We start from the raw sequence: 71,386 nt of genomic DNA, 5'->3' as shown, positions 1-71,386 counted from the left end.
CTGGCAGGAGGTCCTACCCGATGCCCTACACTACATTAGGTCGCTCCTCTGTACGGCCACGAACAAGACCCCTCACAACCGTTTGTTCGTCTTCCCCAGGAAGTCCACCTCTGGGGTCTCACTTCCACGTTGGCTGACGACTCCGGGACCAGTTCTACTCCGGAGGCACGTGAGGAGCCATAAGACAGATCCACTGGTCGAGAGGGTCCAACTATTACACGCAAACCCTCAATACGCCTACGTCGAGCACCTCGATAGAAGGCAGGACACCGTTTCCCTGCGAGACCTGGCACCCGCTGGCTCGCCCACTGACGCCCCCCCTTCCACCGACGCTCCCCTCCCCACACCGGCAGTCGACTCCGACAGCACCCCCCCCCCCCCCCCCCATAGCGCCCCCCCTCCCCCCAGTTGGTGCTGGCACCAATCACCCTAGTCACCCTGGATACCACCCCTGCTCCAACCCGGGCAAAGGCTCAGACAACCGTGCTCCTGGATATACCACCACCGAGGACGACCGTATCCGCCGCACCACCGCCGGAGCTGAGAAGGTCGACACGGGCAATCAGACCACCCAAAAGACTGAACTTGTAATTCCACTTCACCCCCGACGGACTATTCGTTTTTTTTTAAACAGGGGGTGAATGTGATGAATGATATCTGTATACGTATGTACCTTTAATGCGTAGGCCCCTTTAAGACCGGGCTTGGAAGCCTGGTGGACTCCGCCTCCGGCTCCACCCCCAGGAAGCTGTATATAAGGTTATGTTCAGTAGGCAGCGTGCAGTGAGCACACTTCTCGGCAGCTGTCTGGTTCTCTGGTTATTAAAGCCTTTGTATTATCAAACTCCTCTCCCGAGTCGTAATTGAGGGTATCTCAGGTGACTGTCTGTGTGGAGTCTGCATGTTCTCCACGTGTCTGCGTGGGATTCCTCCGGGTACTCCGGTTTCCTCCCACAATTCCCGAAAGACGTACTGTTCGGTGAATTGGACATTCTGAATTCTCCCTCCGTGTACCCGAACAGGTGCCGGAATGTGGTGACTGGGGGATTTTCACAGTAACTTCATTGCAGTGTTAACGTACGCCTACTTGTGACACTAATAAAGATTATTATTATTATTCTCACAACCCTGCACATTCTTCCTTTTCAGATAATGTTAACTCCACAATTGAACCTTCCTCTGCCACACTCTCCAGCAGCGCATTCCAGGGGGCCTGAGAAAGAGGAGACAGCACTCGCAGCGTTGTTGTCTGATGGATAATGCAGTCCTGTCACACTTGCCACGTGAAGACGTTTTTTCTCATATCAGGTTTGCTTCTTTTGAGAATTACCTGAAATTTGTGCCCCCTCATTCTCGACCCTTTCACAAGCGGGAACAGTTCCTCCCTCGCTACTCTGTCCAGTCCCTTCATGATTTTGGATACCCCCAATCAGATCTCCATTGAATACAGTCCCAACTTCTCCAATCTGTCTTCATAACTGAAATTCTTCATCCCTGCATCCATTCTTGTGAATCTTCTCTGCACTCTTTCCAATGTTTCCACATTTTCCCCAAAGCGCGGCTCCCAGAACTGAACGCAGTATTCCAGCTGAAGCTAAATTAGTGACTTTTCCAAGTTCAGCGTGGTGAAACGCAATGACCCTGCCTTCACTGGCACCGAGGAAGAGAATGCCACAGACGCCTGAGAGAAATAAGTTCTCCTCAACTCCATTTCAAATGGGAGACGCCTGGGGCTGGATTGTCTGCTCCCGACAGCGAAATCGCGTCGGGGACGGGGTGGAGAATCTGTTTCGGCGCCGAAATCGGGAGCGGCGCTGGTTTTAAAATTCTCCGCCCCCTGAAAACCGGCGTATTCGCGGAGTGCGCCGACGGTGTGGGACTCTCGTGGTCCGCATATGAGCCAGCTCAAACTGTTTGGTTCATTGGAATTCCCGGATATGTGTCAACAGTTTTGCCGCATCTTTTTTTCAGACAGGACTATCCAACACAACATTCCCAAACTGCCGGCCAGTTATGAGAAGGAGACGCAGATGTGCGCCAAGTATTCCCAGCAGGGGTCTGAATCCGGCCGGGTGGAGTTAGTGCAGATTCTGATCTCCCAATTGTGTCGTCACCAACGGACGCGTTGACTGCTCCCTGACCTCAATGCTACAACGAGATTCTGTCACTGCTCTGACAGATAGATGTCTTTATACGGAGTAAGAATCAAAAAAGCTATTTCGAGGGATTGCTGTTCCCGAATTTATGACTTTGAAATATTCAGGTTCTCTGGCATTTATACTATCTTGCTTCATCCCGTGTTCAAATCTCTGCCTGGATCACACCTCCCTATCCCTGAAATTGCCTCCAGCCCGACAACCCTCAATGCTCCTCCAATTCTGCCCTCATCAACATTGCTGATTTTAATCCCCCACCATAGTCAGTGCCTTCAGCTGCCTGAGTCCGAACCTCTGGAATTCCATCCCTAAACCGCTTCCCCTCTCTTTCTCTCACTCTCTGACTTTGAGACACTCTTTGAGATCTCCTCGTGTGGCTCACTGTCAAATTTGCTCTGATTATTCTGCTGTGAAGCACCTCAGGGCATCTTAGATTAGAACATTCTAGTCGCCATACAAACGATTTGTTGTTGCTGAAGTACCATTATTCGCCATCAGAGGCCCTCGGAGAGCTATTTGTTGTGGAAAGACACAGTGATGAGTGATCAGTGATGAACTATACTTTGGTTCACAGTTTCGAGAGCTTCAGACAGATACATCCCACTGCCCCTCCAAATATGCACCAAATCAGCCTCCCCATCGTGCCTGTTGATATCTCACTGTCTCCGATTCGTCACATTGCTTATCCAGTGTTTAATACTGGATGGACGGAAATTTCCTCCAACTGAATATTGGGAAGAGCAAAGTCTGCGGGCGCGATTCTCCAGAAAGGTTTCTCAGTGTGGTAGCGAGCGGGGATTGCCGCGAGCTTCCCAGCACACGGCCCAGCAAGGCCGGCAATGCTACTCAACGGTAATTGATGCACTTAACGAGGCGCCGCTATCTTCTGGCTGCAAATGTTGACAGTAACTTCATTGCAGGGTTCATGTAAACTTACTCGTGGCAATGATAAAGATTATTATTATTATTGGGAGCTTTCCGAGTATGAGGGTGCTGGAGGAGAAGTTTGGGTTGGCGAGGGGAAACAAATTCAGGTATCTGCAGGTGCGGGACTTCCTTCGTAAACAGGTGTCAACCTTCCCGCTCCTACTGTCAAGGGGGATTCAGGACAGGGGAGTTTCCCGAGGGCGGGTAGGAGAAGGGAGCGTCTCGGACATTTATAAGGAGCTTATGGGGTCGGAGGAGGCGCAGACCGAGGAGCTGAAGCGCAAGTGGGAGGAGGAGCTGGGAGGAGAGATAGAGGATGGTCTATGGGTGGACGCGTTGAGTAGAGTCAACGCGTCCACAACATGTTGGCAAGCACGGTAGCATTGTGGAAAGCACAATTGCTTCACAGCTCCAGGGTCCCAGGTTCGATTCCCGGCTTGGGTCACTGTCTGTGCGGAGTCTGCACATCCTCCTCGTGTCTGCGTGGGTTTCCTCCGGGTGCCCCGGTTTCCTCCCACAGTCCAAAGATGTGCAGGTTAGGTGGATTGGCCGTGATAAATTGCCCTTAGTGTCTAAAATTGCCCTGAGTGTTGGGTGGGGTTACTGGGTTATGGAGATAGGGTGGAGGTGTGGGCTTGGATAGGGTGCTCTTTCCAAGAGCCGGTGCAGACTCGATGGGCTGAATGGCCTCCTTCTGCTCTGTAAATTCTATCTATCTATGTGCCAGGCTCAGCCTGATACAGTTTAAGGTTGTTCACCGGGCTCACAGTGGCCCGGATGAGCAGATTCTTTGGGGTGGAAGACAGGTGTGCAAAATGTGTGGGAGGACCGGCGAACCATGTCCACATGTTCTGGACATGTCCGAAGCTTCGGGGATTCTGGCAGGGGTTTGCAGATGTCATGTCCACGGTGTTAAAAACAAGGGTGGCACCGAGTCCAGAGGTGGCGATTTTCGGGGTGTCGGAAGATCCGGGAATCCAGGAGGAGAAAGAGGCAGACGTTCTGGCTTTTGCTTCCCTGGTAGGCCTGAGACGGATACTACTAGCACGGAGGGACCCAAAGCCCCCGAAGTCGGAGACCTGGCTATCGGACACGGCTAGCTTTCGCATTTTGGAGAAAATCAAGTTCACCTTGAGAGGGTCACTGTTAGGGTTCGCCCGGAGGTGGCAACCGTTCGTCGACTTCTTCGCGGAAAATTAATCAGCAGCAGTCGGGGGGGGGGGGGGGGGAGAGTAGTTTAGATTAGAGTAGGGGGTTAATAAGGGTGGGACCTGTACGAGAGGTAAATGGCTTTTGCACTATGTTTATGGTTTCATGTATATTGTTTATTTAGTTGTTGTCACTATACCAAAAATACCTCAATAAAACGTTTATTTTTAAAAAAGATTATTATTGTTATGAAGGCTGACCAGCCGATTGGTCAGGACCGCGTTCGCCAGCCGCCCGCTATCAGCACCGCCCTTGCTCAGCCAACCCCAGCCAGCTCCCAACAATGGCCCCCAGGCGACCGGCACCGAGATTCGGGGAGACAGGCCTGGGGAGGCCGGGAGGGATGTCCTGTTCACCCGAGGGTCCGGGAGGGGCAGCCACAGGGCCGGCAGTGCTGCCTGGGATAGGCTCGGGGAGTGTGACCACGAGGACTGGCCTGCAGTGTCGTGAGAAGGTCAACGAGCTACAGCGGGCAGCACAGGTCACTAGACTCCAACGCCCCCCACCCCCTCAGAGACCTTTCCACCCACACGCGAGTATTCCCCCCCCAACTCTCCATGCGGCCCACAATCCTTCCTTCACCCCCCTCCCTCGAAACCCCCCGAACCCTTTCTTCACATACCCCCAACAGCTGTGAACCACGTGTGTGGCTAACGATGGCCTCTCTGTGTCGCCGCAGGAGAAGTTCTCGCACAATCGCCGGGAGAGGGCCCAGACTGCCGGAGGGGCGCCGGACATAAGAATCCTCACCCACTTTGAGGGACGGGCCCTGGAGGTGACCGGCGTGGCCGAGGGCAGAGCGGTCACCCACACGGAGGCTGGCAGACTCCGCAGAGGTAAGGAACCACCAGGCTCCACCCGGAGGACCTGTCAAAACTGAGTTGTTGTTGCCTTACTGACTGACCCATCCCTCCCACTGACCACATGTCCATTCTCCCGCAGGTCTACCAACCGCCAGAGCCGGCCCATCCCGGGCGGCCCCCTCTTCAGCCTCCCAGGACACTACCTCAGATGGGAGCTCCGAGGAAGATGCAATCGATGTGTCACAGCTGTTACCCTCACCCTCCACCAGCGCAGTGATGCACGGTCAATGACTACTAAAGCGAGGTTGTAGTCCAACTGAAGGCTTTAATAAGCTAGATGTTTCCCCCAGCAGCTCAGGTACAGAATGAAGGCTGCTGGGGCGGCACGGGCTCTTATACCCCGCCTTGCAGGGCGGAGCTACCATACAGCTTGACCAATAGGAAACATACAATATCTTCCAATGGTGTTCAAGCATTACCAGGTACCGTAATACCTCTACACAAACTACCACACACAGATACACGCACCTCGGTGGGAAGCATTTGTCAGGCTTCTGGGGCACAAACTGGTGAGTACCACACAGCTGCTGATAGACATCAGGTGGAGACAGGAACCCCCAGGCGGGACAGCAGTCGGAGGTCTGCTGGATCCCAGGACCAGTTGGTCCCACCTGATGCTGAGCCTCTGGGGCTGTTAGAGGCAATAGGGTGTGGCCGGGACACTCAGAGGGAGATGTCAGCCTCACACCAGCTGGTCCATAGCCGTTTGGAGGACTCCCAGAGGCTATGGGCACAGGAGATGTCGCCGGCAATGCGTGGCACCGAGGCCGACACTGTTAGGGTGGTGACCGGAGCGGAGAGCCTGGTGCCCGATGTCGGCACCATGAGTGAAGCTGTCCATGGCGTCCTCAGTCGGTGACGGCCATGGCTGGGGGTCTCGGCAGGACGTTTGACTCGCTGGGGGATGTCACCCAGCACCAGACTGACCCTGATGAGATTCTGCAGGACATGTCCCGCTCCCCGGTGGCCAAGGCCGAGGTGCTGTGTAACCTACCCCAGTCGCAGGTGGGCATTGCCGGGTCACTGCCGGGTCGCTGCAGAGAATGGCCCAATTACTGAGGAGCATCGCAGAGGGCAGCGACTCATAGAACATAGACACATAGAACATACAGTGCAGAAGGAGGCCATTCGGCCCATCGAGTCTCCACCGACCCACTTAAGCCTTAATTTCCACCCTATCCCCGTAACCCAATAACCCCTCTTAACCTTTTGGACACCAAGGGCAATTTATCGTGGCCAATCCACCTAACCTGCCCGTCTTTGGACTGTGGGAGGAAACCGGAGCACCCGGAGGAAACCCACGCAGACACGGGGAGAACGTGCAGACTCCGCACAGACAGTGACCCAAGCCGGAATCGAACCTGGGACCCTGGCGCTGTGAAGCCACAGTGCTAACCACTGTGCTACCACGCTGCCCCCTTAGCACCTTGACACAAACCTCAGGGAGCCGCCAGGGCTGGCAGAGCCAGTTGATGCAGGGGCAGCCGGCACTCAAACCAGCTGCCCCTCCGTCCCAAGGTGAACTCCAGGGCCCTATGGCCACAGACCGTGAGGACGGGGTGCCATCCCGGACCGGTCCCATGGAGCGGCGGCCCTGACCACCAGCTCCCCCGAGTTCCACCCTCTGATGAGGCCCCGTCTCCAGGTTGTGGAGGACACAGCGGACCAGCACAAAGCAGGCAGCCCTCCGGGGGGTGTACTGCAGGGCATCACCAGAGCGGTAAGTACCTCATCCTGAGGAATGTGATACTCAACCACAGTCCAGGTGGCCACGCGGGCCTCGTTGTACCGGGTCTCCGACCTCCGCACTGACGCCATTAGCCAGGTCCTCAGCGGGTTCCCCTTATCCCCCAAGAGCCAGCCGCCCATCCCAGGTTGCTCCTCGAAGAGACCGGGGATGACGGACTGCCCCAGGATGTAACTGTCTGGACACACCCCAGGAAGCGTTTTTACAGATGCACCATAGAAAGCATCCTATCGGGCTGCATCACAGCCTGGTATGGCAACTGCTCGGCCCAGGACCGCAAGAAACTTCAGAGAGTCGTGAACACCGCCCAGTCCATCACACGAACCTGCCTCCCATCCATTGACTCCATCTACACCTCCCGCTGCCTGGGGAAAGCGGGCAGCATAATCAAAGATCCCTCCCACCCGGCTTACTCACTCTTCCAACTTCTTCCATCGGGCAGGAGATACAGAAGTCTGAGAACACGCACGAACAGACTCAAAAACAGCTTCTTCCCCACTGTCACCAGACTCCTAAATGACCCTCTTATGGATTGATCTCATCTCTCTACGCATCTTCTCTACTGTGTAGTACTACACTCCGTATGCTTTACCCAATGTCTGTGCCTATGCATTCCCATTGTGTATTTACGTATGTCATGTGTGTTCATGTATGGAGCGAATCGCCTGGACTGTACGCAGAACAATACGTTTCACTGTACCTGGGTACACGCGACAAGAAAGCGAATCCAAATCAATGCGTTGACATCAGTGTATCTCTGTGTTGTACCAGAGGTTTGTTTTTTGGTCACCAATGCGGAGTGCGTGCTGTATTACAGACTGGATAATCATTTTGGACATTTTGAAACGCATCAGGATAGATAAGTCCCCTGGGCCAGACGGGATATAGCCAAGGTTACTACGGGAAGCGAGGGAGGAGATTGCGGCGCCTTTGGCGATGATTTTTGCGTCCTCACTCTCCACTGGAGTCGTACCAGATGATTGGAGGGAGGCGAATGTTGTTCCCCTATTCAAGAAAGGGAATAGGGAAATCCCTGGGAATTACTGACCAGTCTTACTTACGTCTGTGGTGAGCAAAATATTGGAAAGGATTCTGAGAGATAGGGGGTGCGATTCTCCAAAATGGAGACTAAGTCTTCGCGCCGTCGTGAACGCCGTCGAAACGGGCGCGGGGCCAACACGGGGCTGGAGGGGTTCACGCCGCTCCAGCCTCCCTTCCCGGTGCCAAATGGGCACCGCACCAACCCACGCATGCGTGGGGGACGTCTTCAGCGCGCTGGCCCCTACGCAACATGGCGCGGGGGTTCAGGGGCCGGCCGCGCAAAAACGTAGGCCGAGGGGGGAGGGGGTGGAGAGAGGTCAGCTCGCCGATCGGTGGGTCCCGATCGCGGGCCAGGCCCTATCGGAGGCCCCCCCCCCGGGGACGGAGCCCCCCACCCCACAGACCGCCCCCCCCGACCCTGCGCGCAGAGTTCCCGCCGGCAGCAACCTGGGGTGAACGGCGCCGGCGGGAACTCTGCCGTTTCCGCGCGGCCGCTCGGCCTCATTGAATTCTTTGAGGATGTGACGAGACACATTGATGAAGGTCGGGCAGTGGATGTGGTGTATATGGATCTCAGTAAGGCATTTGATAAGGTTCCGCATGGTAGGCTCATTCAGAAAGTTAGGGGGCATGGGATACAAGGAACTCTGGCTGTCTGGGTACAGAATTGGCTGGCCGAAAGAAGACAGCGAGTGATAGTGGATGGAAAGTATTCCGCCTGGAGGTCGGTGACCAGTGGTGTTCCGCAGGGATCTGTCCTGGGACCTCTGCTCTTTGTGTTTTTTATAAATGTCTTGGATGAGGAAGTGGAAGGGTGGGTTGGTAAGTTTGCCGATGACACGAAGGTTGGGGGAGTTGTAGATAGTGTCGAGGGTTGTTGCAGGTTACAACAGGGCATCAACAGGATGCAGAGCTGGGCTGAGAAGTGGCAGATGGAGTTCAACCTTGATAAATGTGAAGTGATTCATTTTGGAAGGTCGAATTTGAATGCTGAATACAGGGTTAAAGGCAGGATTCTTGGAAGTGCGGAGGAACAGAGGGATCTTGGGCTCCACGTACATAGATCCCTCAAAGTTGCCACCCAGGTTGATAGGGTTGTTAAGAAGGCGTATGGTGTGTTGGCTTTCATTAACAGGGGGATTGAGTTTAGGAGCCGCAAGGTTTTGCTGCAGCTTTATAAAACCCTGGTTAGACCACACTTGGAATATTGTGTCCAGTTCTGGTCGCCTCATTATAGGAAGGATGTGGATGCTTTGGAGAGGGTACAGAGGGGATTTACCAGGATGCTGCCTGGACTGGAGGGCATGTCTTATGCAGAAAGGTTGAGGGAGCGAGGGCTTTTCTCACTGGAGCGAAGAAGGCAGAGAGGTGACTTGATAGAGGTGTCCAAGGTGATGAGGGGCATGGATAGAGTGGATAGCCAGAGACATTTCCCCAGGGTGGAAATGGCTGTCACGAGGGGACATAATTTTAAGGTGATTGGAGGAAGGTATAGGGGAGATGTCAGAGGTCGGTTCTTTACACAGAGAGTGTTGTGTGTGTGGAATGCACTGCCAGCAGAGGTGGTGGAGTCAGAGTCATTCGGGACATTTAAGCGACTCTGGGACAGGCACATGGACAGCAGTATATTGAAGGGGTGTAGGTCAGGTTGATCTTAGATTAGGATAAATGGTTGGCACAACATTGTGGGCTGAAGGGCTGTACTGTACTGTACTGTGCTGTGCTGTACTGTACTGTGCAGTGCTGTACTGTGCTGTACTGTACTGTGCTGTACTGTACTGTGCTGTGCTGTGCTGTACTGTACTGTGCAGTGCTGTACTGTGCTGTACTGTACTGTGCTGTGCTGTGCTGTACTGTGCTGTACTGTACTGTGCTGTGCTGTACTGTGCTGTACTGTACTGTGCAGTGCTGTACTGTGCTGTACTGTACTGTGCTGTACTGTACTGTGCTGTGCTGTGCTGTACTGTACTGTGCAGTGCTGTACTGTGCTGTACTGTACTGTGCTGTGCTGTACTGTGCTGTACTGTGCTGTGCTGTGCTGTACTGTGCTGTACTGTACTGTACTGTACTGTACTGTACTGTACTGTGCTGTGCTGTACTGTGCTGTGCTGTGCTGTACTGTACTGTACTGTACTGTACTGTACTGTGCTGTGCTGTGCTGTGCTGTACTGTGCTGTACTGTACTGTGCTGTGCTGTACTGTGGTGTGCTGTGCTGTACTGTACTGTACTGTACTGTACTGTGCTGTGCTGTGCTGTGCTGTACTGTACTGTGCTGTGCTGTACTGTGCTGTGCTGTACTGTGCTGTGCTGTACTGTGGTGTGCTGTGCTGTACTGTACTGTACTGTACTGTACTGTACTGTACTGTACTGTACTGTGCTGTGCTGTGCTGTGCTGTGCTGTGCTGTACTGTACTGTACTGTGCTGTGCTGTGCTGTGCTGTGCTGTGCTGTACTGTACTGTGCTGTACTGTACTGTACTGTACCGTGCTGTACTGTACTGTACTGTACTGTACCGTGCTGTACTGTACTGTGCTGTGCTGTACTGTGCTGTGCTGTGCTGTGCTGTGCTGTGCTGTACTGTACTGTGCTGTGCTGTACTGTACCGTGCTGTACTGTACTGTACTGTACTGTACTGTGCTGTGCTGTGCTGTGCTGTACTGTACTGTGCTGTACTGTACTGTGCTGTACTGTACTGTACTGTACCGTGCTGTACTGTACTGTACTGTACTGTACTGTGCTGTGCTGTGCTGTGCTGTACTGTACTGTGCTGTACTGTACTGTACTGTACTGTACTGTGCTGTGCTGTACTGTGCTGTACTGTACTGTGCTGTGCTGTACTGTACTGTGCTGTACTGTACTGTGCTGTACTGTACTGTGCTGTACTGTACCGTGCTGTACTGTACTGTGCAGTGCTGTACTGTGCTGTACTGTACCGTGCTGTACTGTACTGTGCAGTGCTGTACTGTGCTGTACTGTACCGTGCTGTACTGTACTGTGCTGTACTGTGCTGTGCTGTACTGTACTGTGCTGTACTGTACTGTGCTGTACTGTGCTGTGCTGTACCGTGCTGTACTGTACTGTGCAGTGCTGTACTGTGCTGTACTGTACCGTGCTGTACTGTACTGTGCAGTGCTGTACTGTGCTGTACTGTACCGTGCTGTACTGTACTGTGCTGTACTGTACCGTGCTGTACTGTACTGTGCTGTACTGTGCTGTGCTGCACTGTACTGTGCTGTACTGTACTGTGCTGTACTGTACCGTGCTGTACTGTACTGTGCTGTGCTGTACTGTGCTGTACTGTACTGTGCTGTGCTGTACTGTACTGTGCTGTGCTGTACTGTACTGTACTGTGCTGTACTGTACCGTGCTGTACTGTACTGTGCTGTACTGTACTGTGCTGTACTGTACCGTGCTGTACTGTACTGTGCTGTGCTGTACTGTGCTGTACTGTGCTGTGCTGTGCTGTACTGTGCTGTGCTGTACTGTGCTGTGCTGTACTGTGCTGTGCTGTGCTGTGCTGTGCTGTACTGTGCTGTGCTGTATGGTGCGGTACTGTACTGTGCTGTGCTGTACGGTGCGGTACTGTGCTGTACTGTGCTGTGCTGTACGGTACTGTGCTGTGCTGTACTGTGCTGTGCTGTGCTGTACTGTACCGTGCTGTACTGTGCTGTGCTGTACTGTGCTGTACTGTGCTGTGCTGTACTGTACTGTACTGTACTGTGCTGTGCTGTACTGTGCTGTACTGTACTGTGCTGTACTGTACCGTGCTGTACTGTACTGTGCTGTGCTGTACTGTGCTGTACTGTGCTGTGCTGTGCTGTACTGTGCTGTGCTGTACTGTGCTGTGCTGTACTGTGCTGTGCTGTGCTGTACTGTGCTGTGCTGTGCTGTGCTGTACTGTGCTGTGCTGTATGGTGCGGTACTGTACTGTGCTGTGCTGTACGGTGCGGTACTGTGCTGTACTGTGCTGTGCTGTACGGTACTGTGCTGTGCTGTACTGTGCGGTGCGGTACTGTACTGTGCTGTGCTGTACTGTGCTGTGCTGTGCTGTGCTGTACTGTATGGTGCGGTACTGTACTGTGCTGTGCTGTACGGTGCGGTACTGTACTGTGCTGTGCTGTATGGTGCGGTACTGTACTGTGCTGTGCTGTACTGTGCTGTGCTGTACTGTGCTGTGCTGTACGGTACTGTGCTGTGCTGTACTGTGCGGTGCGGTACTGTACTGTGCTGTGCTGTGCTGTGCTGTGCTGTACTGTACTGTGCTGTGCTGTGCTGTACTGTACTGTGCTGTGCTGTACTGTGCTGTGCTGTACTGTGCTGTGCTGTACTGTACTGTGCTGTGCTGTGCTGTGCTGTACTGTGCTGTACTGTGCTGTGCTGTGCTGTACTGTGCTGTGCTGTGCTGTGCTGTACTGTACTGTGCTGTACTGTACTGTGCCGTGCTGTGCTGTGCTGTGCTGTACTGTACTGTGCTGTACTGTGCTGTACTGTGCTGTGCTGTGCTGTGCTGTACTGTACTGTGCTGTGCTGTACTGTGCTGTGCTGTACTGTGCTGTGCTGTGCTGTACTGTGCTGTACTGTGCTGTGCTGTGCTGTACTGTGCTGTACTGTACTGTGTTGTGCTGTACTGTACTGTGCTGTACTGTGCTGTGCTGTGCTGTGCTGTACTGTGCTGTACTGTGCTGTGCTGTGCTGTGCTGTGCTGTGCTGTACTGTACTGTACTGTACTGTGCTGTGCTGTACTGTGCTGTACTGTGCTGTGCTGTGCTGTACTGTACTGTGCTGTGCTGTACTGTGCTGTACTGTGCTGTGCTGTGCTGTGCTGTGCTGTGCTGTACTGTACTGTGCTGTACTGTGCTGTACTGTGCTGTGCTGTGCTGTGCTGTGCTGTACTGTGCTGTGCTGTACTGTGCTGTGCTGTGCTGTGCTGTACTGTGCTGTGCTGTGCTGTACTGTGCTGTGCTGTACTGTGCTGTGCTGTACTGTGCTGTGCTGTGCTGTACTGTGCTGTGCTGTGCTGTGCTGTACTGTGCTGTGCTGTATGGTGCGGTACTGTACTGTGCTGTGCTGTACGGTGCGGTACTGTGCTGTACTGTGCTGTGCTGTACGGTACTGTGCTGTGCTGTACTGTGCGGTGCGGTACTGTACTGTGCTGTGCTGTACTGTGCTGTGCTGTGCTGTGCTGTACTGTATGGTGCGGTACTGTACTGTGCTGTGCTGTACGGTGCGGTACTGTACTGTGCTGTGCTGTATGGTGCGGTACTGTACTGTGCTGTGCTGTACTGTGCTGTGCTGTACTGTGCTGTGCTGTACGGTACTGTGCTGTGCTGTACTGTGCGGTGCGGTACTGTACTGTGCTGTGCTGTGCTGTGCTGTGCTGTACTGTACTGTGCTGTGCTGTGCTGTACTGTACTGTGCTGTGCTGTACTGTGCTGTGCTGTACTGTGCTGTGCTGTACTGTACTGTGCTGTGCTGTGCTGTGCTGTACTGTGCTGTACTGTGCTGTGCTGTGCTGTACTGTGCTGTGCTGTGCTGTGCTGTACTGTACTGTGCTGTACTGTACTGTGCCGTGCTGTGCTGTGCTGTGCTGTACTGTACTGTGCTGTACTGTGCTGTACTGTGCTGTGCTGTGCTGTGCTGTACTGTACTGTGCTGTGCTGTACTGTGCTGTGCTGTACTGTGCTGTGCTGTACTGTGCTGTGCTGTGCTGTACTGTGCTGTACTGTGCTGTGCTGTGCTGTACTGTGCTGTACTGTGCTGTGCTGTGCTGTGCTGTACTGTGCTGTACTGTGCTGTGCTGTGCTGTGCTGTACTGTGCTGTGCTGTACTGTACTGTGCTGTACTGTGCTGTACTGTGCTGTGCTGTGCTGTGCTGTGCTGTACTGTGCTGTGCTGTACTGTGCTGTGCTGTACTGTGCTGTGCTGTACTGTGCTGTGCTGTGCTGTACTGTGCTGTGCTGTGCTGTGCTGTGCTGTACTGTACTGTGCTGTACTGTGCTGTGCTGTGCTGTGCTGTACTGTGCTGTGCTGTGCTGTGCTGTACTGTGCTGTACTGTGCTGTGCTGTACTGTGCTGTACTGTGCTGTGCTGTGCTGTACTGTGCTGTGCTGTACTGTGCTGTGCTGTGCTGTGCTGTACTGTGCTGTGCTGTACTGTGCTGTGCTGTACTGTGCTGTACTGTGCTGTGCTGTGCTGTACTGTACTGTGCTGTGCTGTACTGTGCTGTGCTGTGCTGTGCTGTGCTGTACGGTGCTGTGCTGTGCTGTACTGTGCTGTGCTGTACTGTGTTGTGCTGTACTGTACTGTGCTGTACTGTACTGTGCTGTACTGTGCTGTGCTGTGCTGTGCTGTACTGTGCTGTACTGTGCTGTGCTGTGCTGTGATGTACTGTGCTGTGCTGTACTGTACTGTGCTGTACTGTGCTGTACTGTGCTGTGCTGTGCTGTGCTGTGCTGTACTGTGCTGTGCTGTACTGTGCTGTGCTGTACTGTGCTGTGCTGTACTGTGCTGTGCTGTGCTGTACTGTGCTGTGCTGTGCTGTGCTGTACTGTACTGTGCTGTGCTGTACTGTGCTGTGCTGTGCTGTGCTGTGCTGTACGGTGCTGTGCTGTGCTGTACTGTACTGTGCTGTACTGTGCTGTGCTGTGCTGTGCTGTACTGTGCTATGCTGTGCTGTGCTGTGCTGTACTGTGCTGTGCTGTACTGTGCTGTGCTGTGCTGTACTGTGCTGTGCTGTGCTGTGCTGTGCTGTACGGTGCTGTGCTGTACTGTACTGTGCTGTACTGTACTGTGTTGTGCTGTACTGTACTGTGCTGTACTGTGCTGTGCTGTGCTGTGCTGTACTGTGCTGTACTGTGCTGTGCTGTGCTGTGCTGTACTGTACTGTACTGTACTGTGCTGTACTGTACTGTGTTGTGCTGTACTGTACTGTGCTGTACTGTGCTGTACTGTGCTGTACTGTGCTGTGCTGTGCTGTGCTGTACTGTACTGTGCTGTACTGTACTGTGTTGTGCTGTACTGTGCTGTACTGTGCTGTACTGTGCTGTGCTGTGCTGTGCTGTACTGTACTGTGCTGTACTGTACTGTGTTGTGCTGTACTGTACTGTGCTGTACTGTGCTGTGCTGTGCTGTGCTGTACTGTGCTGTACTGTGCTGTGCTGTGCTGTGCTGTGCTGTGCTGTACTGTACTGTACTGTACTGTGCTGTGCTGTACTGTGCTGTACTGTGCTGTGCTGTGCTGTACTGTCTGTGCTGTGCTGTACTGTGCTGTACTGTGCTGTGCTGTGCTGTGCTGTGCTGTGCTGTACTGTACTGTGCTGTACTGTGCTGTACTGTGCTGTGCTGTGCTGTGCTGTGCTGTACTGTGCTGTGCTGTACTGTGCTGTGCTGTGCTGTGCTGTACTGTGCTGTGCTGTGCTGTACTGTGCTGTGCTGTGCTGTGCTGTACTGTACTGTGCTGTGCTGTACTGTGCTGTGCTGTGCTGTGCTGTGCTGTACGGTGCTGTGCTGTGCTGTACTGTGCTGTGCTGTACTGTGCTGTGCTGTATTGTACTGTGCTGTGCTGTGCTGTACTGTGCTGTGCTGTGCTGTACTGTGCTGTGCTGTATTGTACTGTGCTGTGCTGTGCTGTGCTGTGCAGTGCTGTACTGTGCTGTACTGTACTGTGCTGTGCTGTGCTGTGCTGTACTGTACTGTGCTGTGCTGTGCTGTGCTGTACTGTGCTGTGCTGTGCTGTACTGTGCTGTGCTGTGCTGTGCTCTGCTGTACTGTACTGTGCTGTGCTGTACTGTGCTGTACTGTGCTGTGCTGTGCTGTGCTGTGCTGTGCTGTGCTGTGCTGTACTGTGCTGTACTGTACTGTGCTGTACTGTGCTGTACTGTGCTGTGCTGTACTGTGCTGTACTGTACTGTGCTGTGCTGTGCTGTGCTGTACTGTACTGTGCTGTGCTGTGCTGTGCTGTACTGTACTGTGCTGTGCTGTGCTGTGCTGTACTGTGCTGTGCTGTGCTGTACTGTGCTGTGCTGTGCTGTGCTGTGCTGTACTGTGCTGTGCTGTGCTGTACTGTGCTGTGCTGTATTGTACTGTGCTGTGCTGTGCTGTGCTGTGCAGTGCTGTGCTGTACTGTACTGTGCTGTGCTGTGCTGTGCTGTGCTGTGCTGTGCTGTACTGTACTGTGCTGTGCTGTACTGTGCTGTACTGTGCTGTGCTGTGCTGTGCTGTGCTGTGCTGTGCTGTACTGTACTGTGCTGTACTGTGCTGTACTGTGCTGTGCTGTGCTGTGCTGTGCTGTACTGTGCTGTGCTGTACTGTGCTGTGCTGTGCTGTACTGTACTGTGCTGTACTGTGCTGTACTGTACTGTGCTGTGCTGTGCTGTGCTGTACTGTACTGTGCTGTACTGTGCTGTGCTGTGCTGTGCTGTGCTGTACTGTACTGTGCTGTGCTGTGCTGTGCTGTACTGTACTGTGCTGTACTGTGCTGTGCTGTACTGTGCTGTGCTATACTGTACTGTGCTGTGCTGTGCTGTGCTGTACTGTACTGTGCTGTACTGTACTGTGCTGTACTGTACTGTGCTGTGCTGTGCTGTACTGTACTGTACTGTGCTGTACTGTGCTGTGCTGTACTGTACTGTGCTGTGCTGTACTGTGCTGTGCTGTACTGTACTGTGCTGTGCTGTACTGTGCTGTGCTATACTGTACTGTGCTGTGCTGTGCTGTGCTGTACTGTACTGTGCTGTACTGTACTGTGCTGTACTGTACTGTGCTGTGCTGTGCTGTACTGTACTGTACTGTGCTGTACTGTACTGTGCTGTGCTATACTGTACTGTGCTGTGCTGTGCTGTGCTGTACTGTACTGTGCTGTCCTGTACTGTGCTGTACTGTACTGTGCTGTGCTGTGCTGTACTGTACTGTGCTGTACTGTACTGTGCTGTACTGTACTGTACTGTGCTGTGCTGTACTGTGCTGTGCTGTACTGTACTGTGCTGTGCTGTGCTGTGCTGTGCTGTACTGTGCTGTACTGTACTGTACTGTGCTGTACTGTACTGTACTGTGCTGTGCTGTGCTGTGCTGTGCTGTACTGTGCTGTGCTGTGCTGTGCTGTACTGTACTGTGCTGTGCTGTGCTGTGCTGTGCTGTGCTGTACTGTACTGTGCTGTGCTGTGCTGTACTGTGCTGTGCTGTACTGTGCTGTACTGTACTGTACTGTGCTGTACTGTACTGTACTGTGCTGTACTGTACTGTACTGTGCTGTACTGTACTGTGCTGTACTGTGCTGTGCTGTGCTGTGCTGTACTGTGCTGTACTGTGCTGTGCTGTGCTGTGCTGTACTGTACTGTACTGTGCTGTGCTGTGCTGTGCTGTACTGTACTGTGCTGTGCTGTGCTGTGCTGTACTGTACTGTACTGTGCTGTGCTGTGCTGTGCTGTACTGTGCTGTGCTGTGCTGTGCTGTGCTGTGCTGTGCTGTACTGTACTGTGCTGTGCTGTACTGTGCTGTGCTGTACTGTGCTGTACTGTACTGTACTGTGCTGCGCTGTGCTGTGCTGTACTGTGCTGTGCTGTGCTGTACTGTGCTGTGCTGTACTGTTCTATGAATCCGGGACTGGGTTGACAGAATAGCTATTCATTCCCTGCTCTGCAATTTCTGAAATGTGATTTAACAATCAAAATTAAATGAATTTATAAAAAGTCACGGGTTCTGTAAACCCGTGTAAATTATTCAGTTAGTTACTTAAATCTCTCGTGAGGCTCCTCTGTGCCGGATCTCGGACAACCAACTTTTGTGATTTATTCTTACTCTGTGGCAAGGAATCTGTGGGGTTTATAAATTGATGTAATCCCTGGAAAGGTAGCTGTTTTAGCAGAAAGGAGAGGCCCTGGGTGACATGATGGAACCATGTCTCCCCCTCTGAAAGCAACTCCATCCCAGCTTAAACCAATCACATGGACTCTCTTCTCTTTTCTCTCTTTCTATTTTTCACTCACTCCAACACTCTCTCACATACAGACACTCTCACTCTTCTCTCCCTCTCCCACTTTTCCACTCTCATTCTATCCCTCGTTCTCTCACTTTATCTCATTCGGACACTCACCCTCAGACGCTCTCAATCCATTTCTCTCTTGTACACCTCTCTCATAGAATTTACAGGTCTGAAGGAGGCCATTCGGCCCATCGAGTCTGTACCAGCCCTTGGAAAGGGCACCCTTATTAACCCCACAGCTCCACCCTATCCCCATAACCCAGTAACCTCACCCAACCTTTTTTGGACACTAGGGGCCATTGATCACGGCCAATCCACCTTACCCGCACATCTTTGGACTGTGGGAGGAAACCGGAGCACCCGGAGGAAACCCACGCACACACGGGGAGGACGTGCAGACTCCGCACAGGCAGCGACCCAAGCCGGAATCAAACCTGGGACCCTGGAGCTGTGAAGCAACTGTGCTAACCACTGTGCTACTGTGTCGCTATGCTAAGCACTAAGCAGGTTGGCAGAAAGCTTGTCCAGTTGCATTCTTTCCCTGTGCGTCTAGGTTAATTAAAAAGGCACAGTTAAAGTTGTACTTTTTAATCTTGAACTTTTCAATACATTTCAATACAATTACACCACAGGTGAGTCAGTGATAGACAGGATTTAATGTCAATGACAATAGTGAGAACAGCTAATTATCCCAAGGGCTATCAAGTGTAACAATGAACATGTATCGAGCTCTCATTCTCACTTCAATTGAATTTCACACTGAAGTGTTTTGGTTTGTGATATTCTTGCTGTGGTCAGCACATGGAATTCTGGACTTTTTTAATAGAGGCATAGGGTAATGAAGTTGTGCTAAACTTTCATTAAAATTGGTCCAATTCCAGTTGTTTAAATCTGGGTACCACAGATCAGAAACAATGTCAGGGCATTCGTGAAGGCAGCACGTGACCGAGTGCGGCATCAAGGAGCTAAACTGGAGTCAGTGGGAATCAGGGGGAAAACTCTCCGCTGGTTGGAGTCAGACCCGGCACAAAGGAAGATGGTTGTTGTGGTTGGAGGTCAATCATCTCAGCTCCAGGACATCACTGCAGGAGTTTCTCAGGGGAGTGTCCTCGGCCCAGCCATCTTCAGCTGCTTCATCAATGACCTCCCTTCCAGCATAAGGTCAGAAGTGGAGATGTTTGTGGATGACTGCACAATGTTCAGCACCATTCACGACTCCTCAGATAATGAAGCAGTCCATGTCCAAATGCAGCAAGACCTGGACAATATCCAGGCTCGGGGCTGACAAGTGGCAAGTTACATTCACACCACACAAGTGGCAGGCAATGACCATCTCCTACAAGAGAGGATCTAACCACCACCCCTTGACATTCAATGGCATTACCATCGCTGAATCCCCACAATCAACATCCTGGGGGTTACCACTGATCAGCAACTGAACTGGACCCAGCCACATTAATACTGTGGCTACCAGAGCAGGTCAAAGGCCAGGTTTCCTATGGCGTGTAACTCACCTCCTGCCCTCCCAAAGCCTGTCCACCATCTACAAGGCAGAAGTCCCAAGTGTGATGGAATAATCTCCGCTTACCTGGATGAGTGCAGCTCCAACACTCAAGAAGCTCAACACCAGGGCAGCACGGTGGCACAGTGGTTAGCACTGCTGTCTCATGGCACCGAGGTCCCGGGTACAATCCCGGGTCACTGTCCGTGTGGAGTTTGCACATTCTCCTCGTGCTGCGATGGTCTCATCCCCACAACTCAAAAAGATGTGCAGAGTAGGTGGATTGGCCACGCTACATTGCCCCTTAATTGGAAAAAAAAGAATTGGGTACTCTAAATTTAGAAAAGAGGCTCAACGCCATCCAGGACAAAGCAGCCCTGCTACCCCTTCCACCAACATTCAATCCCTCCATCACTGACGAACAGTGGCAGCCGTGTGTATCGATGCACTGCAGGAATTCCTGAGGCAGCACCTTCCAAACCCAAGACCATTACCATCTAGAACGACAAAAGCAGCAGATACCTGGGAACCCTACCACCAGTAAGTTCCCCTCCAAGCCACAGATCATCCTGACTTGGAAATATATCGCCGTTCCTTCACTGTCGCTGGGGCAACATCCTGGAACTTCCTCCCTAACAGCACCGTGGGTGTATTTACAGCTCAGGGACCGCAGCGGATCAAGAAGGCAGCTCACCACCACCTTCTGAAGGGTAACTAGGGATGGGCAACAAATGTTGGGCGAACTAGCGACGGATCCCGTAAATGAATATATTTTTTGAAATTGGTGGGGTTCCTGGCGGGGCGGGGGGTCCCGGCGGGGCGGGGGGTCCCGGCGGGGCAGGGGGGTCCCGGTGGGGGCAGGGGGGTCCCGGCAGGGGCGGGGGGGGTCCCGGTGGGGTGGGGGGTCCCGGCGGAGGCAGGGGGTCCCGGCAGGGGGTCCCGGCGGGGCGGGGGGTTCCGGCGGAGGCAGGGGGTCCCGGCAGGGGCGGGGGGGGTCCCGGTGGGGTGGGGGGTCCCGGCGGAGGCAGGGGGTCCCGGCAGGGGGTCCCGGCGGGGCGGGGGGTCCCGGCGGGGGCAGGGGGGTCCCGGCAGGGGCGGGGGGGGTCCCGGCGGGGTGGGGGTTCCCGGCGGAGGCAGGGGGTCCCGGCGGAGGCAGGGGGTCCTGGCAGAGGCAGGGGGTCCCAGCGGGGCGGGGTTCCCGGCGGGGCGGGGGGTCCCGGCGGGGCGGGGGGTCCCGGCGGGGCGGGGGGTTCCCGGCGGGGCGGGGGGTCCCGGCGGGGCGGGGGTTCCCGGCGGGGCGGGGGTTCCCGGCAGGGGGTAGGGGGTCCCGGCGGGGCGGGGCGGGGGTTCCCGGTGGGGCGGGGGGTCCCGGCGGGGCGGGGGGTCCCGGCAGGGGGTAGGGGGTCCCGGCGGGGCGGGGGGTCCCGGCGGAGGCAGAGGTTCCCGGCGGGGCGGGGGGTCCCGGCAGGGGGTAGGGGGTCCCGGCGGGGCGGGGGGGTCCCGGCGGGGCGGGGGTTCCCGGCGGGGCGGGGGGGTCCCGGCGGGGCGGGGGGTCCCGGCGGGGCGGGGGTTCCCGGCGGGGCGGGGGGGTCCCGGCGGAGGCAGGGGGTCCCAGCTGGGGGTAGGGAGTCCCGGCGGGGCTCGGTGGGCCCCGGCCGCGTACCAGGCCAGCATGGGGGCACCCCCCGGGGCCAGATCACACTGCGCCCCCCCCCGGGACCCGGAACCCGCCCGCGCCGCCAGGTCCCGCCGGTAAGGGACCTGCATAGAACGAACGGGACTTCGGCCCATTGCGGGGGCGGGAATCGCGGCGCGCCAGTCGGCGAGGCGCCAACCACTCCGGGGCGGGCCTAGCCCCTGACGGTGCGGAGGATTCCACACCTTTGGGGCAGCCGCCAGAGTGGTTCACGACACTCCGGAGAATTCGGCAGCCGGCAGGAGCGGGATTCACGCCGACCCCCGGCGATTCTCCGACCTGGCGGGGGAGATTCCCACCCCTGGTCTCAGTCTGCTGCAGGAAGTGTCGACAGAACCAAAGAAATGGAAGGCGAGCAGCGGTCTGTGCAAATCCATCACATTTAACTCAATCCCGTAAATCAGCGGCATTTCACTGGGCTAAAGGATGGAATATAATGAACATCCTGCTTAATCCTTGGAGGCAAGGTTAGACCAGCTCACTGGAGGAACTGTGTCTTACTGAGTGAATGTGTTGCTGACTGCAAGTGATTTGTATGGGTGTGTAGACAGGGACATTCACCCTGGTCAACTGCTGAGGGTCAGGTCTTCAAAGTTTGCCACGTGTAAATAAAAAGAAAGTGAGGACAGCGAGAGTGCACGGACCCGGTACTGATCTAAGGAAAGCTGAGTGCTGCAGCATTCATCAGCATTGTTCCAGATCAGCAAACACCACGCTCATCCAATTCTAGTCCCTTGACCAACTACCTTCGCCCATCATTGGTTTCTGAGCCTTCAGCCGTCTAAGGTCCAACCAAACTCATTCAATTCCTCCCGAAACCGGCTTGCTGAGCCTAAAGAGGCATTTACTATCCAACCACGGTGACGTAGGCCGGGAATCACCTCTAGATCCAGACAGAGTCAGGACAACAGGATTCCTTCCCCAGAGAACATTGGTGAAGCAGTTGCGTTTTTTAACAACCAGACAGTTTCCTGGTCACTTTCCCTGTTACTCACTTTTTATTTCCAGATTTCAAGAACTAAATTTAAATTCTCAAACTGCCCATGGTGGGGTGTCCAGGCCTCTGGGTTACTCGTCCAGTAACATAATCACTGCACTCATGGTCAAAGTGAAAGGCTACTGTCAAATTTAGAAGATTAATTAAGTTGATCTAATTGAGGAGTTTAAGGCAACTATCTCGCCTGTCACTTGTTGAATACAAGCAGCTATGGGATAAGGTCCTTAAGTGGGCTTGTGGTAGTCACCACTGTTGTATTATATTGTATATACCGCACTGCATATGAGGGTATTACGGTAAGGCTCCTGTACTACAGGTACGGGGGTAGATCCCTGCCTGCTGGCTCCGCCCAGTAGGCGGAGTATAAATGTGTGTGCTCACCGAGCTGCAGCTGTAGGAGGCCACACATCTCTGTGTAATAAAGCCTCGATTACTCTCCACTCTCGTCTCGTCGTAATTGATAGGGCATCAGGGCTATCATTAACAATAATCATCTTTATTGTCACAAGCAAGCTTACATTAACACGGCAATGAAGTTCCTGTGAAAAGCACCTAGTCGTCACATTCCGGCGCCTGTTCGGGGAGGGAGAATGTCCAAATTACCTAACAGCTCGTCTTGTGGGAGGAAACTGGAGCACCCGGAGGAAACCCATGCAGACACGGGGAGAATGTGCAGACTCCGCACAGACAGTGACCCAGCGGGGAATCGAACCTGGGACCCTGGAGCTGTGAAGCAACAGTGCTAACCACTGTGCTACCAAGCATTACTTCGTTAAGGGACTCAATTGCGACTGGTGGGAAAGTCATCCATTAGCCTGATGTCCTGGAGTTAATCCGTGCAAAGGCTGGAAGGGAGCAGGATGTCCAGGAACAGCCTCCCACACAATTAAATGCCCCTCCCTCCAAACTCGCCTTTGGGTAGGGCGTTAAATTCCACCCATCACGTGTTTTCTGCTCATGGTACTTTGCCAGAGAAATAATCACGAGACTCTGAAAGTGTGGTCAGCATTTACAGGAGGTCCTCGGAAAGTCATTAACGACAGGTTGCCCAGAGGTGTGTGGTATGGAGCTGGAGTTTCCGTCATGAGTTCCGTTTTCTGCAGGTCATTGGGACTCTTTTTAAATCGGCTCTGTAAGTAACTGTGCTTTGCTGTTCATTAAGTAAATAAACTTTGTTTGCCATAAAATATTGTTTGTTGTATTCCCACCCTACCACCAATTCATTGGCCAACGTAGTCGTGTCAATAGACATTCTGGGTTTCATGGGTACAAGTGAGCTGATCTACTAGACTTAGCTCCGTGTTCATATCCCCCTTCAAATCTCTCTTTCAGGGGCCCATATTTGTTGAAGCTAAAACCCTCAGACAGTGGAACCTCTCCCAACTCCTACAGGGCTCTGTATGCCAACATTGTACAGGACATGCAGGTGGGACACAGTGACGATGGTAACTCAATAATGTTTAACAGGTTGGAAAGTTTATTTTACGTTCGCCTTGGGGTCTCATTAAGAAATGGGGCGGGATTCTCCGACCCCCTCGCCGGGTCGGAGAATCGCCGGGGGCTGGCGTGAATCCCGCCCCCGCTGGTTGCCGAATTCTCCGGCACCGGATATTCGGCGGGGGCGGGAATCGCACCGCGCCGGTCGGCGAGCCCCCCCCCGGCGATTCTCCGGCCCGCGATGGGCCGAAGTCCTGCTGCTGGAATGCCTCTCCCGCCGGCGAGGATCAAACCACCTCTCCTCCCGGCGCGGGCGGGCCCCAGGTCCTGGGGGGGGGGGGGGGTGCGGGGCGATCTGGCCCCGGGGAGGGTGCCCCCACAGTGGCCTGGCCTGCGATCGGGGCCCACCAATCCGTGGGCGGCCTGTGCCGTTGGGGCACTCTTTTCCCGCTGCCTCGGCCACAGTCTTCACCATGGCTGACGCGTAAGAGAACCCCCCCCCCCCCACCCCACGCATGCGCGGGGTTGACGTCAGCAGACGCTGTGCTCCCGCACATGCACGGACTTCCGCTGGCCGGCAAAATCCTTTCGGCCCCGGCTAGCGTGGCGCCAAAGGCCTTTCCCGCCGGTCGGCGGCGCGCCAACCACTCCGCCGCGGGCCTAGACCCTCACGGTGAGGGCTTGACCCCTAAAAGTGCGGAGAAATCCCCACCTTTGGGGTGGCCCGACGCCGGAGTGGTTCCCGCCACCCTCTCCCACCGGGACCCCCCGCCCCGCCGGGTAGGGGTGATTCCCGCCCTGGGCTCATTTTAACAGATCGGGTTTGTGGGAAACTTCTTGAAATAAGCTTCTGAAAAATAGACCAGAGGCTTCAGCACAAAGTTTGCGCTGACTGTCGACTGAAGCACTGAGAGAGCACCGCACTGCTGGAGTTGACATCTTTCAGGTCAGACATTGACCCCAAGCCTTGATGGCGTTCTCAAATGGATATATGAGGGTTGCGATTCTCTGGAAAGTGTGGGAGCGAGTGGGAATTGCCGTGAGCTTCCCACTGCACAGCCCAGCGAGGCCGTCAACGCGATTCAATGTTAGTCGGTCCACTTAGAAAGGCCCCACAGGCTTCTCGCCGCGAATGAAGGAAAGCCAGCCGATTTGCCGGGACTGCGATCACAAGCCCCCCACTAACGAGGTCGAGCAGCTCTTAAACAGCAGTTGCTCAGCCAACCCCAGTCACTTCGCAGCCATGTTGCCCAGGAGACCCGGCCCCAAGATTCGGCGAGGCGGACCTGGAGATGGGGTGAGGCCATGAAGGATGCCCTGTTGCCCCAAGAGTCCCACAGGGTGAGCCACAGGGCAGCCAGTGCTGCCGGGGACGAGGTTGCGGTGGCTGGAAGCTCAGGGAGTGTGACCAGGAGGACTGGCCCCTAGTGCCGTAAGAAGGTCTACGCCGTACACCAGACATCACTGGTGAGTTGACACCAACGGCCCACCCTCCCAAGTCCTTTCCGTGTGCATCCACGCCCCCCCCCCAACCCTCTATCCGGACCCCAACCCTTCCTTCACATCCCCGCTTCCACCACTGTTACCCACACGTGAGGCAAACGATGTCCTCTCTGTGTCTCCGCAGAAGAAGCACTCGCACAATCGCCGGGAGAGGGCCCAGACTGGCGGAGGTGTGGCAGTCTTAAGAATACTCACCGCCTTCGAGGAGCGGGCCCTGGAGGTGACCGGCGTGGCCGAGGACAGAGCGGTCACCCACACGGAGGCTGGCAGACGCCGCAGGGGTGAGGAACCACCGGGCCCCACCCGAAGGCCTGTCAAACGTGAGTTGTTGTTGCCTTACTGACTGACCCATCCCTCCCACTGACCACATGCCCATTCTCCCGCAGGTCCTCCAGCCGACAGCGCAGGCCCATCCCAGGTGGCCCCCTCTCCAGCCTCCCGGGAGAGCACCTCGGAGGAGAGCTCCGAGAAAGACACAATCGACGTGTCCCAGCTGTCAGCCCCACCCTCCACAAACGCAGAAATACGCACCTCGGTGGGAAACATTTGAAATGAAAATGAAAATCGCTTATTGTCACAAGTCGGCTTCAATGAGGTTACTGTGAAAAGCCCCTAGTCGCCACATTCCGGCGCCTGTTCGGAGAGGCTGTTACGGGAATTGAACCGTGCTGCTGGCCTGCCTTCGTCTGCTTTCAAAGCCAGAGATTTAGCCCTGTGCTAAACAGCCCCTAGAAAGGCCCCACAGGCTTCTCGCCACAAATTTGTCAGGCTTCTGGGGCACAATCTAGTGAGCAACACGCAGCTGCTGATGATGCACCTCAGGTGGAGGCAGGAACCCCACACCCCCGGGCGAGACAGCAGTCCGAGGTCTGCGGGATCCCAGGACCCAGCTGGGACCCAGCCTGATGCTGAGCCTCTGGTACAGGGTTACCGCGGAGCTGATGGAGACGCGAGGGAGCGGCCGGACATTCAGAGGGAGATGGCAGCGACACTCCATAAGGTCCGTAGCTGATTGGAGGAGTCCCAGAGGCTATGGGCACAGGTGATGTTGCCGGCAATGCGTGGCACCGCGGCGAACACTGTTAGGGTGGTGACCGGAGTGGAGAGCCTGGTGCACACGTCGCCACCATGAGTGACGGTGTCCATGGCGTCCTCAGTCGATGACGGGCATGGCTGAGGGTCTCGGCAGAATGTCCAACTTGCTGGGGGATGTGTCCCAGTATCAGGCTGACCCTGATAAGGTTCATGTCCCGCTCTCAGATGGGAATGGTCGAGGCGCTGCAGAGCACGGCCAGTCACTGGGGGATGTGTCCCGATGACTGAGGAGCATCACCGAGAGCGTCGACACAATGGTGCAGACCATGGGGATCCCCCAGGGCTGGCAGAGCCAGATGATGCAGGGGCACCCGGAGCTCAAACCAGCTGCCCCTCCATCCCAAGGTGAACCCCAGGGCCCTTTTGGTACCAAGCAGGAGAAGGGGGCTCTGGGTGCCAAACCGGACCCGTCCCAAGGAATGGTGATGGTGGCCACCAGCACCCCCGAGCGTCTGCTCAGGCCGCGTATCGAAGTCAGCACGCAGGACAGGGCGGCACGGCCGTGCATGTGCCACCGACAAGCACGCCGCGGCCTCCAGCCCCAGAGCTCCCAGAGGACACCACCAGGAACATCGAAGGCCATGGGACGAGGTAAGCAGCTGGCTGCCTCCACCTCAGATGCTGCATCACAGCCTGGTATGGCAACTGCTCGGTCCAAGATCGCAAGAAACTGCAGAGTGTGGTGAACTCAGCCCAACGCATCACACAAGCTCGCCACCCCCACATTGATTCTGTCTACACCTCCCGCTGCCTCAGGAAGGCAGACAGCATTATCAGAGACGCCTCCCACCCAGGCGTTGCCTTCTTCCAGACCCTTCCATCAGGCAGAAGGTACAGAAGTCTGAAGACCCGCACATCCAGACATAGGAACAGCTTCTTCCCCACAGCTACAAGACTCCTCAACGACTCCCCCTCGGACTGATCTGTTCCCTGTAAGAACACTATTCACGACGCCCAATCTACGACGGCCCTTGTTCCGCTCTGTAACCAATCACTATTTGTTGGTGTACCACTTTCAGTGTTCTCTGTTGATTATTCTTTTCTCTACTATGTACGTACTGTGTACATTCCCTCGGTCTCAGAAAAATACTTTTCACTGTACTTCGGTATATGTGACAATAAATCAATCAATCAATCCTCAGGAGATACCTGGATGTAGCAGTAGAGCTACGAAGGTGGAGCATGTTGAGGATCATTGAGGGCACCGGGGGGGGGGGAGGCGAGAGGGTGGGGTAGATCAGGGATGGGGGGGCTGAGGGAGACTGGAGCGACACCCATCGGGAGTACGTTACTGTATGACCCCTGTGACACATTAAAAACATTTGAGCACGATCAGTATGGAGCCTCTGTCATTTTCTTCCGCAATGTGGGCCGATCTCCAAACTCTAGGCCCATCTCTCCAGGCATTGCGGGGCGCAGTGGTTGCTGGTTAAGTGTTTTATTTTTACCTGTATTTAAGTTGGGCGGTTGCTAAACCCTAGACACTACACTTGTAGTGTCCCCCACCCTTCCACCTCCTCTAACCTAAGGGGTAGAGTGAATAACAGGTAAGCTCTTTCTTTCTTTTTCTTGTTTTATCTAGAGGGGCTGGCAGGGAAGGTAGTGCAATGTTCCTCCTGCAGAATGTTTGAGGTGAGGGACGCCGTCAGTGTCCCTGCTGATTTCACCTGTGGGAAGTGCACCCATCTCCAGCTCCTCAGAAACCGCGTTAGGGAACTGGAGCTGGAGCTGGATGAACATCGGATCATTCGGGAGTAAGAGGTGGCCATAGATTGTAGCTTCAGGGATGTAGTTATACCGAAGAATCAAGCTAGATGGGTGACGGTGAGAGGGGCTGGGAGGAAGCAGTCACTACAGGGATCCCCTGTGGTCTTTCCCCTCAGTAACAAGTATACCACTTTGGATACTGTTGAGGGGGACGACCTACCAGGGGTAAGCCACGGTGACCGGATCTCCAGCACTGAGTCCGTCCCTGTGGGTCAGAGGGGAAGGAGGGGGAGCAGGAGAGCAATAGTTATTGGGGCCTCGATAGTTAGAGGGACAGATGGACGGTTCTGTGGCAGCGGAAGAGACTCACGGATGTCATGTTGCCTCCCGGGTGCCAGGGTCCGTGACATCTCAGACCGTGTTTTCAGAATCCTAAAGGGGGAGGGGGAGCAGTCACAAGTCGTGGTACACATCGGTACCAGCGATATAGGTAAGAGAAGGGACGGGGATTTAAAACAGGAATTTAGGGAGCTAGGGTGGAAGCTGAGAGCCAGGACAAACCATGTTGTCATCTCTGGTTTGTTGCCGGTGCCACGTGCTAGCGAGTTGAGGAACAGGGAGAGAGTGCAGATAAACACGTGGCTGCAGGGATGGTGTAGGAGGGAGGGTTTCAGGTACGTGGATAATTGGAGCACATTCTGGGGAAGGTGGGACCTGTACAGACAGGACGGTTTGCACCTGAACCAGAGGGGCACCAATATCCTGGGAGGGAAATTTGCTACGGCTCTTCGGGGAAGTTTAAACTAATTTGTCAGGGGGCTGGCAAATGTAGCTATGGTCCAGAAGCCAGTGTTGAGAGTAGTGAGGTACTGAGGAGGGTATCAAGGTCTCAGGAGTGTACCGGCAGACAGAAAGGTGGGTTGAAGTGTGTCTACTTCAATGCAAGGAGCATCCGGAATAAGGTAGGTGAACTTGGAGTGTGGATTGGTACTTGGAACTACGATGTTGTGGCCATTACGGAGACATGGTTAGAACAGGGACAGAATGGTTGGTGGAGATTCCGGGGTATAGATGTTTCAGTAAGAGTAGGGAAGGTGGTAAAAGAGGTGGAGGAGTCGCATTGTTAATCAAGGATAGTTTAATGGCTGCAGAAAGGCAGTTCGAAGGGGATCTGTCTACTGAGGTAATATGGGCCGAAGTTAGAAATAGGAAAGGAGCGGTCACATTGTTCGGAGTTTCCTATAGGCCCCCAAATAGTAATAGAGATGTGGAGGAAGAAATTGCAAAACAGATTATGGGTAGGTGTGGAGGTCTCAGGGTAGTTGTCATGGGTGACTTTAACTTTCCAAATATTGATTGGAACCTCTATAGGTCGAACAGTTCGGATGGGGCAGTTTTTGTACTGTGTGTGCAGGAGGGTTTCCTGACACAAGATGTGGATAGGCCGACATGAGGGGGGCCACATTGGATTTGGTACTGGGTAATGAACCGGGCCAAGTGTTAGATTTGTTTGCGGGAGAGCAATTTGGAGATATTGACCACAATTCGGTGTCTTTCACTATTGCAATGGAGAGGGATAGGGCCATACGGCAGGGTAAGGTTTATAATTGGGGGAGGGGTAATTATGATGCGATTAGAGAAGAATTAGGGAGCATAAGATGGGAACAGAAACTGTCAGGAAAAGGCACAAATGAAAAGTGGAGCTTGTTCAAGGAACAAATACTGCGTGACCTTGATAGGTATGTCCCTGTCAGGCAGGGAGGAAATGGCCGAGTGAGGGAACCATGGTTCACAAAAGAGGTTGAATGTCTTGTCAAGAGGAAAAAGGAAGCGTATGTAAGGATGAGAAAACAAGGTTCAGTTGGGTCGCTTGAGGGTTACAAGGTAGCAAGGAATGAGCTGAAAAAAGGACTTAGGAGAGCTAGGAGGGGGCATGAGAAGTCCTTGGCGGGTCGGATCAAGGAAAACCCCCAGGCTTTTTACTCTTATGTGAGAAATAAAAGAATGAGCAGGGTGAGGGTAGGGCCGGTCAAGGACAGTAGTGGGAACTTGTGCATGGAGTCAGAAAAAATAGGAGAGGCGTTGAATGAATACTTTTCTTCAGTGTTCACCGAGGAGAGGGGCCATGTTTTTGAGGATGAGAGTGTGATACAGGCAGGTAGGCTGGAGGAGGTAGATGTTCTGAGGAAGGATCTATTAGCAATTTTGAAAAACCTGAGGGCCAAAAGTCCTCTGGGCCAGATGAGATATACCCAAGGATTCTTTGGGAGGCGAGGGATGAGATTGCAGAGTCTTTGGCTTTGATCTTTGGGTCCTCGCTGTCCACGGGGATAGTGCCAGAGGACTGGAGAGTGGCGAATGTTGTTCCTCTGTTCAAGAAAGGGAATAGGAATGACCCTGGTAATTATAGGCCGGTTAGTCTTACTTCAGTGGTCGGTAAGTTAATGGAAAAGGTCCTGAAGGATAGGCTTTATGACCATTTGAAAGATGCAGCTTAATCTGGGATAGTCAACATGGATTTGTGAAGGTTAAGTCTTGCCTCACAAATTTGATTGAATTCTTTGAGGAGGTAACTAAGCGTGTAGATGAAGGTAGAGCAGTTGATGTCGTACACATGGATTTTAGTAAGGCGATTGATAAGGTTCCCCATGGTCGGCTCATGAAGAAGGTGAGGTGTGGGATAGAGGGAAATTTGGTCAATTGGATAAGTAACTGGCTATCACATAGAAAAAGTTTCAGACTGGAGACCAGTTACCAGCGGTGTACCACAGGGATCAGTGCTGGGTCCTCTGCTATTTGTGATTTTTATCAATGACTTGGAGGAGGGGGCTGAAGGGTGGGTCAGTAAATTTGCTGATGACACCAAGATTGGTGGAGTAGTGGATGAGGTGGAGGGCTGTTGTAGGCTGCAAAGAGACATTGATAGGATGCAGAGCTGGGCCGAAAAATGTCAGATGGAGTTTAACCCTGATAAGTGCGAGGTGATTCATTTTGGTAGGAAAAATTTGAATGCGGATTACAGGGTCAACGGCAGGGTTCTGAGGAATGTGGAGGAACAGAGAGATCTTGGGGTTCATGTCCACAGATCTCTGAAGGTTGCCACTCAAGTGGATAGAGCCGTGAAGAAGGCTTGTAGTGTGTTAGCGTTTATTAACAGGGGGCTTGAGTTTAAGAGTCGCGGGGTTATGCTGCAACTGGACATGACCCTGGTGAGACCACATTTGGAGTACTGTGTACAGTTCTGGTCACCTCACTATAGGAAGGATGTGGAAGCTTTGGAAAAGGTGCAAAGGAGATTTACCAGGATGCTGCCTGGTTTGCAGGATAGGTCTTATGAGGAAAGGTTGAGGGAGCTAGGGCTTTTCTCTTTGGAGCGGAGGAGGATGAGAGGCGACTTAATAGAGGTTTATAAGATAATGAGGGGGATAGATAGAGTGGACGTTCAGAGACTATTTCCTCGGGTGAATGTAGCTGTTACAAGGGGTTTGGGGTGGGAGATATAGGAGGGATGTCCGAGGTAGGTTCTTTACTCAGAGAGTGGTTAGGGTGTGGAATGGACTGTCTGCTGTGATAGTGGAGTCGGACACTTTAGGAACTTTCAAGCGGTTATTGGATAGGCACATGGAGCACACCAGAACGACAGGGAGTGGGATAGCATGATCTTGGTTTCGGACAATGCTCGGCACAACATCGAGGGCCGAAGGGCCTGTTCTGTGCTGGACTGTTCTATGTTCTATCTCCCCCACCCCGTGGCACTCACCCACCCTCCATCCGCGGACGTCTCCCCCGGAGCCGTGTCCCGTTCCCTGGGTGCTCAGATGTTGGCTGCTGCATCTATGGTCCTGCCTCCCGCAGTGTTCAGGCACAGTGTCCGGGCATCACGGTCTGATTGGGATGCTAGGCAACGACTCGCACATGCTACATGGCCCGCCCATGGGAATACACTTGGGTTGGTGAAGTGCTCACTTAACCACGATTGCCAATTCCCTATTAGCGAGAGTGTTCAGCCGCACAACCAGAGGCCTCGGCAGTCGGTGGGCGTTAGAGACGGTCAGTGGGGCAGACGGGCAGAGACAAGGGTTGGCATGGTGGTGCCACATGGGTTTCCCACTAACCCCTCCCCCCTCCCATGGGAGCCCACTCCTCCAGAGGGTGCCCCCCCTCACCCAGCCGAGGGTCCCCCACCTCCCCACCGAGCACTGGGGCAGCAAGCCCAGTGCCCCCGGGCTCTTTGCCTGTGAGCAGAGATAGCTACTCCCCTCCTCGACTCCCCACAGAAGCCCTTCCGCCAAGGTCATGTTTTTAAAAAGGAGTACTAATCGGTGCCAACATGAGCACTCGCTGGGGGGCGGCGGCTGAATGATGGGAGGCCATTGGATCTGGGGTGGCTCTCGTTAATTATACGGAAATAGGGCTTAAGTGGTGTTATTTGGTTTCTCACCACGCTACGGTGAGATCCCGATTTTGCCTACGGGAGCGGGCCGGTTGCATCAAAAACTGTTTGGTGCCTGGCGCGATTCTCGTTTTCGGCCTCTCCCGCTATTCACCGGCCTCATTTCGCTCGAGCGAGAACGCAACGAGGCCGGATAATCGTGCCCCAAGGATGCTTTCGGCAGCAGGGACGTTAGCCGAGTTGCTGGGCTGGATTTATCCAAGGCAAATGGCTCATGGTGCTGGTCAGACACCATCCACTGGAAACGTTAGCTGTGCAATCAGTCCTTGCAGGGACAAGCTATTGTTCATGGAGGGCCCATTTTCTGTTCTGTTGCTATTTTCCCTCCAGCCCTTCCGTGTATCGGACTTTGCCGCCACGGAAGACATTGAAAGGAAGACAGAGAGACTTGCATTTCCATAGCACCTTCCACAGCCTCAGAACATCCCCAAGTGCTCACAGCCGATGAAGTTCCTCTGATGTTTAATCACTGTTGGAATGTAGAAAACGTGGCATCTGATTTAAACACAGCAAGATCCCAAAATCAACTGTGTGATAATGACCAGACAATCTGTTCCCATAATGATGGCTGGGGTTAAATGTTGTTCAGGATACTGCGAATACCTCGGCTGCTGTTTTTCAGATAGTGCTGTGGGCAGTATTACATTCACCTGGGAGAGTCTAATGTTTCCCCCTCAGGTGGTGCGGCAATGGGAATGTCAGCCTGGAGTTCCTGCGTGAAATTTAACCCCACAACATTCAGTCTCAGAGACGACAGGGCTAATGTGGGGAAGCAGCCAGTCCTGTCCTTGGCCAGTGCCTTACAGAGGCAGACACTGGATAGTGATGAGGTGTAGGTGTAATCGTCCTCTGATTGAGTGATGTGGGGAGGAGGTGGGTAGGTGGGGTTGAGGGAACTGATGAGACAGACGGTGGGTAGGTGGGATTAAGGAATATTTAGAAATGGCGGGAAGGTGAATTTGGGATTATGTTGAGAAGATGGATAGCTCTATTTTGAGAGGATGGGGTGAAAGATATTTTGAGAAGGTGGGTTGCATTGGGAAGGGTGTGCTGGAGGACTGTCAGCACTGTCATTGCCAAAAGCCACAAGCTAAGCTACCACATTTAGGAGAGGGCGGCATTGGAGAGTCGGCCCAGATTGATTCTTAAATGTTGCCAATGTGCTGTTTCCACCACATTCTCTGGCAGCGCGTTCCAGGCACCCACCACTCTCTGCGTGAAAAACCTCCCCTGTACATCTTCCGTATGACCATACGGGAGGCAGCACGGTAGCATAGTGGTTAGCACAGTTGCTTCACTGCTCCAGGGTCCCAGATTCGATTTCCAGCTTGGGTCAATGTGCGGGGTCTACAAGTTCTCCTCGTGTCTGTGTGGGTTTCCTCCGGGTGCTCCAGTTTCCTCCCACAGGCCAAAGATGTGCAGGTTAGGTGGAGTGGCCATGATGAATTGTCCTTCGTGTCCAAAGAGGTTCGGTGGGGGTACTGGGTTACGTGGATGGGGTGGAGGCGTGGGCTTAAGCGGGGTGCTCTTTCCAAGGGCCGGTGCAGACTCGATGGGCTGAATGGCCTCCTTCTGCACTGTAAAGTCTATGATTCTATGATTCAACACAAGTGTTCAGGTCTCTAATGGAATTCCTGGCTTCCAGAGTGTGGGATGGATGCACGAGAGAGATGCTGAACACACGGATTCACTGTTGCGAAGCTGTCCTACACCAGCATTTCAGCAGCACAATGATGGTCACCTGATGCAAGGCCCACTTCATAGCTGCCTGGATATTGGTCTCACCCAGTGAGATGCTAGGTCATCGGCAGCAGTTCATACGGTGGATTTTGAGGAGGTTGTGTCAGCCTCTGGAGACAGGAGGTGAACTGGAATAATTTCCCTCATTGAAATGTCTCAGTGTGAGGCTAGCGGAATGTGGGGCTTTAATGGAGAGGAAAGTGAATGTGGTCATGGCCACCTCTGCGGACAGGACTGGGCGTGTGCTCAGGACAAGCACTGATTTCACTAAAAAACAAAATGTCTTGAGGCTCGACGACCCACTTTGTCTCCGTATTCTCAATCCCAATGTTTCCCTCAATGCCACCTAGCCCAAAAAGTGCATTGCACCCCTTGCTACTTGAGGCAGGTTTGTGACTTTCCTGCCAGCGCTCTGAGCTGGAATTGACAATCACTCGTTTTAAGGTGTATTTTTTTCTTTGTTTTGATGGCTTTGTTGGGTTAATGACATCCAGCTCTGCAGGGTCTGTTCCAAAGGGTGAACTTTGTGAATGGTCTCATTAGCCTCATTAGTCTTCAGAGGATTACTGTACTCTCTGCTGTAATCAGCCACCTCATTTTACATGCGATGCCGTGTAATTTCTAAACCACCCTTTCCCAGTGACTGAGTGCCGAGTACAATCCTGGGCCATTGAGTGTGCACACATTCACCCGTCAAAGGGTCTGGACAGACTGATGGGCAGAGTGCACAATAAGAGTTTCTATCAGGAAGGCAAGAGCAAGAGCCTCACTGTTAGTGTTAGCCTTATCGAGCTAATACACCTGCCGGATCACAGGGTGGGATGAGCATGTCAGTAATTAACAGCCTAACTCTTACTGTTAGAGTACAGCCGCCTCGAAATCCAACAATCCTGGAAAGAACACCTCAGATATTCTTTATTTGTAAAGCCGCTGAACCCCTCAATTAGATTCATTGTTGAAGATTTAAACTTCTATCTGTCAATCATCTTTATCCTTCAATTAGATTCCAGTTTGTATATCATTTCGGGGTTTCTGTTATTCTACACAAATCTAACTCCGCGAAACACCTTGATTAAATTGCAGCAACACCACTGACCCCACCTGCTCCTCTTGATTAGAATCCAGTCTGTAACTCACTCCCGGGTATCTGTTATTCTAGAAATAAATCACCCCGAACCCCTCGATTAGATTCCAGTCTGTAACTCACTCCCGGGTATCTGTTATTCTAGAAATAAACCACCCTGAACCCCTCGATTAGATTCCAGTCTGTAACTCACTCCCGGGTATCTGTTATTCTATATATAAATCACCCCGAACCCCTCGATTAGATTCCAGTCTGTAACTCACTCCCGGGTATCTGTTATTCGATATATAAACCACCCCGAATCCCTCGATTAGATTCCAGTCTGTAACTCACTCCCGGGTATCTGTTATTCTATATATAAACCACCCCGAACCCCTCGATTAGATTCCAGTCTGTAACTCACTCCCGGGTATCTGTTATTCTATATATAAACCACCCAAACCCCTCGATTAGATTCCAGTCTGTAGCTCACTCCCGGGTATCTGTTATTCTATATATAAACCACCCAAACCCCTCGATTAGATTCCAGTCTGTAGCTCACTCCCGGGTATCTGTTATTCTATATATAAACCACCCAAACCCCTCGATTAGATTCCAGTCTGTAATTCACTCCCGGGTATCTGTTATTCTATATATAAACCACTCCAAACCCCTCGATTAGATTCCAGTCTGTAACTCACTCCCGGGTATCTGTTATTCTATATATAAACCACCCTGAACCCCTCGATTAGATTCCAGTCTGTAACTCACTCCCGGGTATCTGTTATTCTATATATAAACCCATCCCGAACCCCTCGATTAGATTCCAGTCCGTAACTCACTCCCGGGCATCTGTTATTCTATATATAAACCACCCTGAACCCCTCGATTAGATTCCAGTCTGTAACTCACTCCCGGGTGTCTGTTATTCTATATATAAACCACCCTGAACCCCTCGATTAGATTCCCGTCTGTAACTCACTCCCGGGTATCTGTTATTCTATATATAAACCACTCCGAACCCCTCGATTAGATTCCAGTCTGTAACTCACTCCCGGGTATCTGTTATTCTATATATAAACCACCCCGAACCCCTCAATTAGATTCCAGTCTGTAACTCACTCCCGGGTATCTGTTATTCTATATATAAACCACCCTGAATCCCTCGATTAGATTCCAGTCTGTTCCTCTCTCCCGGGTATCTGTTATTCTATATATAAACCACCCCGAGCCCTTCGATTAGATTCCAGTCTGTAACTCACTCCTGGGTATCTGTTATTCTATATATAAACCACCCTGAACCCCTCGATTAGATTCCCGTCTGTAACTCACTCCCGGGTATCTGTTATTCTATATATAAACCACCTGGAACCCCTCGATTAGATTCCAGTCTGTAACTCACTCCCGGGTATCTGTTATTCTATATATAAACCACCCCGAGCCCCTCGATTAGATTCCAGTCTGTAACTCACTCCCGGGTATCTGTTATTCTATATATAAACCACCCCGAGTCCCTCGATTAGATTCCAGTCTGTAACTCACTCCCGGGTATCTGTTATTCTATATATAAACCACCCCAAATCCCTCGATTAGATTCCAGTCTGTAACTCACTCCCGGGTATCTGTTATTCTATATATAAACCACCCCGAGCCCCTCGATTAGATTCCAGTCTGTAACTCACTCCCGGGTATCTGTTATTCTATATATAAACCACCCCGAACCCCTCGATTAGATTCCAGTCTGTAACTCACTCCCGGGTATCTGTTATTCTATATATAAACCACCCCGAACCCCTCGATTAGATTCCAGTCTGTAACTCGTTCGTGGATGTGTTATGCTGTCCTGAGGGAGTGCTGTATTGTTGCAACATGCCTCTATTTTAAGTATGTTTATTGAAACAATTTCATAACATTTTATAAATCCCAATACAGCCCAAAACAACAGAATGCAAAAAATCTAACAGTAAAGAAAAACACAACTCATAATTAACTTAAATACAGAAGACAACCTTAACCCCCTAACAACTGGCGGTGACCAGCTCCTTAAATAAGGAAATAAATGGTCTCCATCGACGTCCTGATGAAGAACCTGACCTACTCCAAATGCAGGAAGAGCCCATCACGTCTGGGGGGGAAGCACAGGAAGGTTCTTATCAGTTTTCTGGTCAATATTTTCCCCTCATAAATCCCAATAATATTATTATCAACCACTAAGGTTGTTTGGAGTGTGCTGTAGTTGTGGGAGACACCCAGTGAATGCAAGGCTCTTATCCTGCATTGTGCTGGTGTCCGAGACTCTCATGTTGTTCTGGTGTTGCAGGTATCGTCAATTTATTGGGTCAGAGAAATGAATGTAAACTCTATCTTTTCTCAGCCCCACAAGTTATGCTGACTGTGGGGCATGCCTACGGGTACTAAAGGGGCATGAGGGGTTGGTACACTGCATCCGTTTTGACAATCAGAAGATTGTAAGTGGTACCTATGATGGGTAAGATGTACATCCCTCACCCGTTGTTACTCACTGCGCATGTCTGTCTGAACTGTGCCCTGAGCCATGGGGGTCACTGTGTCACCTTCCACACGCCCTCGCTACCTCACTGTTTTAACGCTCACCTGGGCAATACACCTGCTGGCTCAGACACAGGAATCAGCACCTATCAATTCCTGAAAAGAGAAAAGCAGTGAGCTGGGTTTAAACCCCCTCATATCTTTGATCTGCAAGCTTTTCATTCATTTCTCATTGATATTGATTTGACAAAGTTCTGATTGACAGTTCCGGCACCATTTGAGAGTTCAGTGCTTAGGGGGTATCTGGGGGGTGTCTGTGGGGAATCTCTTTATTTAGGGGTCTCTGTGGAAGGTCTCTTCATTAGGGGTCTCTGGTTGGGGGGGGGGGGGTGCTGGGTTCCTTGCCATTCCGAAGGGGAGGGGGACGGGGACGGGGGTGACCCCGAAAATCCAGGGTGGGGGACTGAATTGCATTAGAAGGGGAGGGTAGCCCAGCCGCACCCATCAAATGGCAGCCTGGAGGGAGTGCTGCACTGCCAGAGGGTCAGTACTGAGGGAGTGCTGCACTGCCAGAGGGTCAGTACTGAGGGAGTGCTGCTCTGTCAGAGGGTCAGTACTGAGGGAGTGCTGCACTGTCAGAGGGTCAGTACTGAGGGAGTGCTGCTCTGTCAGAGGGTCAGTACTGAGGGAGTGCTGCACTGTCAGAGGGTCAGTACTGAGGGAGTGCTGCACTGTCAGAGGGTGAGTACTGAGGGAGTGCTGCACTCTCAGAGGGTCAGTACTGAGGGAGTGCTGCACTGTCAGAGGGTGAGTACTGAGGGAGTGATGCACTGTCAGAGGGTCAGTACTGAGGGAGTGCCGCACTGTCAGAGGATCAGTACTGAGGGAGTGCTGCACTGTCAGATGGTCAGTACTGAGGGAGGAGTTATGCACTGTCAGAGGGTCAGTAGTGAGGGAGTGCTGCACTGTCAGAGGGTCAGTACTGAGGGAGTACCGCACTGTCAGAGGGTCAGTACTGAGGGAGGAGTGCTGCACTGTCAGAGGGTCAGTACTGAGGGAGTGCCGCACTGTCAGAGGGTCAGTACTGAGGGAGTGCCGCACTGTCAGAGGGTCAGTACTGAGGGAGTGCTACACTGTCAGAGGGTCAGTACTGAGGGAGGAGTGCTGCACTGTCAGAGGGTCAGTACTGAGAGAGTGCTGCACTGTCAGAGGGTCAGTACTGAGGGAGTGCTGCACTGTCAGAGGGTCAGTGCTGAGGGAGTGCTGCACTGTCAGACGGTCAGTACTGAGGGAGTGCTGCACTGTCAGAGGGTCAGTACTGAGGGAGTGCTGCACTGTCAGAGGGTCAGTGCTGAGGGAGTGCTGCACTGTCAGAGGGTCAGTACTGAGGGAGTGCTGCACTGTCAGAGGGCCAGTACTGAGGGAGTGCTGTACTGTCAGAGGGTCAGTACTGAGGGAGTGCCGCGCTGTCAGAGGGTCAGTACTGAGGGAGTGCCGCACTGTCAGAGAGTCAGTACTGAGGGAGTGCTGCACTGTCAGAGGGTGAGTACTGAGGGAGTGCGGCACTGTCAGAGGGTCAGTACTGAGGGAGGAGTGCCGCACTGTCAGAGGGTCAGTACTGAGGGAGGAGTGCTGCACTGTCAGAGGGTCAGTACTGAGGGAGTGCTGCACTGTCTGAGGGTGAGTACTGAGGGAGTGCTGCACTGTCAGAGGGTCAGTACTGAGGGTGTGCTGCACTGTCACAGGGTCAGTATTGAGGGTGTGCAGCACAGTCAGAGGGTCAGTACTGAGGGAGTGCTGCACTGTCAGAGGGTCAGTACTGAGGGAGTGCCGCACTGTCAGAGGGTCAGTACTCAGGGAGTGCCGCACTGTCAGAGATGTGTTTGTTTGGGTAAAGTGTACACCAAGATACCCGCTGCCCTCCCAGGTTGATGTAAAAGATTTCATGGTGCCATTTGAAGAATATTAATGTCCTCACTAGTATGTATCCCTCAGCCAACATCACCTGAACAGGTTTCTCGTTCATTTACCTGCTCTTAGTTGTGGGAATTTGTCTGTCACACTTTCTACATTAAAACACAACAACACGTCAATAAATGCTCTATTGGCTGTGTACCACTTTGTGACGCCGTCAGTTTGTGAAAGTTGCTGTAAAAAGCAAAGTTGTTTCTTTATATGAAAATGTCGAACAGGAAATAAAACAGCTGCTGCATCTGAGCTGTCGCCTCCTGATTCAGTCAGATTCCCCTCACTCAGATTCAGTCAGGTTCCTCACTCAGATTCAGTCAGGTTCCTCACTCAGATTCAGTCAGGTTCCCCTCCCTCAGATTCACTCAGGTTCCCCTCACTCAGATTCAGTCAGGTTCCTCTCACTCAGATTCAGTCAGGTTCCTCACTCAGATTCAGTCAGGTTCCTCACTCAGATTCAGTCAGGTTCCTCACTCAGATTCAGTCAGGTTCCCCTCCCTCAGATTCAGTCAGGTTCCTCACTCAGATTCAGTCAGGTTCCTCACTCAGATTCAGTCAGGTTCCCCTCCCTCAGATTCACTCAGGTTCCCCTCACTCAGATTCAGTCAGGTTCCTCTCACTCAGATTCAGTCAGGTTCCTCACTCAGATTCAGTCAGGTTCCTCACTCAGATTCAGTCAGGTTCCCCTCCCTCAGATTCAGTCAGGTTCCTCTCACTCAGATTCAGTCAGGTTCCTCACTCAGATTCAGTCAGGTTCCCCTCCCTCAGATTCACTCAGGTTCCCCTCACTCAGATTCAGTCAGGTTCCTCTCACTCAGATTCAGTCAGGTTCCTCACTCAGATTCAGTCAGGTTCCCCTCCCTCAGATTCACTCAGGTTCCCCTCACTCAGATTCAATCAGGTTCCTCACTCAGATTCAGTCAGGTTCCTCACTCAGATTCAGTCAGGTTCCTCACTCAGATTCAGTCAGGTTCCCCTCCCTCAGATTCAGTCAGGTTCCTCACTCAGATTCAGTCAGGTTCCTCACTCAGATTCAGTCAGGTTCCCCTCCCTCAGATTCACTCAGGTTCCCCTCACTCAGATTCAGTCAGGTTCCTCTCACTCAGATTCAGTCAGGTTCCTCACTCAGATTCAGTCAGGTTCCTCACTCAGATTCAGTCAGGTTCCTCACTCAGATTCAGTCAGGTTCCCCTCCCTCAGATTCACTCAGGTTCCCCTCACTCAGATTCAGTCAGGTTCCTCACTCAGATTCAGTCAGGTTCCTCACTCAGATTCAGTCAGGTTCCTCACTCAGATTCAGTCAGGTTCCCCTCCCTCAGATTCACTCAGGTTCCCCTCACTCAGATTCAGTCAGGTTCCTCTCACTCAGATTCAGTCAGGTTCCTCTCACTCAGATTCACTCAGGTTCCCCTCACTCAGATTCAATCAGGTTCCCCTCACTCAGATTCAGTCAGGTTCCCCTCCCTCAGATTCACTCAGGTTCCCCTCACTCAGATTCAGTCAGGTTCCCCTCACTCAGATTCACTCAGGTTCCCCTCACTCAGATTCACTCAGGTTCCCCTCACTCAGATTCACTCAGGTTGCTCACTCAGATTCACTCAGGTTCCCCTCACTCAGATTCAGTCAGGTTCCTCACTCAGATTCAGTCAGGTTCCCCTCACTCAGATTCACTCAGGTTCCCCTCACTCAGATTCACTCAGGTTCCCCTCACTCAGATTCACTCAGGTTCCTCACTCAGATTCACTCAGGTTCCCCTCACTCAGATTCAGTCAGGTTCCTCACTCAGATTCAGTCAGGTTCCCCTCACTCAGATTCAGTCAGGTTCCCCTCACTCAGATTCAGTCAGGTTCCCCTCACTCAGATTCAGTCAGGTTCCCCTCACTCAGATTCAGTCAGGTTCCTCACTCAGATTCAGTCAGGTTCCCCTCACTCAGATTCAGTCAGGTTCCCCTCACTCAGATTCACTCAGGTTCCCCTCACTCAGATTCACTCAGGTTCCTCACTCAGATTCACTCAGGTTCCCCTCACTCAGATTCAGTCAGGTTCCCCTCACTCAGATTCAGCCAGGTTCCCCTCCCTCAGATTCAGTCAGGTTCCCCTCACTCAGATTCACTCAGGTTCCTCACTCAGATTCACTCAGGTTCCCCTCACTCAGATTCACTCAGGTTCCCCTCACTCAGATTCAGTCAGGTTAGCCTCACTCAGATTCACTCAGGTTCCCCTCACTCAGATTCACTCAGGTTCCTCACTCAGATTCAGTCAGGTTCCCCTCACTCAGATTCAGTCAGGTTCCCCTCACTCAGATTCACTCAGGTTCCCCTCACTCAGATTCACTCAGGTTCCTCACTCAGATTCAATCAGGTTCCCCTCACTCAGATTCAGTCAGGTTCCTCACTCAGATTCAATCAGATTCCCCTCACTCAGATTCAGTCAGGTTCCTCACTCAGATTCAATCAGGTTCCTCCCTCAGATTCAGTCAGGTTCCTCACTCAGATTCAATCAGATTCCCCTCACTCAGATTCAGTCAGGTTCCCCTCACTCAGATTCAGTCAGGTTCCTCCCTCAGATTCAGTCAGGTTCCTCTCACTCAGATTCAGTCCGGTTCCTCACTCAGATTCAATCAGATTCCCCTCACTCAGATTCAGTCAGGTTCCTCACTCAGATTCAGTCAGGATCCTCACTCAGATTCAGTCAGGTTCCCCTCACTCAGATTCAGTCAGGTTCCTCACTCAGATTCAGTCAGGTTCCCCTCACTCAGATTCAGTCAGGTTCCCCTCACACAGATTCAGTCAGGTTCCTCACTCAGATTCAATCAGGTTCCTCTCACTCAGATTCAGTCAGGTTCCCCTCACTCAGATTCAGTCAGGTTCCTCACTCAGATTCAATCAGGTTCCTCTCACTCAGATTCAGTCAGGTTCCCCTCACTCAGATTCAGTCAGGTTCCTCACTCAGATTCAGTCAGGTTCCCCTCACTCAGATTCAGTCAGGTTCCCCTCACTCAGATTCAGTCAGGTTCCTCACTCAGATTCAGTCAGGTTCCTCACTCACATTCAGTCAAGTTCCTCACTCAGATTCAGTCAGGTTCCTCTCACTCAGATTCAGTCAGATTCCCCTCACTCAGATTCAATCAGATTCCCCTCACTCAGATTCAGTCAGGTTCCTCACTCAGATTCAGTCAGGATCCTCACTCAGATTCAGTCAGGTTCCTCTCACTCAGATTCAGTCAGGTTCCCCTCACTCAGATTCAGTCAGGTTCCTCTCACTCAGATTCAGTCAGGTTCCTCACTCAGATTCAGTCAGGTTCCTCACTCAGATTCAGTCAGGTTCCCCTCACTCAGATTCACTCAGGTTCCCCTCACTCAGATTCACTCAGGTTCCCCTCACTCAGATTCAGTCAGGTTCCCCTCACTCAGATTCAGTCAGGTTCCCCTCACTCACATTCAGTCAGGTTCCTCACACAGATTCAGTCAGGTTCCCCTCACTCAGATTCAATCAGGTTCCCCTCACTCAGATTCAGTCAGGTTCCTCACTCAGATTCAGTCAGGATCCTCACTCAGATTCAGTCAGATTCCCCTCACTCAGATTCAGTCAGGTTCCCCTCACTCAGATTCAGTCAGGTTCCTCACTCAGATTCAGTCAGGTTCCTCACTCAGATTCAGTCAGGATCCTCACTCAGATTCAGTCAGGTTCCTCTCACTCAGATTCAGTCAGGTTCCCCTCACTCAGATTCAGTCAGGTTCCTCTCACTCAGATTCAGTAAGGTTCCACTCACTCAGATTCAATCAGGTTCCTCACTCAGATTCAGTCAGGTTCCTCTCACTCAGATTCAGTCAGGTTCCCCTCACTCAGATTCAGTAAGGTTCCACTCACTCAGATTCAATCAGGTTCCTCACTCAGATTCAGTCAGGTTCCCCTCACTCAGATTCACTCAGGTTCCCCTCACTCAGATTCAGTCAGGTTCCCCTCACTCAGATTCAGTCAGGTTCCCCTCACTCAGATTCAGTCAGGTTCCCCTCCCTCAGATTCACTCAGGTTCCCCGCACTCAGATTCAGTCAGGTTCCACTCACTCAGATACACTCAGGTTCCCCTCACTCAGATTCACTCAGGTTCCTCACTCAGATTCAGTCAGGTTCCCCTCACTCAGATTCAGTCAGGTTCCCCTCACTCAGATTCACTCAGGTTCCCCTCACTCAGATTCAGTCAGGTTCCTCACTCAGATTCAATCAGGTTCCCCTCACTCAGATTCAGTCAGGTTCCTCCCTCAGATTCAGTCAGGTTCCTCTCACTCAGATTCAGTCAGGTTCCTCACTCAGATTCAATCAGATTCCCCTCACTCAGATTCAGTCAGGTTCCTCACTCAGATTCAGTCAGGTTCCTCACTCAGATTCAGTCAGGTTCCCCTCACTCAGATTCAGTCAGGTTCCTCACTCAGATTCAGTCAGATTCCCCTCACTCAGATTCAGCCAGGTTCCTCACTCAGATTCAATCAGGTTCCCCTCACTCAGATTCAGTCAGGTTCCTCTCACTCAGATTCAGTCAGGTTCCTCACTCAGATTCAGTCAGGTTCCCCTCACTCAGATTCAGTCAGGTTCCCCTCACTCAGATTCAGTCAGGTTCCTCACTCAGATTCAGTCAGATTCCCCTCACTCAGATTCAGTCAGGTTCCTCACTCAGATTCAGTCAGGTTCCCCTCACTCAGATTCAGTCAGGTTCCTCACTCAGATTCAGTCAGGTTCCCCTCACACAGATTCAGTCAGGTTCCTCACTCAGATTCAATCAGGTTCCTCTCACTCAGATTCAGTCAGGTTCCCTTCACTCAGATTCAGTCAGGTTCCTCACTCAGATTCAATCAGGTTCCCCTCACTCAGATTCAGTCAGGTTCCTCACTCAGATTCAATCAGGTTCCTCTCACTCAGATTCAGTCAGGTTCCTCACTCAGATTCAATCAGGTTCCCCTCACTCAGATTCAGTCAGGTTCCTCACTCAGATTCAATCAGGTTCCTCTCACTCAGATTCAGTCAGGTTCCTCACTCAGATTCAATCAGGTTCCTCTCACTCAGATTCAGTCAGGTTCCCCTCACTCAGATTCAGCCAGGTTCCTCACTCAGATTCAATCAGGTTCCCCTCACTCAGATTCAGTCAGGTTCCTCTCACTCAGATTCAGTCAGGTTCCTCACTCAGATTCAGTCAGGTTCCTCACTCAGATTCAGTCAGGTTCCTCACTCAGATTCAGTCAGGTTCCCCTCACTCAGATTCAATCAGGTTCCTCACTCAGATTCAGTCAGGTTCCTCACTCACATTCAGTCAGGTTCCTCTCACTCAGATTCAGTTAGGTTCCCCTCACTCAGATTCAGTCAGGTTCCTCTCACTCAGATTCAGTCAGGTTCCTCACTCAGATTCAGTCAGGTTCCTCACTCAGATTCAGTCAGGTTCCCCTCACTCAGATTCAGTCAGGTTCCCCTCACTCAGATTCAGTCAGGTTCCTCACTCAGATTCAGTCAGGTTCCTCACTCAGATTCAGTCAGGTTCCCCTCACTCAGATTCAGTCAGGTTCCTCACTCAGATTCAGTCAGGTTCCTCACTCAGATTCAGTCAGGTTCCTCACTCAGATTCAGTCAGGTTCCTCACTCAGATTCAGTTAGGTTCCCCTCACTCAGATTCAGTCAGGTTCCTCTCACTCAGATTCAGTCAGGTTCCTCACTCAGATTCAGTCAGGTTCCTCTCACTCAGATTCAGTCAGGTTCCTCACTCAGATTCAGTCAGGTTCCTCACTCAGATTCAGTCAGGTTCCTCACTCAGATTCAGTCAGGTTCCCCTCACTCAGATTCAGTCAGGTTCCTCTCACTCAGATTCAGTCAGGTTCCTCACTCAGATTCAGTCAGGTTCCCCTCACTCAGATTCAATCAGGTTCCCCTCACTCAGATTCAGTCAGATTCCCCTCACTCAGATTCAGTTAGGTTCCCCTCACTCAGATTCAATCAGGTTCCCCTCACTCAGATTCAGTCAGGTTCCTCTCACTCAGATTCAGTCAGGTTCCTCACTCAGATTCAGTCAGGATCCTCACTCAGATTCAGTCAGGTTCCTCACTCAGATTCAGTCAGGTTCCTCACTCAGAGTCAGTCAGGTTCCCCTCACTCAGATTCAGTCAGGTTCCTCACTCAGATTCAGTCAGGTTCCTCACTCAGAGTCAGTCAGGTTCCCCTCACTCAGATTCAGTCAGGTTCCTCACTCAGATTCAGTCAGGTTCCCCTCACTCAGATTCAGTCAGGTTCCCCTCACTCAGATTCACTCAGGTTCCCCTCACTCAGATTCAGTCAGGTTCCTCACTCAGATTCAATCAGGTTCCCCTCACTCAGATTCAGTCAGGTTCCTCCCTCAGATTCAGTCAGGTTCCTCTCACTCAGATTCAGTCAGGTTCCTCACTCAGATTCAATCAGATTCCCCTCACTCAGATTCAGTCAGGTTCCTCACTCAGATTCAGTCAGGTTCCTCACTCAGATTCAGTCAGGTTCCCCTCACTCAGATTCAGTCAGGTTCCTCACTCAGATTCAGTCAGATTCCCCTCACTCAGATTCAGCCAGGTTCCTCACTCAGATTCAATCAGGTTCCCCTCACTCAGATTCAGTCAGGTTCCTCTCACTCAGATTCAGTCAGGTTCCTCACTCAGATTCAGTCAGGTTCCCCTCACTCAGATTCAGTCAGGTTCCCCTCACTCAGATTCAGTCAGGTTCCTCACTCAGATTCAGTCAGATTCCCCTCACTCAGATTCAGTCAGGTTCCTCACTCAGATTCAGTCAGGTTCCCCTCACTCAGATTCAGTCAGGTTCCTCACTCAGATTCAGTCAGGTTCCCCTCACTCAGATTCAGTCAGGTTCCTCTCACTCAGATTCAGTCAGGTTCCCCTCACACAGATTCAGTCAGGTTCCTCACTCAGATTCAATCAGGTTCCTCTCACTCAGATTCAGTCAGGTTCCCCTCACTCAGATTCAGTCAGGTTCCTCACTCAGATTCAGTCAGGTTCCTCTCACTCAGATTCAGTCAGGTTCCCCTCACTCAGATTCAGCCAGGTTCCTCACTCAGATTCAATCAGGTTCCCCTCACTCAGATTCAGTCAGGTTCCTCTCACTCAGATTCAGTCAGGTTCCTCACTCAGATTCAGTCAGGTTCCTCACTCAGATTCAGTCAGGTTCCCCTCATTCAGATTCAGTCAGGTTCCTCACTCAGATTCAGTCAGGTTCCCCTCACTCAGATTCAGTCAGGTTCCCCTCACTCAGATTCAATCAGGTTCCTCACTCAGATTCAGTCAGGTTCCTCACTCACATTCAGTCAGGTTCCTCTCACTCAGATTCAGTTAGGTTCCCCTCACTCAGATTCAGTCAGGTTCCTCTCACTCAGATTCAGTCAGGTTCCTCACTCAGATTCAGTCAGGTTCCTCACTCAGATTCAGTCAGGTTCCCCTCACTCAGATTCAGTCAGGTTCCTCACTCAGATTCAGTCAGGTTCCCCTCACTCAGATTCAGTCAGGTTCCCCTCACTCAGATTCAATCAGGTTCCTCACTCAGATTCAATCAGGTTCCTCACTCAGATTCAGTCAGGTTCCTCACTCACATTCAGTCAGGTTCCTCTCACTCAGATTCAGTTAGGTTCCCCTCACTCAGATTCAGTCAGGTTCCTCTCACTCAGATTCAGTCAGGTTCCTCACTCAGATTCAGTCAGGTTCCTCACTCAGATTCAGTCAGGTTCCCCTCACTCAGATTCAGTCAGGTTCCCCTCACTCAGATTCAGTCAGGTTCCTCTCACTCAGATTCAGTCAGGTTCCTCACTCAGATTCAGTCAGGTTCCCCTCACTCAGATTCAATCAGGTTCCCCTCACTCAGATTCAGTCAGATTCCCCTCACTCAGATTCAGTTAGGTTCCCCTCACTCAGATTCAGTCAGGTTCCTCTCACTCAGATTCAGTCAGGTTCCTCTCACTCAGATTCAGTCAGGTTCCCCTCACTCAGATTCAGTCAGGTTCCTCTCACTCAGATTCAGTCAGGTTCCTCACTCAGATTCAGTCAGGTTCCCCTCACTCAGATTCAATCAGGTTCCCCTCACTCAGATTCAGTCAGGTTCCTCTCACTCAGATTCAGTCAGGTTCCTCACTCAGATTCAGTCAGGATCCTCACTCAGATTCAGTCAGGTTCCTCACTCAGATTCAGTCAGGTTCCTCACTCAGAGTCAGTCAGGTTCCCCTCACTCAGATTCAGTCAGGTTCCTCACTCAGATTCAGTCAGGTTCCTCTCACTCAGATTCAGTCAGGTTCCCCTCACTCAGATTCAGTCAGGTTCCCCTCACTCAGATTCAGTCAGGTTCCTCACTCAGATTCAGTCAGGTTCCTCACTCAGATTCAGTCAGGTTCCTCACTCAGAGTCAGTCAGGTTCCCCTCACTCAGATTCAGTCAGGTTCCTCTCCCTCAGATTCAGTCAGGTTCCTCACTCAGATTCAGTCAGGTTCCTCACTCAGATTCAGTCAGGTTCCTCTCACTCAGATTCAGTCAGATTCCCCTCACTCAGATTCAATCAGATTCCCCTCACTCAGATTCAGTCAGGTTCCTCACTCAGATTCAGTCAGGATCCTCACTCAGATTCAGTCAGGTTCCTCTCACTCAGATTCAGTCAGGTTCCCCTCACTCAGATTCAGTCAGGTTCCTCTCACTCAGATTCATTCAGGTTCCTCACTCAGATTCAGTCAGGTTCCCCTCACTCAGATTCAGTCAGGTTCCACTCACTCAGATTCAGTCAGGTTCCTCACTCAGATTCAGTCAGGTTCCCCTCACTCAGATTCACTCAGGTTCCCCTCACTCAGATTCACTCAGGTTCCCCTCACTCAGATTCAGTCAGGTTCCCCTCACTCAGATTCAGTCAGGTTCCTCACTCAGATTCAGTCAGGTTGCTCACTCACATTCAGTCAGGTTCCTCACTCAGATTCAGTCAGATTCCCCTCACTCACATTCAGTCAGGTTCCTCACTCAGATTCAGTCAGGTTCCCCTCACTCAGATTCAATCAGGTTCCCCTCACTCAGATTCAGTCAGGTTCCTCACTCAGATTCAATCAGGTTCCCCTCACTCAGATTCAGTCAGGTTCCTCACTCAGATTCAGTCAGGTTCCCCTCACTCAGATTCAGTCAGGTTCCTCACTCAGATTCAGTCAGGATCCTCACTCAGATTCAGTCAGGTTCCCCTTACTCAGATTCAGTAAGGTTCCACTCACTCAGATTCAATCAGGTTCCTCACTCAGATTCAGTCAGGTTCCCCTCACTCAGATTCACTCAGGTTCCCCTCACTCAGATTCAGTCAGGTTCCTCTCACTCAGATTCACTCAGGTTCCCCTCACTCAGATTCAGTCAGGTTCCCCTCACTCAGATTCAGTCAGGTTCCCCTCACTCAGATTCAGTCAGGTTCCCCTCACTCAGATTCAGTCAGGTTCCCCTCCCTCAGATTCACTCAGGTTCCCCGCACTCACATTCAGTCAGGTTCCCCTCACTCAGATACACTAAGGTTCCCCTCACTCAGATTCACTCAGGTTCCTCACTCAGATTCATTCAGGTTCCCCTCACTCAGATTCAGTCAGGTTCCCCTCACTCAGATTCACTCAGGTTCCCCTCACTCAGATTCAGTCAGGTTCCTCACTCAGATTCAATCAGGTTCCCCTCACTCAGATTCAGTCAGGTTCCTCCCTCAGATTCAGTCAGGTTCCTCTCACTCAGATTCAGTCAGGTTCCTCACTCAGATTCAATCAGATTCCCCTCACTCAGATTCAGTCAGGTTCCTCACTCAGATTCAGTCAGGTTCCTCACTCAGATTCAGTCAGGTTCCCCTCACTCAGATTCAGTCAGGTTCCTCACTCAGATTCAGTCAGATTCCCCTCACTCAGATTCAGTCAGGTTCCTCACTCAGATTCAGTCAGGTTCCCCTCACTCAGATTCAGTCAGGTTCCCCTCACTCAGATTCAGTCAGGTTCCTCACTCAGATTCAGTCAGATTCCCCTCACTCAGATTCAGTCAGGTTCCTCACTCAGATTCAGTCAGGTTCCCCTCACTCAGATTCAGTCAGGTTCCTCACTCAGATTCAGTCAGGTTCCCCTCACTCAGATTCAGTCAGGTTCCCCTCACTCAGATTCAGTCAGGTTCCTCACTCAGATTCAATCAGGTTCCTCTCACTCAGATTCAGTCAGGTTCCCCTCACTCAGATTCAGTCAGGTTCCTCACTCAGATTCAATCAGATTCCCCTCACTCAGATTCAGTCAGGTTCCTCACTCAGATTCAGTCAGGTTCCTCACTCAGATTCAGTCAGGTTCCCCTCACTCAGATTCAGTCAGGTTCCTCACTCAGATTCAGTCAGATTCCCCTCACTCAGATTCAGTCAGGTTCCTCACTCAGATTCAGTCAGGTTCCCCTCACTCAGATTCAGTCAGGTTCCCCTCACTCAGATTCAGTCAGGTTCCTCACTCAGATTCAGTCAGATTCCCCTCACTCAGATTCAGTCAGGTTCCTCACTCAGATTCAGTCAGGTTCCTCACTCAGATTCAGTCAGGTTCCCCTCACTCAGATTCAGTCAGGTTCCTCACTCAGATTCAGTCAGGTTCCCCTCACTCAGATTCAGTCAGGTTCCTCTCACTCAGATTCAATCAGGTTCCCCTCACACAGATTCAGTCAGGTTCCTCACTCAGATTCAATCAGGTTCCTCTCACTCAGATTCAGTCAGGTTCCCCTCACTCAGATTCAGTCAGGTTCCTCACTCAGATTCAGTCAGGTTCCTCTCACTCAGATTCAGTCAGGTTCCCCTCACTCAGATTCAGCCAGGTTCCTCACTCAGATTCAATCAGGTTCCCCTCACTCAGATTCAGTCAGGTTCCTCTCACTCAGATTCAGTCAGGTTCCTCACTCAGATTCAGTCAGGTTCCTCACTCAGATTCGGTCAGGTTCCTCACTCACATTCAGTCAGGTTCCTCTCACTCAGATTCTGTCAGGTTCCCCTCACTCAGATTCAGTCAGGTTCCCCTCACTCAGATTCAGTCAGGTTCCTCACTCAGATTCAGTCAGGTTCCTCACTCAGATTCAGTCAGGTTCCCCTCACTCAGATTCAGTTAGGTTCCCCTCACTCAGATTCAGTCAGATTCCCCTCACTCAGATTCAGTTAGGTTCCCCTCACTCAGATTCAATCAGATTCCCCTCACTCAGATTCAGTCAGGTTCCTCACTCAGATTCAGTCAGGATCCTCACTCAGAGTCAGTCAGGTTCCTCTCACTCAGATTCAGTCAGGTTCCCCTCACTCAGATTCATTCAGGTTCCTCACTCAGATTCAGTCAGGTTCCCCTCACTCAGATTCAGTCAGGTTCCACTCACTCAGATTCAGTCAGGTTCCTCACTCAGATTCAGTCAGGTTCCTCACTCAGATTCAGTCAGGTTCCACTCACTCAGATTCAGTCAGGTTCCTCACTCAGATTCACTCAGGTTCCCCTCACTCAGATTCACTCAGGTTCCCCTCACTCAGATTCAGTCAGGTTCCCCTCACTCAGATTCAGTCAGGTTCCTCACTCAGATTCAGTCAGGTTGCTCACTCACATTCAGTCAGGTTCCTCACTCAGATTCAGTCAGATTCCCCTCACTCAGATTCAGTCAGGTTCCCCTCACTCAGATTCACTCAGGTTCCCCTCACTCAGATTCAGTCAGGTTCCCCTCACTCAGATTCAGTCAGGTTCCTCACTCAGATTCAGTCAGGTTCCTCACTCAGATTCAGTCAGGATCCTCACTCAGATTCAGTCAGGTTCCCCTCACTCAGATTCAGTAAGGTTCCACTCACTCAGATTCAATCAGGTTCCTCACTCAGATTCAGTCAGGTTCCCCTCACTCAGATTCACTCAGGTTCCCCTCACTCAGATTCAGTCAGGTTCCTCTCACTCAGATTCACTCAGGTTCCCCTCACTCAGATTCAGTCAGGTTCCCCTCACTCAGATTCAGTCAGGTTCCCCTCACTCAGATTCAGTCAGGTTCCCCTCACTCAGATTCAGTCAGGTTCCCCTCCCTCAGATTCACTCAGGTTCCCCTCACTCAGATTCAGTCAGGTTCCCCTCACTCAGATTCAGTCAGGTTCCCCTCACTCACATTCAGTCAGGTTCCCCTCACTCAGATACACTAAGGTTCCCCTCACTCAGATTCACTCAGGTTCCTCACTCAGATTCAGTCAGGTTCCCCTCACTCAGATTCAGTCAGGTTCCCCTCACTCAGATTCACTCAGGTTCCCCTCACTCAGATTCAGTCAGGTTCCTCACTCAGATTCAATCAGGTTCCCCTCACTCAGATTCAGTCAGGTTCCTCCCTCAGATTCAGTCAGGTTCCGCTCACTCAGATTCAGTCAGGTTCCTCACTCAGATTCAATCAGATTCCCCTCACTCAGATTCAGTCAGGTTCCTCACTCAGATTCAATCAAATTCCCCTCACTCAGATTCAGTCAGGTTCCTCACTCAGATTCAGTCAGGTTCCTCACTCAGATTCAGTCAGGTTCCCCTCACTCAGATTCAGTCAGGTTCCTCACTCAGATTCAGTCAGATTCCCCTCACTCAGATTCAGTCAGGTTCCTCACTCAGATTCAGTCAGGTTCCTCACTCAGATTCAGTCAGGTTCCTCACTCAGATTCAGTCAGGTTCCTCACTCACATTCAGTCAAGTTCCTCACTCAGATTCAGTCAGGTTCCCCTCACTCAGATTCAGTCAGGTTCCTCACTCAGATTCAGTCAGGTTCCCCTCACTCAGATTCACTCAGGTTCCCCTCACTCAGATTCACTCAGGTTCCCCTCACTCAGATTCAGTTAGGTTCCCCTCACTCAGATTCAATCAGGTTCCCCTCACTCAGATTCAGTCAGGTTCCTCTCACTCAGATTCAGTCAGGTTCCTCACTCAGATTCAGTCAGGTTCCTCACTCAGATTCAGTCAGGTTCCTCACTCAGATTCAGTCAGGTTCCTCACTCAGATTCAGTCAGGTTCCCCTCACTCAGATTCAGTCAGGTTCCTCACTCAGATTCAGTCAGGTTCCTCACTCAGATTCAGTCAAGTTCCTCACTCAGATTCAGTCAGGTTCCTCTCACTCAGATTCAGTTAGGTTCCCCTCACTCAGATTCAATCAGGTTCCCCTCACTCAGATTCAGTCAGATTCCCCTCACTCAGATTCAGTTAGGTTCCCCTCACTCAGATTCAATCAGGTTCCCCTCACTCAGATTCAGTCAGGTTCCTCACTCAGATTCAGTCAGGATCCTCACTCAGATTCAGTCAGGTTCCTCTCACTCAGATTCAGTCAGGTTCCCCTCACTCAGATTCAGTCAGGTTCCTCTCACTCAGATTCAGTCAGGTTCCTCACTCAGATTCAGTCAGGTTCCTCACTCAGATTCAGTCAGGTTCCCCTCACTCAGATTCAGTCAGGTTCCCCTCACTCAGATTCAGTCAGGTTCCTCACTCAGATTCAGTCAGGTTCCCCTCACTCAGATTCACTCAGGTTCCCCTCACTCAGATTCACTCAGGTTCCCCTCACTCAGATTCAGTCAGGTTCCCCTCACTCAGATTCAGTCAGGTTCCTCACTCAGATTCAGTCAGGTTCCACTCACTCAGATTCAGTCAGGTTCCCCTCACTCAGATTCAGTCAGGTTCCCCTCACTCACATTCAGTCAGGTTCCTCACTCAGATTCAATCAGGTTCCCCTCACTCAGATTCAGTCAGGATCCTCACTCAGATTCAGTCAGGTTCCTCACTCAGATTCAGTCAGGTTCCACTCACTCAGATTCAGTCAGGTTCCCCTCACTCAGATTCAATCAGGTTCCTCTCACTCAGATTCAGTCAGGTTCCCCTCACTCAGATTCAGTCAGGATCCTCACTCAGATTCAGTCAGGTTCCTCACTCAGATTCAGTCAGGATCCTCACTCTGATTCAGTCAGGTTCCCCTCACTCAGATTCAATCAGGTTCCCCTCACTCAGATTCAGTCAGGTTCCTCACTCAGATTCAGTCAGGTTCCTCACTCAGATTCAGTCAGGTTCCCCTCACTCAGATTCAATCAGGTTCCCCTCACTCAGATTCAGTCAGGTTCCCCTCACTCAGATTCAGTCAGGTTCCTCACTCAGATTCAGTCAGGTTCCTCACTCAGATTCAATCAGGTTCCCCTCACTCAGATTCAGTCAGGTTCCTCTCAGATTCAGTCAGGTTCCTCACTCAGATTCAGTCAGGTTCCCCTCACTCAGATTCAGTCAGGTTCCTCACTCAGATTCAGTCAGGTTCCTCACTCAGATTCAGTCAGGTTCCCCTCACTCAGATTCAGTCAGGTTCCTCTTACTCAGATTCAGTCAGGTTCCTCACTCAGATTCAGTCAGGTTCCTCACTCAGATTCAGTCAGGTTCCCCTCACTCAGATTCAATCAGGTTCCCCTCACTCAGATTCACTCAGGTTCCTCACTCAGATTCAGTCAGGTTCCTCACTCAGATTCAGTCAGGTTCCTCACTCAGATTCAGTCAGGTTCCTCACTCTGATTCAGTCAGGTTCCTCACTCAGATTCAGTCAGGTTCCCCTCACTCAGATTCAGTCAGGTTCCTCACTCAGATTCAGTCAGGTTCCTCACTCAGATTCAGTCAGGTTCCTCACTCAGATTCAGTCAGGTTCCTCACTCAGATTCAGTCAGGTTCCCCTCAGTCAGATTCACTCAGGTTCCCCTCACTCAGATTCACTCAGGTTCCCCTCACTCAGATTCAGTCAGGTTCCTCACTCAGATTCAGTCAGGTTCCCCTCAGTCAGATTCACTCAGGTTCCCCTCACTCAGATTCAGTCAGGTCCCCCTCACTCAGATTCAGTCAGGTTCCTCACTCAGATTCAGTCAGGTTCCTCACTCAGATTCAGTCAGGTTCCCCTCACTCAGATTCAGTCAGGTTCCTCACTCAGATTCAGTCAGGTTCCTCACTCAGATTCAGTCAGGTTCCTCACTCAGATTCAGTCAGGTTCCTCACTCAGATTCAATCAGGTTCCCCTCACTCAGATTCAGTCAGGTTCCCCTCACTCAGATTCAGTCAGGTTCCCCTCACTCAGATTCAGTCAGGTTCCTCACTCAGATTCAGTCAGGTTCCTCACTCAGATTCAGTCAGGTTCCTCACTCAGATTCAGTCAGGTTCCTCACTCAGATTCAGTCAGGTTCCTCACTCAGATTCAGTCAGGTTCCTCACTCAGATTCAGTCAGATTCCTCACTCAGATTCAGTCAGGTTCCCCTCACTCAGATTCAGTCAGGTTCCTCACTCAGATTAAGTCAGGTTCCCCTCACTCAGATTCAGTCAGGTTCCCCTCACTCAGATTCAGTCAGGTTCCTCACTCAGATTCAGTCAGGTTCCTCACTCAGATTCAGACAGGTTCCTCTCAGATTCAGTCAGGTTCCCCTCACTCAGATTCAGTCAGGTTCCTCACTCAGATTCAGTCAGGTTCCCCTCACTCAGATTCAGTCAGGTTCCTCACTCAGATTCAGTCAGGTTCCCCTCACTCAGATTCAGTCAGGTTCCCCTCACTCAGATTCAGTCAGGTTCCCCTCACACAGATTCAGTCAGGTTCCTCACTCAGATTCAGTCAGGTTCCTCACTCAGATTCAGTCAGGTTCCCCTCACTCAGATTCAGTCAGGTTCCTCACTCAGATTCAGTCAGGTTCCTCACTCTGATTCAGTCAGGTTCCTCACTCAGATTCAGTCAGGTTCCCCTCACTCAGATTCAGTCAGGTTCCCCTCACTCAGATTCAGTCAGGTTCCTCACTCAGATTCAGTCAGATTCCTCACTCAGATTCAGTCAGGTTCCTCACTCAGATTCAGTCAGATTCCTCACTCAGATTCAGTCAGGTTCCTCACTCAGATTCAGTCAGGTTCCTCACTCAGATTCAGTCAGATTCCTCACTCAGATTCAGTCAGGTTCCTCACTCAGATTCAGTCAGGTTCCTCACTCAGATTCAGTCAGGTTCCTCACTCTGATTCAGTCAGGTTCCTCACTCAGATTCAGTCAGTTTCCCCTCACTCAGATTCAGTCAGGTTCCCCTCACTCAGATTCAGTCAGGTTCCTCACTCAGATTCAGTCAGGTTCCTCACTCAGATTCAGTCAGGTTCCCCTCACTCAGATTCAGTCAGGTTCCCCTCACTCAGATTCAGTCAGGTTCCTCTCACTCAGATTCAGTCAGGTTCCTCACTCAGATTCAGTCAGGTTCCTCTCAGATTCAGTCAGGTTCCTCACTCTGATTCAGTCAGGTTCCTCACTCAGATTCAGTCAGGTTCCCCTCACTCAGATTCAGTCAGGTTCCCCTCACTCAGATTCAGTCAGGTTCCTCACTCAGATTCAGTCAGATTCCTCACTCAGATTCAGTCAGGTTCCTCACTCAGATTCAGTCAGGTTCCTCACTCAGATTCAGTCAGGTTCCCCTCACTCAGATTCAGTCAGGTTCCTCTCACTCAGATTCAGTCAGGTTCCTCACTCAGATTCAGTCAGGCTCCCCTCACTCAGATTCAGTCAGGTTCCCCTCACTCAGATTCAGTCAGGTTCCTCTCAGATTCAGTCAGGTTCCTCACTCAGATTCAATCAGGTTCCCCTCACTCAGATTCACTCAGGTTCCCCACTCAGATTCAGTCAGGTTCCTCACTCAGATTCAGTCAGGTTCCTCACTCAGATTCAGTCAGGTTCCTCACTCTGATTCAGTCAGGTTCCTCACTCAGATTCAGTCAGGTTCCCCTCACTCAGATTCAGTCAGGTTCCTCACTCAGATTCAGTCAGGTTCCTCACTCAGATTCAGTCAGGTTCCTCACTCAGATTCAGTCAGGTTCCTCACTCAGATTCAGTCAGGTTCCTCACTCAGATTCAGTCAGGTTCCCCTCACTCAGATTCAGTCAGGTTCCCCTCAGTCAGATTCACTCAGGTTCCCCTCACTCAGATTCAGTCAGGTTCCCCTCACTCAGATTCAGTCAGGTTCCTCACTCAGATTCAGTCAGGTTCCTCACTCAGATTCAGTCAGGTCCCCCTCACTCAGATTCAGTCAGGTTCCTCACTCAGATTCAGTCAGGTTCCTCACTCAGATTCAGTCAGGTTCCCCTCACTCAGATTCAGTCAGGTTCCTCACTCAGATTCAGTCAGGTTCCCCTCACTCAGATTCAGTCAGGTTCCTCACTCAGATTCAGTCAGGTTCCTCACTCAGATTCAATCAGGTTCCCCTCACTCAGATTCAGTCAGGTTCCCCTCACTCAGATTCAGTCAGGTTCCTCACTCAGATTCAGTCAGGTTCCTCACTCAGATTCAGTCAGGTTCCTCACTCAGATTCAGTCAGGTTCCTCACTCAGATTCAGTCAGGTTCCTCACTCAGATTCAGTCAGGTTCCTCACTCAGATTCAGTCAGATTCCTCACTCAGATTCAGTCAGGTTCCTCACTCAGATTCAGTCAGGTTCCTCTCACGCAGATTCAGTCAGGTTCCTCACTCAGATTCAGTCAGATTCCTCACTCAGATTCAGTCAGGTTCCTCTCAGATTCAGTCAGGTTCCTCACTCAGATTCAGTCAGGTTCCCCTCACTCAGATTCAGTCAGGTTCCCCTCACTCAGATTCAGTCAGGTTCCTCACTCAGATTCAGTCAGGTTCCTCACTCAGATTCAGTCAGGTTCCCCTCACTCAGATTCAGTCAGGTTCCTCTCACTCAGATTCAGTCAGGTTCCTCACTCAGATTCAGTCAGGCTCCCCTCACTCAGATTCAGTCAGGTTCCCCTCACTCAGATTCAGTCAGGTTCCTCTCAGATTCAGTCAGGTTCCTCACTCAGATTCAGTCAGGTTCCCCTCACTCAGATTCAATCAGGTTCCCCTCACTCAGATTCACTCAGGTTCCTCACTCAGATTCAGTCAGGTTCCTCACTCAGATTCAGTCAGGTTCCTCACTCAGATTCAGTCAGGTTCCTCACTCTGATTCAGTCAGGTTCCTCACTCAGATTCAGTCAGGTTCCCCTCACTCAGATTCAGTCAGGTTCCTCACTCAGATTCAGTCAGGTTCCTCACTCAGATTCAGTCAGGTTCCTCACTCAGATTCAGTCAGGTACCTCACTCAGATTCAGTCAGGTTCCCCTCAGTCAGATTCACTCAGGTTCCCCTCACTCAGATTCAGTCAGGTTCCCCTCACTCAGATTCAGTCAGGTTCCTCACTCAGATTCAGTCAGGTTCCTCACTCAGATTCAGTCAGGTCCCCCTCACTCAGATTCAGTCAGGTTCCTCACTCAGATTCAGTCAGGTTCCCCTCACTCAGATTCAGTCAGGTTCCTCACTCAGATTCAGTCAGGTTCCTCACTCAGATTCAATCAGGTTCCCCTCACTCAGATTCAGTCAGGTTCCTCACTCAGATTCAGTCAGGTTCCTCACTCAGATTCAGTCAGGTTCCCCTCACTCAGATTCAGTCAGGTTCCTCTCACGCAGATTCAGTCAGGTTCCTCACTCAGATTCAGTCAGATTCCTCACTCAGATTCAGTCAGGTTCCTCTCAGATTCAGTCAGGTTCCCCTCACTCAGATTCAGTCAGGTTCCTCACTCAGATCAGTCAGGTTCCTCACTCAGATTCAGTCAGGTTCCCCTCACTCAGATTCAGTCAGGTTCCTCTCAGATTCAGTCAGGTTCCCCTCACTCAGATTCAGTCAGGTTCCTCACTCAGATCAGTCAGGTTCCTCACTCAGATTCAGTCAGGTTCCCCTCACTCAGATTCAGTCAGGTTCCTCACTCAGATTCAGTCAGGTTCCCCTCACTCAGATTCAGTCAGGTTCCCCTCACTCAGATTCAGTCAGGTTCCCCTCACACAGATTCAGTCAGGTTCCTCACTCAGATTCAGTCAGGTTCCCCTCACTCAGATTCAGTCAGGTTCCTCACTCAGATTCAGTCAGGTTCCTCACTCAGATTCAGTCAGGTTCCTCACTCAGATTCAGTCAGGTTCCCCTCACTCAGATTCAGTCAGGTTCCCCTCACTCAGATTCAGTCAGGTTCCTCACTCACATTCTGTCAGGTTCCTCACTCAGATTCAGTCAGGTTCCTCTCAGATTCAGTCAGGTTCCTCACTCAGATTCAGTCAGGTTCCTCTCAGATTCAGTCAGGTTCCCCTCACTCAGATTCAGTCAGGTTCCTCTCAGTCAGATTCAGTCAGGTTCCTCACTCAGATTCAGTCAGGTTCCCCTCACTCAGATTCAGTCAGGTTCCTCACTCAGATTCAGTCAGGTTCCCCTCACTCAGATTCAGTCAGGTTCCCCTCACTCAGATTCAGTCAGGTTCCTCTCACGCAGATTCAGTCAGGTTCCTCACTCAGATTCAGTCAGGTTCCTCACTCAGATTCAGTCAGGTTCCCCTCACTCAGATTCAGTCAGGTTCCCCTCACTCAGATTCAGTCAGGTTCCTCACTCAGATTCAGTCAGGTTCCCCTCACTCAGATTCAGTCAGGTTCCTCACTCAGATTCAGTCAGGTTCCTCACTCAGATTCAATCAGGTTCCTCTCAGATTCAGTCAGGTTCCCCTCACTCAGATTCAGTCAGGTTCCTCACTCAGATTCAGTCAGGTTCCTCACTCAGATTCAGTCAGGTTCCTCACTCAGATTCAGTCAGGTTCCTCACTCACATTCAGTCAAGTTCCTCACTCAGATTCAGTCAGGTTCCTCTCACTCAGATTCAGTCAGGTTCCTCACTCAGATTCAGTCAGGTTCCTCACTCAGATTCAGTCAGGTTCCTCACTCAGATTCAGTCAGGTTCCTCACTCAGATTCAGTCAGGTTCCCCTCACTCAGATTCAGTCAGGTTCCCCTCACTCAGATTCAGTCAAGTTCCTCACTCAGATTCAGTCAGGTTCCTCACTCAGATTCAGTCAGGTTCCCCTCACTCAGATTCAGTTAGGTTCCCCTCACTCAGATTCAATCAGGTTCCCCTCACTCAGATTCAGTCAGATTCCCCTCACTCAGATTCAGTTAGGTTCCCCTCACTCAGATTCAATCAGGTTCCCCTCACTCAGATTCAGTCAGGTTCCTCACTCAGATTCAGTCAGGATCCTCACTCAGATTCAGTCAGGTTCCTCTCACTCAGATTCAGTCAGGTTCCCCTCACTCAGATTCAGTCAGGTTCCTCACTCAGATTCAGTCAGGTTCCTCACTCAGATTCAGTCAGGTTCCCCTCACTCAGATTCACTCAGGTTCCCCTCACTCAGATTCACTCAGGTTCCCCTCACTCAGATTCAGTCAGGTTCCCCTCACTCAGATTCAGTCAGGTTCCTCACTCAGATTCAGTCAGGTTGCTCACTCACATTCAGTCAGGTTCCTCACTCAGATTCAATCAGGTTCCCCTCACTCAGATTCAGTCAGGATCCTCACTCAGATTCAGTCAGGTTCCCCTCACTCAGATTCAGTCAGGTTCCTCACTCAGATTCAGTCAGGTTCCACTCACTCAGATTCAGTCAGGTTCCCCTCACTCAGATTCAATCAGGTTCCCCTCACTCAGATTCAGTCAGGATCCTCACTCTGATTCAGTCAGGTTCCCCTCACTCAGATTCAGTCAGGTTCCCCTCACTCAGATTCAGTCAGGTTCCTCACTCAGATTCAGTCAGGTTCCTCACTCAGATTCAGTCAGGTTCCTCACTCAGATTCAGTTAAGTTCCCCTCACTCAGATTCAATCAGGTTCCCCTCACTCAGATTCAGTCAGGTTCCCCTCACTCAGATTCAGTCAGGTTCCTCACTCAGATTCAGTCAGGTTCCTCACTCAGATTCAATCAGGTTCCCCTCACTCAGATTCAGTCAGGTTCCTCTCAGATTCAGTCAGGTTCCTCACTCAGATTCAGTCAGGTTCCCCTCACTCAGATTCAGTCAGGTTCCCCTCACTCAGATTCAGTCAGGTTCCCCTCACTCAGATTCAATCAGGTTCCCCTCACTCAGATTCAGTCAGGTTCCTCTCAGATTCAGTCAGGTTCCCCTCACTCAGATTCAGTCAGGTTCCTCACTCAGATTCAGTCAGGTTCCCCTCACTCAGATTCAGTCAGGTTCCTCTCACTCAGATTCAGTCAGGTTCCTCACTCAGATTCAGTCAGGTTCCCCTCACTCAGATTCAGTCAGGTTCCTCTCACTCAGATTCAGTCAGGTTCCTCACTCAGATTCAGTCAGGTTCCCCTCACTCAGATTCAATCAGGTTCCTCTCAGATTCAGTCAGGTTCCTCACTCAGATTCAGTCAGGTTCCCCTCACTCAGATTCAATCAGGTTCCCCTCACTCAGATTCACTCAGGTTCCTCACTCAGATTCAGTCAGGTTCCTCACTCAGATTCAGTCAGGTTCCTCACTCAGATTCAGTCAGGTTCCTCACTCTGATTCAGTCAGGTTCCTCACTCAGATTCAGTCAGGTTCCCCTCACTCAGATTCAGTCAGGTTCCTCACTCAGATTCAGTCAGGTTCCTCACTCAGATTCAGTCAGGTTCCTCACTCAGATTCAGTCAGGTTCCTCACTCAGATTCAGTCAGGTTCCCCTCAGTCAGATTCACTCAGGTTCCCCTCACTCAGATTCACTCAGGTTCCCCTCACTCAGATTCAGTCAGGTTCCTCACTCAGATTCAGTCAGGTTCCCCTCAGTCAGATTCACTCAGGTTCCCCTCACTCAGATTCAGTCAGGTCCCCCTCACTCAGATTCAGTCAGGTTCCTCACTCAGATTCAGTCAGGTTCCTCACTCAGATTCAGTCAGGTTCCCCTCACTCAGATTCAGTCAGGTTCCTCACTCAGATTCAGTCAGGTTCCTCACTCAGATTCAGTCAGGTTCCTCACTCAGATTCAGTCAGGTTCCTCACTCAGATTCAATCAGGTTCCCCTCACTCAGATTCAGTCAGGTTCCCCTCACTCAGATTCAGTCAGGTTCCCCTCACTCAGATTCAGTCAGGTTCCTCACTCAGATTCAGTCAGGTTCCTCACTCAGATTCAGTCAGGTTCCTCACTCAGATTCAGTCAGGTTCCTCACTCAGATTCAGTCAGGTTCCTCACTCAGATTCAGTCAGGTTCCTCACTCAGATTCAGTCAGGTTCCTCACTCAGATTAAGTCAGGTTCCCCTCACTCAGATTCAGTCAGGTTCCCCTCACTCAGATTCAGTCAGGTTCCTCACTCAGATTCAGTCAGGTTCCTCACTCAGATTCAGTCAGGTTCCTCACTCAGATTCAATCAGGTTCCCCTCACTCAGATTCAGTCAGGTTCCCCTCACTCAGATTCAGTCAGGTTCCCCTCACTCAGATTCAGTCAGGTTCCTCACTCAGATTCAGTCAGGTTCCTCACTCAGATTCAGTCAGGTTCCTCACTCAGATTCAGTCAGATTCCTCACTCAGATTCAGTCAGGTTCCTCACTCATTTTCAGTCAGATTCCTCACTCAGATTCAGTCAGGTTCCTCTCAGATTCAGTCAGGTTCCCCTCACTCAGATTCAGTCAGGTTCCTCACTCAGATTCAGTCAGGTTCCCCTCACTCAGATTCAGTCAGGTTCCCCTCACACAGATTCAGTCAGGTTCCTCACTCAGATTCAGTCAGGTTCCTCACTCAGATTCAGTCAGGTTCCCCTCACTCAGATTCAGTCAGGTTCCTCACTCAGATTCAGTCAGGTTCCTCACTCTGATTCAGTCAGGTTCCTCACTCAGATTCAGTCAGGTTCCCCTCACTCAGATTCAGTCAGGTTCCCCTCACTCAGATTCAGTCAGGTTCCTCACTCAGATTCAGTCAGATTCCTCACTCAGATTCAGTCAGGTTCCTCACTCAGATTCAGTCAGATTCCTCACTCAGATTCAGTCAGGTTCCTCTCAGATTCAGTCAGGTTCCTCACTCAGATTCAGTCAGGTTCCTCACTCAGATTCAGTCAGGTTCCCCTCACTCAGATTCAGTCAGGTTCCCCTCACTCAGATTCAGTCAGGTTCCTCACTCAGATTCAGTCAGGTTCCTCACTCAGATTCAGTCAGGTTCCTCACTCAGATTCAGTTTGGTTCCTCTCACTCAGATTCAGTCAGGTTCCTCACTCAGATTCAGTCAGGCTCCCCTCACTCAGATTCAGTCAGGTTCCCCTCACTCAGATTCAGTCAGGTTCCTCTCAGATTCAGTCAGGTTCCTCACTCAGATTCAGTCAGGTTCCCCTCACTCAGATTCAATCAGGTTCCCCTCACTCAGATTCACTCAGGTTCCCCACTCAGATTCAGTCAGGTTCCTCACTCAGATTCAGTCAGGTTCCTCACTCAGATTCAGTCAGGTTCCTCACTCTGATTCAGTCAGGTTCCTCACTCAGATTCAGTCAGGTTCCCCTCACTCAGATTCAGTCAGGTTCCTCACTCAGATTCAGTCAGGTTCCTCACTCAGATTCAGTCAGGTTCCTCACTCAGATTCAGTCAGGTTCCTCACTCTGATTCAGTCAGGTTCCTCACTCAGATTCAGTCAGGTTCCCCTCACTCAGATTCAGTCAGGTTCCTCACTCAGATTCAGTCAGATTCCTCACTCAGATTCAGTCAGGTTCCTCACTCAGATTCAGTCAGATTCCTCACTCAGATTCAGTCAGGTTCCTCTCAGATTCAGTCAGGTTCCCCTCACTCAGATTCAGTCAGGTTCCTCACTCAGATTCAGTCAGGTTCCCCTCACTCAGATTCAGTCAGGTTCCCCTCACACAGATTCAGTCAGGTTCCTCACTCAGATTCAGTCAGGTTCCTCACTCAGATTCAGTCAGGTTCCCCTCACTCAGATTCAGTCAGGTTCCTCACTCAGATTCAGTCAGGTTCCTCACTCTGATTCAGTCAGGTTCCTCACTCAGATTCAGTCAGGTTCCCCTCACTCAGATTCAGTCAGGTTCCCCTCACTCAGATTCAGTCAGGTTCCTCACTCAGATTCAGTCAGATTCCTCACTCAGATTCAGTCAGGTTCCTCACTCAGATTCAGTCAGATTCCTCACTCAGATTCAGTCAGGTTCCTCTCAGATTCAGTCAGGTTCCTCACTCAGATTCAGTCAGGTTCCTCACTCAGATTCAGTCAGGTTCCCCTCACTCAGATTCAGTCAGGTTCCCCTCACTCAGATTCAGTCAGGTTCCTCACTCAGATTCAGTCAGGTTCCTCACTCAGATTCAGTCAGGTTCCTCACTCAGATTCAGTTTGGTTCCTCTCACTCAGATTCAGTCAGGTTCCTCACTCAGATTCAGTCAGGCTCCCCTCACTCAGATTCAGTCAGGTTCCCCTCACTCAGATTCAGTCAGGTTCCTCTCAGATTCAGTCAGGTTCCTCACTCAGATTCAGTCAGGTTCCCCTCACTCAGATTCAATCAGGTTCCCCTCACTCAGATTCACTCAGGTTCCCCACTCAGATTCAGTCAGGTTCCTCACTCAGATTCAGTCAGGTTCCTCACTCAGATTCAGTCAGGTTCCTCACTCTGATTCAGTCAGGTTCCTCACTCAGATTCAGTCAGGTTCCCCTCACTCAGATTCAGTCAGGTTCCTCACTCAGATTCAGTCAGGTTCCTCACTCAGATTCAGTCAGGTTCCTCACTCAGATTCAGTCAGGTTCCTCACTCTGATTCAGTCAGGTTCCTCACTCAGATTCAGTCAGGTTCCCCTCACTCAGATTCAGTCAGGTTCCTCACTCAGATTCAGTCAGGTTCCTCACTCAGATTCAGTCAGGTTCCTCACTCAGATTCAGTCAGGTTCCTCACTCAGATTCAGTCAGGTTCCTCACTCAGATTCAGTCAGGTTCCTCACTCAGATTCAGTCAGGTTCCCCTCACTCAGATTCAGTCAGGTTCCTCTCACTCAGATTCAGTCAGGTTCCTCACTCAGATTCAGTCAGGTTCCCCTCACTCAGATTCAGTCAGGTTCCTCTCACTCAGATTCAGTCAGGTTCCTCACTCAGATTCAGTCAGGTTCCCCTCACTCAGATTCAATCAGGTTCCTCTCAGATTCAGTCAGGTTCCTCACTCAGATTCAGTCAGGTTCCCCTCACTCAGATTCAATCAGGTTCCCCTCACTCAGATTCACTCAGGTTCCTCACTCAGATTCAGTCAGGTTCCTCACTCAGATTCAGTCAGGTTCCTCACTCAGATTCAGTCAGGTTCCTCACTCTGATTCAGTCAGGTTCCTCACTCAGATTCAGTCAGGTTCCCCTCACTCAGATTCAGTCAGGTTCCTCACTCAGATTCAGTCAGGTTCCTCACTCAGATTCAGTCAGGTTCCTCACTCAGATTCAGTCAGGTTCCTCACTCAGATTCAGTCAGGTTCCCCTCAGTCAGATTCACTCAGGTTCCCCTCACTCAGATTCACTCAGGTTCCCCTCACTCAGATTCAGTCAGGTTCCTCACTCAGATTCAGTCAGGTTCCCCTCAGTCAGATTCACTCAGGTTCCCCTCACTCAGATTCAGTCAGGTCCCCCTCACTCAGATTCAGTCAGGTTCCTCACTCAGATTCAGTCAGGTTCCTCACTCAGATTCAGTCAGGTTCCCCTCACTCAGATTCAGTCAGGTTCCTCACTCAGATTCAGTCAGGTTCCTCACTCAGATTCAGTCAGGTTCCTCACTCAGATTCAGTCAGGTTCCTCACTCAGATTCAATCAGGTTCCCCTCACTCAGATTCAGTCAGGTTCCCCTCACTCAGATTCAGTCAGGTTCCCCTCACTCAGATTCAGTCAGGTTCCTCACTCAGATTCAGTCAGGTTCCTCACTCAGATTCAGTCAGGTTCCTCACTCAGATTCAGTCAGGTTCCTCACTCAGATTCAGTCAGGTTCCTCACTCAGATTCAGTCAGGTTCCTCACTCAGATTCAGTCAGGTTCCTCACTCAGATTAAGTCAGGTTCCCCTCACTCAGATTCAGTCAGGTTCCCCTCACTCAGATTCAGTCAGGTTCCTCACTCAGATTCAGTCAGGTTCCTCACTCAGATTCAGTCAGGTTCCTCACTCAGATTCAATCAGGTTCCCCTCACTCAGATTCAGTCAGGTTCCCCTCACTCAGATTCAGTCAGGTTCCCCTCACTCAGATTCAGTCAGGTTCCTCACTCAGATTCAGTCAGGTTCCTCACTCAGATTCAGTCAGGTTCCTCACTCAGATTCAGTCAGATTCCTCACTCAGATTCAGTCAGGTTCCTCACTCAGATTCAGTCAGATTCCTCACTCAGATTCAGTCAGGTTCCTCTCAGATTCAGTCAGGTTCCCCTCACTCAGATTCAGTCAGGTTCCTCACTCAGATTCAGTCAGGTTCCCCTCACTCAGATTCAGTCAGGTTCCCCTCACACAGATTCAGTCAGGTTCCTCACTCAGATTCAGTCAGGTTCCTCACTCAGATTCAGTCAGGTTCCCCTCACTCAGATTCAGTCAGGTTCCTCACTCAGATTCAGTCAGGTTCCTCACTCTGATTCAGTCAGGTTCCTCACTCAGATTCAGTCAGGTTCCCCTCACTCAGATTCAGTCAGGTTCCCCTCACTCAGATTCAGTCAGGTTCCTCACTCAGATTCAGTCAGATTCCTCACTCAGATTCAGTCAGGTTCCTCACTCAGATTCAGTCAGATTCCTCACTCAGATTCAGTCAGGTTCCTCTCAGATTCAGTCAGGTTCCTCACTCAGATTCAGTCAGGTTCCTCACTCAGATTCAGTCAGGTTCCCCTCACTCAGATTCAGTCAGGTTCCCCTCACTCAGATTCAGTCAGGTTCCTCACTCAGATTCAGTCAGGTTCCTCACTCAGATTCAGTCAGGTTCCTCACTCAGATTCAGTTTGGTTCCTCTCACTCAGATTCAGTCAGGTTCCTCACTCAGATTCAGTCAGGCTCCCCTCACTCAGATTCAGTCAGGTTCCCCTCACTCAGATTCAGTCAGGTTCCTCTCAGATTCAGTCAGGTTCCTCACTCAGATTCAGTCAGGTTCCCCTCACTCAGATTCAATCAGGTTCCCCTCACTCAGATTCACTCAGGTTCCCCACTCAGATTCAGTCAGGTTCCTCACTCAGATTCAGTCAGGTTCCTCACTCAGATTCAGTCAGGTTCCTCACTCTGATTCAGTCAGGTTCCTCACTCAGATTCAGTCAGGTTCCCCTCACTCAGATTCAGTCAGGTTCCTCACTCAGATTCAGTCAGGTTCCTCACTCAGATTCAGTCAGGTTCCTCACTCAGATTCAGTCAGGTTCCTCACTCTGATTCAGTCAGGTTCCTCACTCAGATTCAGTCAGGTTCCCCTCACTCAGATTCAGTCAGGTTCCTCACTCAGATTCAGTCAGATTCCTCACTCAGATTCAGTCAGGTTCCTCACTCAGATTCAGTCAGATTCCTCACTCAGATTCAGTCAGGTTCCTCTCAGATTCAGTCAGGTTCCCCTCACTCAGATTCAGTCAGGTTCCTCACTCAGATTCAGTCAGGTTCCCCTCACTCAGATTCAGTCAGGTTCCCCTCACACAGATTCAGTCAGGTTCCTCACTCAGATTCAGTCAGGTTCCTCACTCAGATTCAGTCAGGTTCCCCTCACTCAGATTCAGTCAGGTTCCTCACTCAGATTCAGTCAGGTTCCTCACTCTGATTCAGTCAGGTTCCTCACTCAGATTCAGTCAGGTTCCCATCACTCAGATTCAGTCAGGTTCCCCTCACTCAGATTCAGTCAGGTTCCTCACTCAGATTCAGTCAGATTCCTCACTCAGATTCAGTCAGGTTCCTCACTCAGATTCAGTCAGATTCCTCACTCAGATTCAGTCAGGTTCCTCTCAGATTCAGTCAGGTTCCTCACTCAGATTCAGTCAGGTTCCTCACTCAGATTCAGTCAGGTTCCCCTCACTCAGATTCAGTCAGGTTCCCCTCACTCAGATTCAGTCAGGTTCCTCACTCAGATTCAGTCAGGTTCCTCACTCAGATTCAGTCAGGTTCCTCACTCAGATTCAGTTTGGTTCCTCTCACTCAGATTCAGTCAGGTTCCTCACTCAGATTCAGTCAGGCTCCCCTCACTCAGATTCAGTCAGGTTCCCCTCACTCAGATTCAGTCAGGTTCCTCTCAGATTCAGTCAGGTTCCTCACTCAGATTCAGTCAGGTTCCCCTCACTCAGATTCAATCAGGTTCCCCTCACTCAGATTCACTCAGGTTCCCCACTCAGATTCAGTCAGGTTCCTCACTCAGATTCAGTCAGGTTCCTCACTCAGATTCAGTCAGGTTCCTCACTCTGATTCAGTCAGGTTCCTCACTCAGATTCAGTCAGGTTCCCCTCACTCAGATTCAGTCAGGTTCCTCACTCAGATTCAGTCAGGTTCCTCACTCAGATTCAGTCAGGTTCCTCACTCAGATTCAGTCAGGTTCCTCACTCTGATTCAGTCAGGTTCCTCACTCAGATTCAGTCAGGTTCCCCTCACTCAGATTCAGTCAGGTTCCTCACTCAGATTCAGTCAGGTTCCTCACTCAGATTCAGTCAGGTTCCTCACTCAGATTCAGTCAGGTTCCTCACTCAGATTCAGTCAGGTTCCTCACTCAGATTCAGTCAGGTTCCTCACTCTGATTCAGTCAGGTTCCTCACTCAGATTCAGTCAGGTTCCCCTCACTCAGATTCAGTCAGGTTCCCCTCACTCAGATTAAGTCAGGTTCCTCACACAGATTCAGTCAGGTTCCCCTCACTCAGATTCAGTCAGGTTCCTCACTCAGATTCAGTCAGGTCCCCCTCACTCAGATTCAGTCAGGTTCCTCACTCAGATTCAGTCAGGTTCCTCACTCAGATTCAGTCAGGTTCCTCACTCAGATTCAGTCAGGTTCCTCACTCAGATTCAGTCAGATTCCTCACTCAGATTCAGTCAGGTTCCTCACTCAGATTCAGTCAGATTCCTCACTCAGATTCAGTCAGGTTCCTCTCAGATTCAGTCAGGTTCCCCTCACTCAGATTCAGTCAGGTTCCTCACTCAGATTCAGTCAGGTTCCCCTCACTCAGATTCAGTCAGGTTCCCCTCACACAGATTCAGTCAGGTTCCTCACTCAGATTCAGTCAGGTTCCTCACTCAGATTCAGTCAGGTTCCCCTCACTCAGATTCAGTCAGGTTCCTCACTCAGATTCAGTCAGGTTCCTCACTCTGATTCAGTCAGGTTCCTCACTCAGATTCAGTCAGGTTCCCCTCACTCAGATTCAGTCAGGTTCCCCTCACTCAGATTCAGTCAGGTTCCTCACTCAGATTCAGTCAGATTCCTCACTCAGATTCAGTCAGGTTCCTCACTCAGATTCAGTCAGATTCCTCACTCAGATTCAGTCAGGTTCCTCTCAGATTCAGTCAGGTTCCTCACTCAGATTCAGTCAGGTTCCTCACTCAGATTCAGTCAGGTTCCCCTCACTCAGATTCAGTCAGGTTCCCCTCACTCAGATTCAGTCAGGTTCCTCACTCAGATTCAGTCAGGTTCCTCACTCAGATTCAGTCAGGTTCCTCACTCAGATTCAGTTTGGTTCCTCTCACTCAGATTCAGTCAGGTTCCTCACTCAGATTCAGTCAGGCTCCCCTCACTCAGATTCAGTCAGGTTCCCCTCACTCAGATTCAGTCAGGTTCCTCTCAGATTCAGTCAGGTTCCTCACTCAGATTCAGTCAGGTTCCCCTCACTCAGATTCAATCAGGTTCCCCTCACTCAGATTCACTCAGGTTCCCCACTCAGATTCAGTCAGGTTCCTCACTCAGATTCAGTCAGGTTCCTCACTCAGATTCAGTCAGGTTCCTCACTCTGATTCAGTCAGGTTCCTCACTCAGATTCAGTCAGGTTCCCCTCACTCAGATTCAGTCAGGTTCCTCACTCAGATTCAGTCAGGTTCCTCACTCAGATTCAGTCAGGTTCCTCACTCAGATTCAGTCAGGTTCCTCACTCTGATTCAGTCAGGTTCCTCACTCAGATTCAGTCAGGTTCCCCTCACTCAGATTCAGTCAGGTTCCTCACTCAGATTCAGTCAGGTTCCTCACTCAGATTCAGTCAGGTTCCTCACTCAGATTCAGTCAGGTTCCTCACTCAGATTCAGTCAGGTTCCTCACTCAGATTCAGTCAGGTTCCTCACTCTGATTCAGTCAGGTTCCTCACTCAGATTCAGTCAGGTTCCCCTCACTCAGATTCAGTCAGGTTCCCCTCACTCAGATTAAGTCAGGTTCCTCACACAGATTCAGTCAGGTTCCCCTCACTCAGATTCAGTCAGGTTCCTCACTCAGATTCAGTCAGGTCCCCCTCACTCAGATTCAGTCAGGTTCCTCACTCAGATTCAGTCAGGTTCCTCACTCAGATTCAGTCAGGTTCCCCTCACTCAGATTCAGTCAGGTTCCTCACTCAGATTCAGTCAGGTTCCCCTCACTCAGATTCAGTCAGGTTCCTCACTCAGATTCAGTCAGGTTCCTCACTCAGATTCAATCAGGTTCCCCTCACTCAGATTCAGTCAGGTTCCCCTCACTCAGATTCAGTCAGGTTCCTCACTCAGATTCAGTCAGGTTCCTCACTCAGATTCAGTCAGGTTCCTCACTCAGATTCAGTCAGGTTCCTCACTCAGATTCAGTCAGGTTCCTCACTCAGATTCAGTCAGGTTCCTCACTCAGATTCAGTCAGATTCCTCACTCAGATTCAGTCAGGTTCCTCACTCAGATTCAGTCAGGTTCCTCTCACGCAGATTCAGTCAGGTTCCTCACTCAGATTCAGTCAGATTCCTCACTCAGATTCAGTCAGGTTCCTCACTCAGATTCAGTCAGGTTCCTCACTCAGATTCAGTCAGATTCCTCACTCAGATTCAGTCAGGTTCCTCTCAGATTCAGTCAGGTTCCTCACTCAGATTCAGTCAGGTTCCCCTCACTCAGATTCAGTCAGGTTCCCCTCACTCAGATTCAGTGAGGTTCCTCACTCAGATTCAGTCAGGTTCCTCACTCAGATTCAGTCAGGTTCCCCTCACTCAGATTCAGTCAGGTTCCTCTCACTCAGATTCAGTCAGGTTCCTCACTCAGATTCAGTCAGGCTCCCCTCACTCAGATTCAGTCAGGTTCCCCTCACTCAGATTCAGTCAGGTTCCTCTCAGATTCAGTCAGGTTCCTCACTCAGATTCAGTCAGGTTCCCCTCACTCAGATTCAATCAGGTTCCCCTCACTCAGATTCACTCAGGTTCCTCAATCAGATTCAGTCAGGTTCCTCACTCAGATTCAGTCAGGTTCCTCACTCAGATTCAGTCAGGTTCCTCACTCAGATTCAGTCAGGTTCCTCACTCAGATTCAGTCAGGTTCCCCTCACTCAGATTCAGTCAGGTTCCTCACTCAGATTCAGTCAGGTTCCTCACTCAGATTCAGTCAGGTTCCTCACTCAGATTCAGTCAGGTTCCTCACTCAGATTCAGTCAGGTTCCCCTCAGTCAGATTCACTCAGGTTCCCCTCACTCAGATTCAGTCAGGTTCCCCTCACTCAGATTCAGTCAGGTTCCTCACTCAGATTCAGTCAGGTTCCTCACTCAGATTCAGTCAGGTTCCCCTCACTCAGATTCAGTCAGGTTCCTCACTCAGATTCAGTCAGGTTCCCCTCACTCAGATTCAGTCAGGTTCCTCACTCAGATTCAGTCAGGTTCCTCACTCAGATTCAATCAGGTTCCCCTCACTCAGATTCAGTCAGGTTCCTCACTCAGATTCAGTCAGGTTCCTCTCACGCAGATTCAGTCAGGTTCCTCACTCAGATTCAGTCAGATTCCTCACTCAGATTCAGTCAGGTTCCTCACTCAGATTCAGTCAGGTTCCTCTCACGCAGATTCAGTCAGGTTCCTCACTCAGATTCAGTCAGGTTC

Source organism: Scyliorhinus torazame, chromosome 16 (genome assembly GCF_047496885.1).
Source record: "Scyliorhinus torazame isolate Kashiwa2021f chromosome 16, sScyTor2.1, whole genome shotgun sequence".
In the NCBI taxonomy this organism is placed as follows: domain Eukaryota; kingdom Metazoa; phylum Chordata; class Chondrichthyes; order Carcharhiniformes; family Scyliorhinidae; genus Scyliorhinus; species Scyliorhinus torazame.
This window is presented reverse-complemented; position numbering follows the sequence as displayed.